Source organism: Salmo trutta, chromosome 6 (assembly GCF_901001165.1).
Source record: "Salmo trutta chromosome 6, fSalTru1.1, whole genome shotgun sequence".
Classification (NCBI taxonomy): Eukaryota; Metazoa; Chordata; class Actinopteri; order Salmoniformes; family Salmonidae; genus Salmo; species Salmo trutta.
Genome location: NC_042962.1, coordinates 38697787 through 38769875, shown reverse-complemented (window position 1 = coordinate 38769875; position 72089 = coordinate 38697787). Strand labels below are relative to the sequence as shown.

The 72089-nt window shown below is 41.6% G+C and overlaps 2 protein-coding genes across 4 annotated transcripts; both read left to right on the top strand.

Moving 5' to 3' along the window:
• Window positions 1-12870: 12870 nt before the first annotated feature.
• LOC115195899 (ATP synthase F(0) complex subunit C3, mitochondrial) lies at window positions 12871-15689 on the top strand. Of its 2 annotated transcripts, none has more exons than XM_029756244.1 (5): window positions 12871-12927; window positions 13141-13234; window positions 14409-14486; window positions 14801-14991; window positions 15179-15689. In XM_029756244.1, exons 2-5 carry the CDS (start codon window positions 13196-13198, stop codon window positions 15291-15293), a joined length of 423 nt encoding a protein of 140 aa, XP_029612104.1. In that variant the 5' UTR covers window positions 12871-12927; window positions 13141-13195; the 3' UTR covers window positions 15294-15689. The 2 variants fall into 2 exon arrangements, with proteins under 2 accessions (XP_029612104.1, XP_029612105.1); XM_029756245.1 differs by lacking the exon at window positions 12871-12927 and adding an exon at window positions 13006-13026.
• A 1639-nt stretch (window positions 15690-17328) lies between these two features.
• LOC115195898 (N-chimaerin) lies at window positions 17329-60477 on the top strand. Of its 2 annotated transcripts, XM_029756242.1 has the most exons (14): window positions 17329-17432; window positions 17750-17823; window positions 19555-19593; window positions 19678-19733; window positions 36106-36137; window positions 36231-36344; window positions 38564-38852; window positions 41933-42010; window positions 46644-46728; window positions 55190-55363; window positions 55556-55633; window positions 56007-56144; window positions 56249-56354; window positions 59640-60477. In XM_029756242.1, the coding sequence occupies exons 1-14, from the start codon at window positions 17335-17337 to the stop codon at window positions 59809-59811; spliced, it is 1533 nt and encodes a 510-aa protein (XP_029612102.1). In that variant the 5' UTR covers window positions 17329-17334; the 3' UTR covers window positions 59812-60477. The 2 variants fall into 2 exon arrangements, with proteins under 2 accessions (XP_029612102.1, XP_029612103.1); XM_029756243.1 differs by lacking the exon at window positions 17750-17823 and having other exon boundaries at window positions 17389-17432.
• The last annotated feature ends 11612 nt before the right edge of the window (window positions 60478-72089 follow it).

Sequence of the window (72089 nt, the reverse complement as noted above, 5' to 3'; positions counted from 1 at the left end):
TCACGACTGTCATGGTGTGCTTGTACCATGTTAGTTTGTTGGTGGACACCAAGGAACTTGAAGCTCTCAAACTTCACTGCAGCCCCGTCGATGAGAATGGGGGCGTGCTCGGTCCTCTTTTTCCTGTAGTCCACAATCATCTCCTTTATCTTGATCACATTGAGGGAGGTTGTTTATTGATTGCCTAACAAGTTGGAAGAGTTGTTGAAATACTCAAGTCTAAGTACATTTGCAACGCTGTCTTTCTCTCTGTTTCTCTCTCCCCATCTCTCTCTGTCTGTCTTCCGCTCTCATCCCACCTCTCTCTTTCATCCATTCTTTCTTACACACCCCCTAGGTTTCTTCCCCCCTAGCGAAGACACCTAGTTGAGAGCATTTTGGAATTACCGTTATTGCTTACACCTATCCATTTGATTGATCAGGTTTAACTTATATGACAGACATAACTATTAGAGTGAAGGCTGCTGAGGGGAGGACGGTTCATAATAATGGCTGGAATGGAGTCAATTGAATGGTATCAACCACGTGTTTGATACCATTGAATTTACCCCATATTATGAGCCATCCTCCCCTCAGCAGCCTCCACTGAGCTAAATGCATAGCTAGCAACTAGCTAACGTTAGATGGAAAATGGCTGTACATAGCTGAATCCGTCCAGTTATCTGCTTAACGTTACCCTGAATTGTGAATTTCTCTGATTGTTACGCCTCTTGTCGAGATCAGTGATGTCTTCATAGTAATATTCCTTTGCCTGGTTGGAAAGAAAAACGAAAATCTCCTCGAGGGATGCAATTGAAGTGCAAGCTAATATTACATACAAACAGAAAGCTCCATTAACAGTTAGTCGTTTGCTTGCTAGCTAGCTAACATTAGCTAAACACAACTGTCTGGCTAGCTAACTAGGCAGGCTGAGGTATATAAGTACAATAGCTAGCAACGTCAATCTAAAAACAGTTTAGATTATTTATTCCTATTTGTATTTATATAAAGACAAATACATGGTAAAGAAAGTGTTCTCTTTCCAGTCTATTCTGTCTTCTGAAGCAGCATGTAGTCACAGGCTGTCACCGTCAAAAATACCGTCCTTGGAAAGCAATAATTTTGCGCGGACTGAGCGAGCGTTTATGCGGTGAAATACAACTAGAACTGTCGGCGTCCTCCATCCTTCGCAACCGTTACGAGGTAAGCAAGCAAAGCAACCAGCATAGCAACGGATGTGTTGGTTCATTACCTGATCCGATCAGACTGTTGCAAGCTCTAGCAACAGCCCTAGCAACAGAAGTTAGAACTCATAGAATCCCATTGTGACGTGGAGTGGTCCAAGTGGTCCGTCTGCCAGGGTCAGCCCGAGTGGCCCGTCTGCCCGGCGCAGCTAGCGGCGCCACCGAAGTGGGCGACGCCGAAGGTGGAGCGAGGTCCACGTCCTGCACCTGAGCCACCTCCAGGATAGGTGGGTTGGGGAGGGAGGGTGTAGCACAGTGCCGTCGTTGACGGCAGCCACCCTCCCATCCCTCCCTTATTGTTTAGGGGTTATTGTTTAATGGGTTTTTGTTGGGGATTTTTTTTGTTGGTGTTTTCTGTTGGTAGGTGCATTCCGGGGTCTGCACCTTCGGGGGGGGGGGGGGGGGGGTACTGTCACGTCCTGACCAGCAGATGGAGCTATTGTATTAGTTTTGGGGTCAGGACGTGGCAGTTTTGTGTGTGTGAATGTTTGTGTTGGTGATTGGGACTTCCAATTGAAGGCAGGTGTGTTGAGTTGCCTTTGATTGGAGGTCCTATATAGGTGTGTGTGTGTTTTTCTTTGGGGTTGTGGGTAGTTGTTTTTGCACTGCGTTTGTATAGCCTGTGAAACTGTTGCTGTTGTCATCTTTATTGTTTTGTCAGTGAATACTTTACTCTTTTGAAATTAAAACCATGAATATCCACATACCCGCTGCGCCTTGGTCTTCTCTCCATGACAACTTCTGTTACAACGCAACATGCTACAATTGCAACGACTTTATTGAGTTACAGTTCATATAATGAAATTAGTCACGCATGTGTGTAGAAACGGACCAAGGCGCAGCGTGAGTATCGTTCCACATCTTTATTATATTGTGAAACTTAGCCAAACAAACAAACAAACAAACTATAAACAAACCACGACGACAGAGGTGCAACATGCACTAACTCAAAATAATCTCCCACAAACACAGGTGAGAAAAACAACTACTTAAATATGATCTCCAATTAGAGACAACGATGACCAGCTGCCAATTGGGAATCATACAAAAACCCCAACATAGAAAAAATAAACTAGAGCACAACATAGAAAAAATAAACTAGATAAACCCCCAGTCACGCCTGACCTACTCTACCATAGAAAATAAGAGCACTCTATGGTCAGGACATGACACACTTGAAATAAATAAATGAGGCCCTAATCTATGGATTTCACATGACTGGGGCAGGGGCGCAGCCATGGGTGGGCCTGGCTCCCCAGTAGGTGGGCCTATGCCCTCCCAGGCCCACCCATGGCTGCGCCCCTGCCACAGTCATGTGAAATTATCTAAAACTATGCTTATGGTAGAGAAATTAACATTAAATTATCTAGCAACAGCTATGGTGGACATTCCTGCAGTCAGCATGCCAATTGCATGCTCCCTCAAAATGATATCATAAGGTGAATTCACCAATTTGTAAGTCGCTCTGGATAAGAGCGTCTGCTAAATGACTTAAATGTAAATGTAAATGTTTTAGAAATCTGTGGCATTGTGTTGTGTAACAAAACTGCACATTTTAGGTTGGCCTTTTATTGTCCCCATCACAATTTGCACTTGTGTAATGATCATGCTGTTTAATCAGCTTCTTGGTATTCCACACCTGAAAGGTGGATGGATTCTCTTGGCAAAGGAGAAATGCTCACTAACAGGCATGTAAACAAATTTGTGCACAATATTTGAGAGAAATAAGGTTTTTGTGCGAATGGAACATTTCTGGGATATTTTATTTCTGCTCATAAAACATGGGACCAACACTTTACATGTTGCGTTTATATTTTTGCTCAGTATATATTTTACTGGAGGGCCATGCATTTTCATTTCAGAGAGGTCCGATTTTCTTATTATAAATAACATTCACTCCCCTAGGGGAGTGAATTTCGCCACAAATTTGCCACGTTTTTGCCGTCCTAGACGAATGTTCATGATCGGGGTGAAATCCTATGAACTTGGTCTACGATCAGTATGTCGGGACTCGGGTAGTTTGAGCGGGTCAAGGACTCGATGACCGATGATGGCTGTTCCGTTCTCCAGACCCCTGTCGGATGTCCCAGTAATTTTCTGACATGTCAGAATTTGTGGTCGTGCATCTTGTAGTTTGAGCATGAGCAGTGCTATGATGGGATTAGACAAGGACTACTACCAAAAGCCAATGAGAGATGAGTGAGACCAAAAACAATGTGAGACCAAAACAATGATGGCGAAGAGGAAAGCAACAACAACACGCACGTTGTCACTAGTTACCTCAGCCACAAAGTAAAGATTGGCTATATCACAAAAATGTATGGAAACAAAAATGAATTTTGTTGGTCTTAATTTAAGGTTAGGTATAAGGTTATTAGTGTAGCTAATTAATGCAGCTGCCTTTTTAACATTAAAAGTTTTCACCTCCAATTCCCTCTGTAGAATGTAAGTCATATTGTCCTTGTCTGCCCAACCATTTGCAGATCCATGTTCTGTGCCTATGTCTCTTTTTTTAATGTTTCTGCACATAATCAAATCAAATGTTATTTGTCACAAGCAGTGAATACAACAGGTGTAGTAAATGTTACTTACGACCCCTTAACCAACAATGCAAAGTCTTTAAAAAGTAATTAAGAAATATTTTCTAAATTAAAGGAAAAATAGTAACAAAATAAATGAACAATAACGAGGCTGTATGCAATGGATACCGGAACCGAGTCAATGTACAGGTTAGTCGAGGTAATTGAGGTAATATGTACATGTAGGTATGGGTAAGGTGATTATGCATAGATAATAAACAGACAGTAGCAGCAGCATATGTGAAGAGTGTGAAGGAATGTAAATGTATGTGTGTGTGTGTGTGTGTGTGTGTGTGTGTGTGTGTGTGTGTGTGTGTGTGTGTGTGTGTGGTTTGTGTGTTTTGGAGTGTCAGTGTAGTATGAGAGTGTGTGGTTAGAGTCCAGTGAGTGTATATCGAGCCTGTCCAAGAGTCAGTACAAAAATAATAATAAATCATATTAAAATAAGGGGTAAATGCAAATAGTCAGTGTAGGTTGAAACACTACAACATAAAAAAAATACATAAAATCATGTTTGTTGGTATATAGACATATCCTCGTTTTTCCTTCTGGAGCACCACAAGGCCAGTTATAAGACTGTTTACAGCACACTGATCTCAAATTGACTGGCTAATGTTCACTTTTCATTCCGTTGCCATGGGTTAATCAAATATTAACTGTTCAGCAGTTTATGGCTTGGGGGTAGAAGCTGATTAGGAACCTTTTGGTTCCAGACTTGATGCTCCGGTACTGCTTGCCGTGCAGTAGCAGAGAGACAAGTCTTTGACTTGGGTGGTTGGAGTCTTCAACAATTGTTAGGGATTTTCTCTGACACCGCCTGGTATAGAGGTCCTGGATGGCAGGAAGCTCGGCTCCAGTCATGTACTGGGCCGTACGCACTAGCCTTTGTAGCACTATTTGGTCGAATGCCGAGCAGTCAGGATTTCCTTGATGGTGAAGCTATCGAACTTTTTGAGGATCTGAGGTCCCATGCCCATTTTTTTCAGTCTCCTGAGGGGGAATAGGTTTTGTTGTGCCCTCTTCATGACTGTCTTGGTGTGTTTGGACCATGATAGGTCCTTAGTGATGTGGACACCAAGGAACTTGAAGCTCTCAACCTGCTCCAATACAGCCCCATCGATTTGAATGGGGTCGTGCTCGGCCCTCCTTTTCCTGTAGTCCACGATCAGTTCCTTTGTCTTGCTCAGGTTGAGGGAGAGGTTGTTGTCCTGGCACCACACTGCCAGGTCTCTGACCTCTTCCCTATTGCCTGTCTCATCGCTGTCGGCAATCAGGCCTTCCACCATCATGTTGTTGGCAAACTTAATGATGGTGTTGGAGTCGTACGTGGCCACATAGTCATGGTTGAACCGGGAGTACAGGAGGTGACTAAGCACGCACCCTGAAGGGACCCCGTGTTGAGGATCAGTGTTGCGTGTTTATTGTTGCTTCACTATTATTCTACAATGTAGAAAACTGTACAAATGAAGAAAAACCTTTCAATGAGTAGGCGTATCCAAACTTTTGACTGGTACTGTAAATATATGATACACACACACACACACACACACACACACACACACACACACACACACACACACTAGATTACAAAAACCCATTCATGGTAAGCAGAAATAAAACTTCCCAAATCACCCAGAAAAACAGTTACATTCATCCACCAATAAATCCCCAATCAATACTTTAAATTGCCCGAACGGCACCAGAACATCAAGATGAAATGTATTTTGAATTTTGTTCCAGCATTACGGTGCATTAAAACTAAAAGCAGATTTACCTAGCTCGGTGGAGACCCTAGGAACCTCAAGAGTTAACCAATTCAAGCAACTCAACAGCAAGGTTAGATACGATGGAAGTTTATGGTGTAGGACAAAAAGGGAGTAATGTAGAGATCTACCGGTCTTTAGCAAAGTCCAGCCACCTTTTGATACAGGATACAGTGATGAGTATCAAAACTGTCACCTGTAACAAAATAAAGGGCACTATGGTAGATGGCATCCAAAGGTGTCACGTCCTGACCAGTAAAGGGGTTATTTGTTATTGTAGTTTGGTCAGGACGTGGCAGGGGGTGTTTGTTTAGAATGTTTTGGGGTTTGTTGGGCTATGTTATTATGTAAGAGCGGTGTTTGTTTAGAGTGTTCCAGGTTTTTTTGTCTATGTTCTAGGTTAGTGTTTTTCTATGTTCAGTCTAGTTTTTCTTCTTTGTTAAGGGTTTGTTGATTGACCTTCAATTGGAGGCAGCTGTTCCTGGTTGCCTCTGATTGAAGGTCCTATGTATAGGGGTGTTTGTGCTATGGGGGGTTTGTGGGTAGTTGTTTCCTGTTTTGTGTCTTTGCACCTGACAGGACTGTTTAGTGTCATTCTTTGTTTTGTATACGTGATTTGTTTGTTTTTCCTTCTTTTGATTTAATAAAGAAGATGAGTGTACAAGTTCCCGCTGCACCTTGGTCTAATCCTTACGACGCCCGTTACAAAAGGTTTAATAGTAGTAGCAGCTGCACTTTGATAAATAACATCACCAACATCACCTGCTTCCTACTGCTTAGAGAATGACACAATCTGTTGTGTTTAAAGCCGACTTTAAATCTTTGCTTCTTTTAAATGTAAAATCCATATCAATCTAAATGCCTAAGTATTTATATGCGGGAACACATTAGATTGGAGAACCATCTAATGAGTGAACATGTAGTTAATCTGCAACATTCTTCCGAGAGTTTAAAAACATGTTTTTCGTTTTGCCCATAGTTTTACATCAGCAAGGGATTACATGTCGGCATTTTTTTCCTACGACAACTGAGAAACTCAGGTTAGAATAAATTTCACAACTGAAATATGCAAAACAAAGACACAGGGTTTTGGTGCCAAATATTCTAGCACACAAACTCTTTATGGACAAACACTCAAGTCTTATATCCAAATCTGAACAATTAATGTGATCTTTATCACACCATCTATCAATATTGTTCTCCTAGTGGCAGGCGAGGAGATCTGTGGCTAAGGAGTGAATGCAAAAATCCTTGTCTCAGTGTTAACACTGAGTTCTTTACCCTTAGCCTCCTCTCTTGTAAATGACAAGGTTTGATGTGAGACAAGCAACTTGTCAAAGGTGGTGGAGACATGTAGGCATTTTCTGCCATGTAGCAGTGACATACCACTGAATATTGGGCCCATTAGGGGCTTATTAGTGGATAAATGACCAGGGAGCTCAGCCATGCGCGGAGATGGACAGAACCGGAGACCACTAATCAAGCCTGTCTGTTAGCCTGCTGTCAGATTGCCAGCCAACCGGTAACCCATGGCAACAGAATGAAAAGTGAACATTAGCCAGTCAATTTGAGATCAGTGTGCTGTAAACAGCCTTATAACTGGCCTTGTGGTGCTCCAGAAGGAAAAACGAGGATATGTCTATATACCAACAAACATGATTTTATGTATTTTTTTAATGTTGCGTTTCAAATACAATTGTGGAAACTAGGACTGGTTTCCCTCCACACTTGAGTTTGTACTTTCAAATTACCTTTTTTAAGAGGACTCTAATAACCTGAAGAGCTCAATTGGCCCAGTTCGGCTGTACAAAATCATTGATAGTTACATCTAAAGCTACATTCTGGAATTCGAAAAACAACAAAACGGTAACGCTGACATTTTTTCATTTACTGAGGGATAGTTCTCGTTATCCCCTCTCAAATTCATAGACAGTGCTCTAGATGCAAGAACTGACAGTTCATGACATCTTATCCACACGCTGGTTTTTAAAAAGGAATACAACCTTTTACTAGGAAATCGATATACAAAAAAAATGAGGGTTCCTCAATGATTCTTTGGGAAGGGTGAAGGCTCTATGTGGAACCATAATGATTCAAAAAAACATTTGAGTTCTTCAATGGTTCTTTACAGTTCTTTGCTCTTTTAGTGGTAATTAAAATGTACGGGAGGAGGCTTGTTACAATATTATGGGGCGTGGTTTGCTCACAGCTGTTTTTGTGCAACCGTAAGTAAGATTCACGTTTATCTAATGTGTTGTGTTATGGGGGAATATATTATACACTGCTCAAAAAAATAAAGGGAACACTAAAATAACACATCCTAGATCTGAATGAATGAAATAATCTTATTAAATACTTTTTTCTTTACATAGTTGAATGTGCTGACAACAAAATCACACAAAAATAATCAATGGAAATCCAATTTATCAACCCATGGAGGTCTGGATTTGGAGTCACACTCAAAATTAAAGTGGAAAACCACACTACAGGCTGATCCAACTTTGATGTAATGTCCTTAAAACAAGTCAAAATGAGACTGATAAAATCAGTCAGTGGTTCTCAGTTCTCTCATCAGGGACCTCCAGCTGTTAGTTAACTCAATTGATTCAACCTGTCACTTAACATTATAAATATTGGAATTTTAGCAATATAATATGGCTGACCAGAATAACAAATCCTGTATGGTTCTTCAAAAGGATCTACAAAGAACCTTTCAAATTGAGAAAGGTTCTTTATAGAACCATTTTCTATAAAGAACCATAATAAAGGGTTCTACATATATACACCTGTTCTGAAAGGCCCCAGAGTCTGCAACACCACCAAGCAAGAGGCACCACCAGGCAAGCAGCACCATGAAGACCAAGGAGCTCTCCAAACAGGTCAGGGACAAAGTTGTGGAGAAGTACAGATCAGGGTTGGCTTATAAAAAAATATGCAAAACATCCCACGGAGTACCATTAAATCCATGATTAAAAAATGGAAAGAATATGGCACTACAACAAACCTGTCAAGAGAGGGGCGCCCACCAAAACTCATGGACCAGGCAAGGAGGGCATCAGAGAGGCAAAGATAACCCTGAAGGAGTTGCAAAGCTCCACAGCAGAGATTGGAGTATCTGTCAATAGGACCACTTTAAGCCATGCACTCCAAAGAGCTGGGCTTTATGGAAGAGTGGCCAGAAAAAATGCCATTGCTTAAAGAAAAGAATAAGTAAACACATTTGGTGTTAGTCAAAAGGCATGTGAGAGACTCCCCAAGCATATGGAAGAAGGTACTCTGGTCAGATAAAATTGAGCTTTTTGTCCATCAAGGACAACCCAATGTCTGGCGCAAATCCAACACCTCTCATCACCCCGAGAACACCATCCTCACAGTGAAGCATGGTGGTGGCAGCATCATGCTGTGGGGATGTTTTTAATCGGCAGTGACTGGGAAACTGGTCCGAATTGAAGGAATGATGGATGGTGCTAAATCTTGGGAAATTCTTGAGGGAAATCTGTTTCAGTCTTCCAAAGATTCGAGACTGGGATGGAGGTTCACCTTCCAGCAGGACAATGACCCTAAGCATACTGCTAAAGCAACGCTCGAGTGGTTGAAGACTAAACATTTAAATGTCTTGGAATGGCCTAGTCAAAGCCCAGACCTCAATCCAATTGAGAATATGTGGTTTGACTAAAACATTACTGTACACCAGCGGAACCCATCCGACTTGAAGGAGCTGGAGCAGTTTTGCCTTGAAGAATTGGCAAAAATCCCAGTGGCTAGATGTGCCACGCTTAGAGAGACATGCCCCGAGAGACTTGCAGCTGTAATTGCTGCAAAAGGTGGCTCAACAAAGTATTGACTTTGGGTGGGGTGAATAGTTATGCACGCTAAAGTTTTCTGTTTTTTTTGTCTTGTTTGTTTCACATTAAAAAATATTTTGCATCATCAAAGTGGTTGGCATGTTGTGTAAATCAAATGATACAACCCCCCCCCCAAAAAATCTATTTTAATTCCAGGTTGTAAGGCAACAAAATAGGAAAAATGCCAAGTGGGGATGAATACTTTCGCAAGCCACTGTATATTGTGCACATTTTTGATTTTCCAAGCATGTGTTTATATACACTGCTCAAAAAAATAAAGGGAACACTTAAACAACACATCCTAGATCTGAATGAAAGAAATAATCTTATTAAATACTTTTTTCTTTACATAGTTGAATGTGCTGACAACAAAATCACACAAAAATAATCAATGGAAATCCAATTTATCAACCCATGGAGGTCTGGATTTGGAGCCACACTCAAAATTAAAGTGGAAAACCACACTACAGGCTGATCCAACTTTGATGTAATGTCCTTAAAACAAGTCAAAATGAGGCTCAGTAGTGTGTGTGGCCTCCACGTGCCTGTATGACCTCCCTACAACGCCTGGGCATGCTCCTGATGAGGTGACGGATGGTCTCCTGAGGGATCTCCTCCCAGACCTGGACTAAAGCATCCACCAACTCCTGGACAGTCTGTGGTGCAACGTGTTGTTGGTGGGTGGAGCGAGACATGATGTCCCAGATGTGCTCAATTGGATTCAGGTCTGGGGAACGGGCGGGCCAGTCCATAGCATCAATGCCTTCCTCTTGCAGGAACTGCTGACACACTCCAGCCACATGAGGTCTAGCATTGTCTTGCATTAGGAGGAACCCAGGGCCAACCGCACCAGCATATGGTCTCACAAGGGGTCGGAGGATCTCATCTCGGTACCTAATGGCAGTCAGGCTACCTCTGGCGAGCACATGGAGGGCTGTGCGGCCCCCCAAAGAAATGCCACCCCACACCATGACTGACCCACCGCCAAACCGGTCATGCTGGAGGACGTTGCAGGCAGCAGAACGTTCTCCATGGCGTCTCCAGACTCTATCACGTCTGTCACGTGCTCAGTGTGAACCTGCTTTCATCTGTGAAGAGCACAGGGCGCCAGTGGCGAATTTGCCAATCTTGGTGTTCTCTGGCAAATGCCAAACGTCCTGCACGGTGTTGGGCTGTAAGCACAACCCCCACCTGTGGACGTCGGGCCCTCATACCACCCTCATGGAGTCTGTTTCTGACCGTTTGAGCAGACACATGCACATTTGTGGCCTGCTGGAGGTCATTTTGCAGGGCTCTGGCAGTGCTCCTCCTGCTCTTCCTTGCACAAAGGTGGAGGTAGCGGTCCTGCTGCTGGGTTGTTGCCCTCCTACGGCCTCCTTCACGTCTCCTGATGTACTGGCCTGTCTCCTGGTAGCGCCTCCATGCTCTGGACACTACGCTGACAGACACAGCAAACCTTCTTGCCACTGCTCGCATTGATGTGCCATCCTGGATGAGCTGCACTACCTGAGCCACTTGTGTGGGTTGTAGACTCCGTCTCATGCTACCACTAGAGTGAAAGCACCGCCAGCATTCAAAAGTGACCAAAACATCAGCCAGGAAGCATAGGAACTGAGAAGTGGTCTGTGGTCTCCACCTGCAGAACCGCTCCTTTATTGGGGGTGTCTTGCTTATTGCCTATAATTTCCACCTGTTGTCTATTCCATTTGCACAACAGCATGTGAAATTTATTGTCAATCAGTGTTGCTTCCTAAGTGGACAGTTTGATTTCATAGAAGTGTGATTGACTTGGAGTTACATTGTGTTGTTTAAGTGTTCCCTTTATTTTTTGAGCAGTATATATAAATGTCATATTGATGTGAGGAAAAGGTCAAGCACAATACATTAATGATACATATCTCCAAGCCTTTTAATCAGCTTCAGACTGCCGTTATTTAAGAACCATGGAGATGCAGTATAATATCTTGATTTAAATGTTTTACTCTATCCTTATTTTAGAGGTAGGTTCACTGAGAACACCTTCTGATTTACAGCAATGACCCGGGGAACAGTGACAGGGGAGAGGAGGGGGGATGAATGAGCCATTTGGAAGCTGGGGAGGATTAGGTGGCCATGATGGTATGAGGACCAGATTGGGAATTTAGCCAGGCTACATCTACATGTCCTTGAAGACAAAGGCAGAGACCCTGTCTATGAACCAATCATTGCATGTCCGTCCACCCCTGTCATTCCCTCACATACCCAAGTACAGGCATGGACCCAGACACACACACACGCACAGCTTTAGAGCTGCCAATCATGTTGAGGACAGATCTTTGAGGGAGGTAAGGGCACGAAAATAGTAGTTTATAATTATTTCGCTCTCATCGCTAAGTCCATTCATTTCAGGGACAAGCTGGTCATATGTTTGTGTGTGTGTGTGCATGTATGCACCTACTTAATACACAGTGGCCAAATCTCAATTTTAATCATAAGACCCTACGGCCTTCAAACTCATTCTGGACTTCGAACCCAGTTTGACTACATTTTTCCATTGTTCCCGTCTAACCAGGGACTGATGCAGACCTGGGACACTAAGTGTGTGCAAATAATTATCAGGTATAACAGAAAACTAGCAGGCTTCGGACCTAGTAGGGTAACAGTTGAATACCCCTGCCCTACACCCTGTGCAGTTTGGATATCTGAAAGGGCATGGCATAGGTATGGTAATAGCTCCACCTAGGCTTCAGATAGGCTAGTTAGGTTTAATGCCATATTGCTAACACCTGTCAAACCTTCTCAGATCTCTGAAGTGCACAGGGCGTTAGGGTTGAAGTTTCACATTGGGATTGGGTCAGTATAGCAGGAATTATACCTTGCCTAGCTGCTGCTACATAACATAGGCCTACACAACAGATCTCTCTGCTGGACATGGATCATGTTACAACTGATCTGCTCCAAATAGTGAAAACCAAACTCTATAAATAAATCTTATGGTTTTATCAATTTTTGTTAAATTCTAATAGACAAGAGAACATTTGAAAAGGATGGCACTGGCCATATATGAATACAACAAAAGGCTAAAGAGCAGGAAAACTAGAATTCAAAATGATTATTGGGTTAAAACAAATATGTGGGGTAAAACTGATACATACATTCCCAGAGAATTAGAAAATAGCATTTCAACATCATTGGTGAACAGTGTGGCACACACACAAGTAGAAAGAAACCCTTTTGAGTTTGTCCTACTACCACCTTGAGTTTGAGTTTATTATCACTAGTAGCATGAGTAAAACATGTCACATTTTCATTGAAACGAATACAATAGATATTTGATTGATATATAGAAACATAGATGGTTGATAGAAACAACATTGAAAACGCTGTGATTGTACTTTTGTACTTTTTTCTTTCCAATGTTCCAATAAAGCTGTTAGGGAATGACGTCTGATGTCGTAAATCCCAATATCCGGGAATCTGAGTAAACATGGCTTCTGGCATGCGCAGTTGTTCCTCGGCGCTTCGACCTCTGCAGCCGGTAAGTGAAGGGGAGACAATTGGAGGTCTGCGCGGAAACATTTTAACAATCGATCTTCTATCTAAAGTCGTTTTGGATCCACACCGACATATACTTTATGTGAAGACAGTTGTTTTGCACATATAATAATGAATGGATTCGCTGTTTCTTAGATTTTTTTGGTGAAATTCTCATTGACCTTAGCAACTGTTGTCTCTCTTTTTTTTTTTGTTGAGAAAACCAGGTGACTCGTCTTCAGTTGATGTATCAGTGAACACATTAAACCAATATGTACGCCTGTGCGAAGTTCGTCACTACACCTGCACTGGTGAGTTGTGAAAGTAATGATAACGTTACATATAAGTTGTCATAGCATAATGTTGATTAGGTACGTGGGCCTGCTGAACTTGTACTTATTTTTGACTTAGGAACTGCTGTAACGTTTCAGTGCATGCAACTGTGCACACTGAATGGCAAGTAACTTGGTTTAAGTCTATTATTTTTTTTAAACCAGCTCTTGAAAAATAACGTTACTTGTCACCTAAGCTAGGTAGCTAGTTTTAGCTATGCTAACGTTAGGTTGCTAATCAGCGCTCGTTAGGTAGCTAGTGAGTTTTGTTTGTAATTTCAAGGTCATGCAGAAATAAAGCACCAAAGACTGCTTCTGAAATACGAAGGGCTTCATTTGGCTATGTGAATTGGGGTGGGTATAATTTGTGGACCGTTCCAGCAGGATCTGTTCCAAAAACTTCATAAATAACAAGGTTGCCAAAAAACAACGCATACAAAGTTGTATAGCGGCCGAATTAGAGAGTGGGTGGGTATAATTTGTCGAACGTTCCAACAGGAATCTATTCCAAAAACTTCGTAAATAACAAGGTTTCCAAAAAACAACGCATACAAAGTTGTGTAGCGGCAGAATAAGATACCGGGTAGGGAGTGGTCTATTTCATTGCGTTTTTCACTCATGACGTCTATTCCGAAAAATGTCTCTCCTCACATGTCTGTTTGCCTATGGACAAACAATAAGAATAAGCTACGTGGTGAATTGATGCCTATTCGGCAGCTAGTTAGCTAGGTTTGTATGCGTTGCTACTTTGTATGCGTTGCTACTTTGTATGCGTTGCTACTTTGTATGCGTTGCTACTTTGTATGCGTTGCTGGTTGGCAACCTTTTACTTTACGTTTTTTGGAACAGATTCCTGTTGGAACGTTCCATAAATTATACCGACCCAGTGGGTAGGGAGGGAGTGGGCTATTTCATTATGGTTTTCACTTACCACGTTTATTCTTAAAAATGGGGGCAAGCTACTGGTTATGTACCATGTGGTACTGCCCACATCTGACTTTTTAAAGTTGGTCAGTTGTGATGTACATGATATTGTCCATGTGTCCCCCTGTGACTCAATTAACAAATGTTTTTTTTGGGAGGTGGTGTGTTTGTAATCAAGTTGATGTTATGGAAGTTGCATCGCTTAATGTTACTGTTTTTTAATGTACAGGTCCGTTCTGGATCCAGGGCCTTATACAGACCCCTCTCTGCGTCTGTCCTTTCCCGACCGGATGTCAGAACAGGAGAGGTGAGTGTCTACCTGCCCCTTTACCCTTTAGTTCCCTTACCTCCAGGAACAACAACTTCTATGGACAACTGATGCTACCTTTCTAGATTTTTTTCCTTAGGTAAAATGTTGCAGATAGAAATGTTATATAAGAAAACAACCCTCTGCTCTCTTCTAAATGATAATGATTTCCTCTGCAATGATCTGAATGTTGTCTTAATCTTACATGTTTAATATTTATCTTCAACCTGTTTTTATGGTCATTTTAGTCAATTTAATTTTTTTATTTTTTTTTAATATGATTTTAATTTAAAAAAATGTTTTATTGCTCCCAGGCTAGTACTACCCTTGTGCCACAGAGCACCTTTTTCCACGTAGCACTGAGGGGTTTCCAGACTAGCGCTGTGAGCAGAGACATTGACACAGCAGCCAAGTTCATTGGCGCTGGAGCTGCCACAGTTGGAGTGGCCGGTTCTGGTGCTGGAATCGGGACTGTGTTCGGCAGCCTTATCATCGGATATGCAAGGTAAATATTGCCATTAGTAGATATGGTGCCCTACTTTATACCCTCAACTATGTGAATTTTTGCAGATTTTTCTCAGATGCATTTTTGACAATGTTTAGGAAAATGGTTAACAATTGCTATGGCTGCAAGTCGTCTCTCCCACAGCTTTGATTCATGGATCTAACAACCTTTTTGTTTTTCTCCCCAGGAACCCCTCCCTAAAACAGCAGCTTTTCTCTTACGCTATCCTGGGATTTGCCCTGTCTGAAGCCATGGGTCTGTTCTGCTTGATGGTTGCTTTCCTGATCCTGTTTGCCATGTAAATATGTCTTCTGCAGATGGTGATCATGATTTTGAAACTACAGCTGTGATTACCTATTTTACTCGAGCAACCAAAATTGTTCCGTGTTGGTCATGAAATTGTACATTTTCCAAGTTTTTGTTGAAGGATAACAAAACCAAAAGGCATGTATTGTAAAGATGTTACCAATTACAGAATAAAAATGCATGTATTTCACTATTTAAAATGTGAGTTATTTTGTGTATTTCCAAAGGAACACCAGATTTCTCTATAGTGTGTACCCTTGAACTCAAAACAAAGCATATAGTTATGTTAACTGCAGGTTGGTTGCAATCAAGTGAGTTTAAGTAAATTACACTGTACTTTTGGTTATCATATGTGTTTCTTAATTGCAATAAATCAACTTTCACTGGTGTAATAGAATTTCCTCTTGCTGTTCCATGAAGATAAATTGTCAACATGATTCTGCTTTACATTTATTTTTAGGGCTTTTGGAACTTCCATTTGATGTATGTTAAAGTTGCCCATAGATGCTGTTGATCTGAGATCTTTACCTAGGGGAAAATGTATCCCAACGCCATACATTCCTCTCGATCTTGGAAAATATTTTAGATTTGGGATGAGATTTAGTTCAGCTGTTGGATTGTATTTCAATAGACACTTCCAATCTCTTTGTAGTGAGGTAGATCACAAACTTGCATTTTGAGATTATAAACTTCCTGAGCACTATATTAATAGCGGTAAGTAAATATCTCACAGCGGTTGGATCCTGTGCAGAGACATGAGCACTAGGCTTACTCCCTGTGACACAAGTGCCTGGGCTTTTGAATTGACCCCCCGCATTATAGCTCACATTGCTTTGTAGTACTGGGATAGCCTTTGTTGGAGCATACTTGTTGGCTTTGGCTTGGCACAAAGGAGGATGCAACTGGCTGTATGTGAGTGGACGGTGAGCCCCCCCCCCCCCCCCCCCCAGCTATGACTATTATTCTTCAACCGCTCAGCCCATTGACACTTCCAAAAACAAACTGCTTCTGCTCCCATCCTGATTTTGAACTGTTTTTGTGTAATTACTTATGTGCTATGTATGTAATTCAGCTCTTAGCTGCCAACTACAGCCTACATGTGTAATAAAACTGCTATTATGGTGCCTGGCACAAGGCCTGGCCTTTATCTGGCTATCCTGCTCATGACCCTACAAGATCGAGTTGGTAGCACACACCTTCCATAGGTATTTTGTATTTCTGTTACTCTTCCTGGGGTCCAGCAAAATGAAGGCAGTTATACAACTTTTTTTTAAACATTACATTGCATTCACAACATATTAAGTGTGTGCCCTCAGCCCCCTACTCTACCACATATTTACAACACAAAATCCATGTGTACGTGTGTAATGACCGGTGGCACAGGAAGTAGTGCTCTTGCCTCCGCACTGCAGGATCTATGAATCGATAGCTCAAACATTGCCTGTACTAGGCAACATTGCATGTAATATTCTTATGGATTCTCTCCTTTTTAAAAATGTTTTTATTTCACCTTCATTTAACCAGGTAGGCAAGTTGAGAACAAGTTCTCATTTACAACTGCGACCTGGTCAAGATAAAGCAAAGCAGTTCGACACATATAACAACACAGAGTTACACATGGAGTAAAACAAACATATAGTCAATAATACAGTAGAAAAATAAGTCCATATACAATGTGAGCAAATGAGGTGAGATAAGGGAGGTAAAGGCAATAAATAGGCCATGGTGGCGAAGTAAATACAATATAGCAATTAAAACACTGGAATGGTAGATTTGACAGATGAGTGTGCAAAGTAGAAATACTGGGGTGCAAAGGAGCAAAATAAATAAATACAGTCATTTACAGGTATGTTTGGCAGCATATTCTCACATGGTGGAATTAACTGTATTGCTGCTGATGGTCCATGCTTTCCAGAATCCTTGGGACTTCCCAACTCTGACGTTACTTCATTGAAGTTGAAATTTAAAATGGGTAGGGACATCCTAAGGAACCCGGATAGCACTAACCCTGCCAGATCCTATTCTGAGCAGCATCACATGGTAACCATGGTAACACTTCGTCCTAAAATTGAGGCTAATGGTCACGTGATATCACAAGATGGCGACTTCGTGAAAGATGGATACGGTGATGTGGTGTAAGTACAATGTGTTGGGCTCAACTATATTATCTATATGCATCGGATAGAATACATATGGACTTTATCCTCAATGCAGATAAATTAATGTTTGCATCTACGCCTGTTCGCGATCTTTGTATTTGTTTATTTATTTTTGCCATGAAGTCGGCGGCGTCTCACAGTGTGAGCAAACGCGTTAACGTTAAGTGGCTAGCGCTAGCTAGCCTGGATTGGCTCTGTTATTGAAGTAGAAACGTTTTATACAGCTTAACATTTTGTTGTTGCTATATGTTTTCTCGCAAATTAATATTTATTCACTGTATTCCCATTATCAGCTTTCTAACTGCGGTGGAAATTGTCATCTATTGCGCTTCAATTAACGCACCAAGAATGGCTCTAAATGTCTTTGGTAAGTTACCTAGCTAGCAAACTGTTCGCCTCTGTCAGTTTGATACCTCTCTAGTCCCAATACCAGCTCCAACGTCATCTTCCTAGTAATGCATGTGACAGATATGCTATAGAAATGTGGTCAGTGTTTGGCTATCCAGCTACCTTTTTTGGCCTTGTCGGAAGGCCTGTAGAGTTCTTTCGCGCGAGATGAAAACAACATAGATTTGTAGATACGATGTTGGCTGGCTAACTAACAGTTTAGTCTAGTCATTATCAACGTTAACGAATTAGCGTTACAGCCTTTTAGGTAATGTCAAAACCCCTTGATCACCAGAGGGCATCACAAGGTGTTGAATGACACACTTTGTCAGCTTGTCTGTGATGATTGACAAAGGACCCTTTTCAAGAGCTGGAATAGTAGACTACAGGCTATTGCCTTTTTGTTGTTGTTGTTGCATCAAACAAAAAACATTGGCAATTTAGCAACAATGGTAGGGGGATGCTATACTGGGGTAGGCATCGACATGTCTGTCACTTTTGGTCCAACTAGGAAAGGGAGAGAAAATGCATAAAGAACAGTTAGGGGACAGGAAATTTAGTGCATTTCAAGTTTAAGATAGAGCTGACATCCAGGCTGTGGGGGATGAGACGGGAAGCTCTGTGCTTCTGACAGATATCCAGTGTATTCTGTCAGAACACGCATGTCATAGTCCTTTCAGGATGTGGGATGTGGTTGAAAGCACAGTCTGCAGCAGTCTGTTGTGCTGTAGTTATTTGAAGGTCAGAACATCCTTGTAGTAGCCTAATTCAAATCTTTGGTAGTAGCTATCTTTTAAAGGTATCCTACGCAATGGTATTGACCCAAACTGCATGTGCTACAGTAGTGGTACGGTTTAGTATAGAACAGTGGTAATTTTTTGTAAGGATATGTTGCTATGAGTGGAGACAGCGCGACCGTATCAACAATGGCGGACGTGTTAGAAGAGTTTTGTGTTCTGCCTCTTTTTTATGTTTATGCTTCCTATACTGCTATGTGGCTGAGGCATTAAAGGAGAGCATAACTGTCTCTTGAACTCTGCTCTACGAGTTAAATGACAACAAAACGGTGCATTACTGCCAGTCCACCACCAACATGGATGGATGTGCAGAGCCTATGTCATAACTCCATGGCCAGATACCGTGTCTTTGGGCCAGCTGCACCTCCTTTTTAGCGAGGTGAACAGCGCTTAAAAAAGTGTAATATGAAACGTCAATTCCATGCCCCCATAAAACAGTTTGGCTTGGCACCATGATGTATAAATGTTTTAATGTATGCATGCTCTTACTTCTCAAGTACAATAAGTCTAAGCTAATACTAATGTTAGTTTTATTGTGAATGTGCATAAAATCCACTGCATTAGTTTGGTATTGTTGATTAGGCTAGTCTCAAAGTATCTTGCGTGTAGCCTAAAATGAGTAACCTATATTATTCTCGAAGGCAATTCACATGTGCTAAAGGCTCGCAAATGTAATACATTTTTTTTGTAAAACATAGCATGTCTGTGTTACTGAATCTGTTCACTTGCTGTAGATGTAGCAAATCAAATTTGTCAGGGTGGCTTAATCAGCACAGTTTAAGTGTAGTGTGATACAATGGCCACCCGGAGGCACTGTAAATCAGGAAACAAAGATTTTTGTTCGTCTGTCAATGTTTATTTAAACCATTTTTTTTTTTTTTGAAAGACTTGATATTATGTTATTCTTTCCTCAGACCATGATGAATACAGGCCACCAGTGTGGAAATCTTATCGTGAGTATAAATGTATTCTAATGATGAAAATATTGTAGGGAGCACTGTAATCATGTTTTACTGACTGTTCTGTTTTCGCACCAGTGTATCAGCTTCAACAGGAGGCACCACATCCACGGCGATTGACCTGCACCTGTGAGGTAAGCAAACAGATATAGAATACAGACAAATTGCAGGTATTCGTAATAGATTCTCAACCTTACTACAAGATTATTAAACAAAATGCTTCCAATATGACAATTTTATATGAACTGAAAACACTTTACTGCAACACTTGATGAACTGTGACAATATAGGTCTGCACAGGACTCATTTCTTCATCCTGCTCCCGCAGCTTTTTATACCGCACCCACCACTTCCTGCTGTTTTTTTGTCTAACTCCCGCCTGCTCCTGCAACAACTGGTCCCACCCAACAGCAGTTCCAAAATGTTATTTTAGGTTAAGCTAACTTGGGAGCCCTGGTCTCAGCAATTTTGCCACCCTAGGCAATATCAAAATGCACAAAAACAGCCAAATAAATAGGTTAAATAATCAGATATTCTCACATGGACAGTTTTTATTTTAGGCTACTGGTAGGCTATTATTGGGTTACATATCAGCCAATAGGCTAGGGGTAATTTGAAAGAGATCCAGATTTGGAGAGAAGTAGAATAGAGTGGTTACTTGACTTGAGGTACGTTTGGCATAATTTTTAGGAGCGGGACGATTTTCAGGCGGAGACGTGCTATTTCCAGTCAATGTAGTAAACTACACTCACCGGCCAGTTAGTAGGTACACCCACCTAGTACTGGGTCGGACCCCCACCCTTTGCCTCCAGAACAGCCTGAGTTCTTCGGGGGATTCTACTAGGTGTCGGAAACATTTCACAGGGATGTTGGTCCATGCTGACACAATGGCATCATGCAGATGATGCAGATTGGATGCCAGTACATTCATGCAGCGAACAACCCGTTCCATCTCATTCCAAAGATGCTCTATTGGGTTGAGGTCTGGGGAGTGCGCAAGCCACTCAAATAAACTGAACATGCTGTCATGTTCTAGGCAATTTTTTTTCACTCCTCAATTGTCCAGTGTTGGTGATTGTGTGCCCACTGGAGCTGCTGCTTCTTGTTTTTAGCTGATAGAAGTGGAACACTGTTCACACCCCTCTTGTTGGGGAAGGTAAAATATTGCAATTTGAACCTAATTTTGTGTAATTTAACACTTTTTGCATGGGGCAGAGATTTTTAGTTGTCGCTGTTTTTAAAGCTAATTTCCTGTAATTCTATGGGTTCTTCCATACCTTTTGTGTGTTTATATGATACCAGGGGTCAAAGCCCGGTTCGTATTGACCCCGTTATGGGTCCGGATCCGGTCCACAGTCCGCCAGTTGATTATGGAGGCCCGAGATAGACACTGTCATGCTTGAAAAACCCAGGAGGGTGGCAGTTTGGCCGGCAGCGACGAGCATACCACGCTTAAAGTTGCTTAGGTCAGTAGTTTTGCCCATTCTAATGTTCAATCAAACATTAACTGGGTGCTTGTCTGCCTACTTTATATAGCAAGCCACAGCCACGTGACTCACTGTAGGAGCGATTCATTTTCATGAACTGGGTGGTGTACCTAATAAACTGTCTGGTGAGTGTATTTACGTTTGTCATTTAGCAGACTCTTATCCAGAGTGACTTACAGTTATAGCTCATATTTAGGAAGTTTCAGAATCCCAGAACTAAAATCTTACGTAATTGTGTCAGATGCTCAAACGTTCTAGGAGGAGATTAGGGCTTGGTGTATTTTAAGTTATATGTATGGATTCATATACCAGTATAGATTTGTACAAAACTGTCTATAATGGTATTTTAAAGGTGCAATATGCAGAAATCGCTCCACCATTTCCTGGTTGCTAAAATTCGAATAGTTCGCCTATTTTCAATTTGTGTGACAAAACAAGCGGCCATTGTGTAGATAATCATTGTACATCTAAACCGCTGTGAAATACAATATTTTCCATAATCAAAAATATTGTGTTTTGAAGATGGTGTAAAAGACGCAAAAACTAAACTTAAGAACATGAAGCATAGAAATAGTGAACAGAAATGGCGCTGGAGAGGAAGGCAGGCGTTTTACATGTCCCCAGCCGATTGTGTTTTTTTGTTTGTTTATTTGCCTTGTTTGTAACTTATTTTTTTAACTTATTTTGTACATAATGTTGCCGCTACCGTCTCTTATGACCTAAACATCTTCTAGACATCAGGACTGCGAATGCTCACCACGGACTAGCAGAATCCTTTTTTCCCTTTCACGAGTCTGACGAGCTCGATGCGAAGGATATACTGCTTTCTCGGGAACAGGCCCTTATCCCCGTGATATGCGGAGAAAAAGGGGCCGAAGGGCGGGCTGCCTTCTGAGAATTCGTAGGCGATCGAATAAGCCACTTGCAAACGTGCAGTCTTTGTAGAATAAAATCGATGACCTACGCGGAAGATTAAACTACCAACGGGACATTTAAAAACTGTATCTTATGCTTCACGGAGTCGTGGCTGAACGACGACAATATTAACATACAGCTGGCTGGTTATACGTTGTATCAGCAGGATAGAACAGCGGCGTCAAGTAAGACAAGGGGCAGCGGACTATGTAAATAACAGCTGGTGCACGATATCTAAGGAAGTCTTGAGCTATTGCTCGCCTGAGGTTTTGTATCTCACACCACATCAGTCATTGGCTTCATCAATAAGTGCATCGATGACGTTGACCTCAGTGACAGTACGTACCCTAACCAGAAGCCATGGATTACAGGCAGCATCCGCACTGAGCTAAAGGGTAGAGCTGCCGCTTTCAAGGAGTGGGACTCCAACCTGGAAGCTTATAAGAAATCCCGCTATGCCCTCCGACGAACCATTAAACAGGTAAGGTGTCAATACAGGACTAAGATTGAGTCGTACTACAAATGCTCTGACACTCGTCGGATGTGGCAGGGCTTGCAAACCATTACAGACTACAAAGGGAAGCACAGCCGGGAGCTGCCCAGTGACACAAGCCTACCACATGAGCTAAACTACTTCTGTGCTCGTTTTGAGGCAAATAACATTGAAACATGCATGGGAGCACCAGCTGTTCCGGGAGACTGTGATCACGCTCTCCGCAGCCGATGTAAGACCTTTTAAACAGGTCAACATTCACAAGGCCGCAGGGCCAGACGGATTACCAGGACGTGTACTGTGAGCATGCGCTGACCAACTAGCAAGTGTCTTCACTGACATTGTCAATCTCTCCCTGTCCGAGTCTGTAATACCAACATGTTTTAAGCAGATCACCATAGTGCCTACGCCCAAGAACACTAAGGTAACCTTCCTAAATGACTACCGACCTGTAGCACTCACGTCTGTAGCCATGAAGTGCTTTGAAAGGCTGGTCATGGCTCACATCAACACCATTATCCCAGAAACCTTACCCCCGCTCCAATTTTCATACCACCCCAACAGATTCACAGATGACGCAATGTCTATTGCATTCCACACTGCCCTTTCCCACCTGGACAAAAGCAACACCTATGTGAGAATGCTATTCATTGACTACAGCTCAGCGTAGTAGCTAAGGACCCTGGGACTAAACGCCTCCCTCTGCAACTGGATCCTGGACTTCCCGACGGGCCGCCCCCAGGTGGTAAGGGTGGGTAACCACATCCGCCATGCTGATCCTCAACACAGGGACTAAACCCTCAGGGGTGTGTGCTCAGTCCCCTCCTGCACTCCCTGTTCACTCATGACTGCATGGCCAGGCACGACACCAACACCATTAAATTTGCGAATGACACAACAGTGGTGATGTGTCACCGACAACGATTAGACAGCCTATAGGTAGGTGGTCAGAGTCCTGGCTGTGTGGTGCCAGGACAACAACCTCTCCCTCAACGTGATCAAGACAAAGGAGATGATTGTGGACTACAGGAAAAAGAGGACCGAGCACGCCCCCCCATTCTCATCGACGGGGCTGCAGTGGAGCAGGTTGAGAGCTTCAAATTCCTTGGTTTTCTACATCACCAACAAACTTACATGGTCCAAGCACACCAAGGCAGTCGTGAAGAGGGCATGACAAAACCTATTCCCCCTCAGAAGACTGAAAAGATTTGGCATGGGTCCTCAGATCCTCAAAAGGTGCTACAGCTGCTCCATCGAGAGCATCCTGACTGGTTGCATCACTGCCTGGTATGGCAACTGCTCGGCCTCTGACCGCTAGGCACAACAGATTAGTGCGTATGGCCCAGTCCGTCACTGGGGCCAAGCTTCCTGCCATCCAGGACCTCTACCAGGCGATGTCAGAGGAAGACTCCAAAGTTATAGACTGTTCTCTCTGCTACCGCACGGCAAGCGGTAACGGAGCGCTAAGTCTAGGTCCAAGAGGCTTCTAAACAGCTTCTACCCCCAAGCCATAAGACTCCTGAACATCTAATCAAATGGCTACCTAGACTATTTGCATTGCCCCTTCTCCCCCTCTTTTACACCACTGCTACTCTCTGTTATCATCTATGCATAGTCACTTTAATAACTCTACCTACATGTGTATATACTACCTCAACTAACCGGTGCCCCCGCACATTGACTCTGTACCAGTACCCCCTGTATATAGTTTCGCTATTATTTTACTGCTGCTCTTAATTACTTGTTACTTTTATTTCTTATTCTTATCTGAACTTTTTGAAACTGCATTGTTGGTTAGGAGCTCATAAGTAAGCATTTCACTGTAACCCATTTTATTCGGTGCATGTGACTAATACAATTTGATTTGACTTTAAACAGGTCTACCGCTTCTTAGACTTGCTTTCAATGAAAATTACAGATCTATAACTTAACATTTTTTCCAGGTCGCCCAAATAGTTACATATTGCAGCTTTAAGTGCTAAATAAATGAAAAGTTCTACAAATGATCTTACTTCATTGTCAGGTTGGTTCAGTAAAAATGGAGAAAGCCCATTTAAAAACCACTTCACTCAAAACATATTTAAAACTTTTATTATGCAGTCCACAAGAGATTAGGAAGTTGGAGAATTGGCCCGTGCTTTTCCACCCATACCTATAGGCTACTTAATTGAGACCATACAAGTCGGCGCACTTCCATCTCACTCACCCAATGTGGATAGGAACTTGAAACAGGAAGGATGAGTGTGTGAATATTGCGACAGAAGTGCTTTTAATTCAATAGATTATTTCAAAAACAATCTGCAGCACTGAACCATATTTAATCCCGACATTGTCTTGGCCACCTGCTCCTGCCCGCAGCATTAAATATGCAGACTGCGACACAATGACCTCTATGGAGCTCTCTACTGTACAACAGATGTAGTACAAAGCCTGAATCATTACAGGTTAACTTCACATTGCATTTGGGACTTTTGTATTTCAACCACAACACAAGCTGTTCTGCAGCAGTGACACGCTGTTCCGTAGGTGGTTCCCTACCACCCTCTAGCCTAGAGAGCTCTGTAGGCTCCTTTAGACAGAGCAAATCAGCTCATTCTGTCTCATTGCAGCACACCCTGCCTGCCCCTTTATCATCTGACCCCCTCAACTCTACCTTTAGGGTTGACTGCTGAAAGTGTCTGTTTCCTCTACAACTGTGGTCACCAACCGGTCGATCATGATTGACTGGTCGATCTCCAAGGCATTTCTAGTCGATCACCAAACATTTCTGTAAAAAACCCAACGATCAAGCCTTGCGTTCCTGTATTTTTTCGCACTGTTGGTGGTAGGTGCACTTGATTCAGTAGCCATAGCGCCGGTATGGCAGTTTTCCCACTTTGAACCATTTCATGTGTCTGAAGGTAGAACTCTGCCTCCCTGACTCAATGAATACAGTGATGAGCTCATGTTTAAGTTATTCAGCACTATCAACACTGCACATTTTATGGCTTATAAAAAGGTGTTGAACATTCTCCCTACTTACAAACGCAACAACCAGTACTGAAGCTGCAATGAATGAGTATAGCCAAGTGTTCCGATAAGCTAGCTGCTTGTAAAAAAAAAAGTGAAAACATTTATATTGAGAAATATTTCATCTTCTCTGGTTATAGGAGTAACAACATGAATTGGTATATGAGGCAGAAATAATGCAGTGGGTCTTGAGTTTTGCCATCAGCTGGAAGACTGTCCCCTTTTCTCAGTGGAAAGATGGTGAGTCGGGTGATAGGCAGCCTCAACGCTGCTCTCTCCCTCCCCTCAGACTGACCATCAGCTGCAGGCCAGATCCAGTAAAAAAGTACAGAAGCAAATTATTATGCTCACTTAGCTGTGGCTCACAAGTAGTACAAATATGATCTATTACCGTGGTCTGAGAACAACATTGGCAGAGCAATTCAAGCATAGGCAATATACAGTGATAATGTATTGGGCCTACGGCACTAACCTCTTTGCTACAGAACTGTTGTAATTGTTTAATGTTAAAAAAGAAATAGCATTTTTTTACTCTGATCTTGACTCAAAGGTTGGTGACCACTGCTCTTCAAAGATGGGACAAAACCACAGAGAGGTGCTCTCATTGTGCTTGTGAAGTGCTGAACAGTAGCTGAGGTCTGTCTTTTGTGTCATAAGTGGTGATAAGCAGTATTGGTTTCCTCTACTAACCCACAGGGAGATAAAGTTTTGTTGAAAACCTGCTTACGCTAGCTGTTGTACAAAGAGATGTAATTGCTCTCTTGATGAGCCTACATCTCTGTTCTTGTCACTTGAGTATTGTCATAGTTTTGAAGGATTTCCATACTTAGTGTGTTTCTCAAGGTAAAAATGTGCCTCAATTCATTATTGAAATAAAAGTAAAATCATCCTAAAACAGTCTACATTTCAACACCGGTGTAAGGATGTTTTTAAGGTAATCTTCTCTACAAAGCATAGGCTATTTATGAATTTAGAATACATTTCTATATTCTTTATTTTGGGCTTAAAGGCGCTGTATGGGCAATCGAACATCTGCATTGGCCGGTGATACAGCCTCTGCAGAAGTCAGAGCATTCTTATTTATTGCCCTTTGCGGAGCAGCGCAGAGCTGTTGTGAAGGAAGTGAGTTTGTTTATACAGGGCCTCCTGCTCCCACCTACCGTCAACCAATCATGTCAATAGGGAGCTATATGGTGCCCTCTGCATTGTAACAAAATTTGAAAGGCGCACAGCGATGTGGTACAGAGATCAATTTGGCCTATATAAAACCAATTTAAGTTCCCTCTACACCGACACAAACAGTATCCCGCAGACACTAACACACACCCTTGTTCTCAGCCATATTTGTCTTGAATACTTTGGCATTTACTATTATTAGATAAAGAAGCACAGATGGGATGATTTATAAATAATTTAATTGCATGTGTATTATTTGGAATTGAAGGGGCTCAGTCACACAGGCCATTCTCTCAGTGACACAATTGTGCCATGACCCTCTATTGACATTCTGAGGAGATACCATCTCAGAAGCCAGTTTACTGGGTTTGGAGTGTGGGTTAATTATAAATAATTCAGTCTGAACAGTAGCTTTAGAATATAAAGTTGAGAGAGTGTTGATTTTAGGGGTTGCCATTTTATGTGTAGTCCACAAATCTTTAGGCTATTCCCTGGAGATGATGCCTTCCTCTGTCTGCTTTTTAACCTTCATAAAACTAAGTCACATGAGGTGCAACCAGGCAATTTAAAAAGTAGAGCTGGGACTATAAACCAAAAATGATCGTCATCAACCATACTGATCAGGCATTTTAATGTTCTAAACGTATTGTTCTATTTGTTATCACCTCAATTCAGGCAATTTATCGCAATATGGATTTTTGTCCATATTGCCAAGCTCTAATAAGTAGTCTGCTCTTTTGCGCATACTGTATATAGCACTTTCTCTTGTCTAACACAGTACTGTATTTTAGTTTGTAATATGCAAAATGTTTTAATCGCAAATTATCATAGCAGACTATACCTATTGTAGTTTTGTCTATGTTGCTTGCTGCCAGATAAGAAGTGATGGAAAGATTCAGATTTTGTCTGGTTGTTTTCTGCTCATTACTGTATGTCTGCCCAAAGGTAAATTGTTAGCTGACCTCTCGTGTGGACATGCGCTCTTTACTGGGAATGTAAACAGATGCTGGTGTAAGTGGAGGATTCAAGGTTGATTACCCTGCCTGTATCTAATAGCTTGTTCTACCTGCACTAATAGAAATCAGATGCCCTGGCAGCCAGCCATCAGCTTTGATCTCTGATGCAAATACAATGTCCGCCCGCCCGCCCAGTACCGGTCAAAGGTTTGGACACATACTCATTCCAGAGTTTTTCTTTTATTTTGACTATTTTCTACCTTGTGTAATAGTGAAGACATCAAAACTATAAAATAACACACATTGAATCATGTAACACAAAAAGTGTTAAACAAATTTAAATATATTTTAGATTCTTCAAAGTAGTCACCCTTTGCCTTGACAGCTTTGCACACTCTTGGCATTCTCTCAACCAGCTTCACCTGGAATGCTTTTCCAACACTCTTGAAGGAGGTCCCACATATGTCGAGCACTTGTTGGCTGCTTTTCCTTCACTTTGCAGTCCAACTCATCCCAAACCATCATCTCAATTGGGTTGAGGTCGAGTGATTGGAGGCCAGGTCATCTGATGCTGCAGTCCATCACTCTCCTTGGTCAAATAGCCCTTCCACAACCTGGAGGTGTGTTGGGTCATTTGTCCTGTTGAAAAACAAATGATATTCCCACTAAGCGCAAATCAGATGGGGTGGCATATCGCTGCAGAATCCTGTGGTAGCAATGCTGGTTAAGTGAAGCTTGAATTCTAAATAAATCAACAAAGTACCATCTCACCACCACCTCCATGCGTCATGGTGGGAACCACACATGCAGAGATCATCCGTTCACCTACTCTGCATCTCACAAAGACACGGCGGTTGGAACCAAAAATCTAATTTGGACTCATCAGACCAAAGGACAGATTTCCACCGGTCTAATGTCCATTGCTCGTGTTTCTTGGGCCAAGCAAGTCTCTTCTTCTTATTGGTGACCCTTAGCAGTGGTTTCTTTGCAGGGATTTCGACCATGAAGGCCTGATTTTTTTTTTTTTTTTTTTTTTTTTTTTTTTAAACTCAGTCTCCTCTGAACAGTTGATGTTGAGATGTCTGTTACTTGAGCTCTGTGAAGCATTTATTTGGGCTGCAATTTTGGAGGCTTTTGGAGGTACCTCAATTTTGGAGGTACCTCAAATGAACTTACCGTCTGCAGCAGCGGTTACTCTGGGTCTTCCTTTCCTGTGGCGGTCCACATGAGAGCCAGTTTCATCATAGCGCTTGATGGTTTTTGCGACTGCACTTGAAGAAACTTTCAAAGTTCTTAATTTTCCGCATTGACTGACCTTCATGTCTTAAAGTAATGATGGACTATTGTTTCTCTTTGCTTATTTGAGCTGTTCTTGCCATAATATGGACTTGGTCTTTTACCAAATAGGGCTATCTTCTGTATACCAACCCAACCTTCTCACAACACAACTGATTGGCTCATGAAGCTGGTTGAGAGAACGTGCAAAGATGTCAGCTAGGCAAAGGTTGGCTACCGTAAATTCCGGACTATACGCCGCAACTTTTTTCCCAGGCTTTGAACCTTGCGGCTTAAACAATGACGCGGCTAATATATGTATTTTTCCCGCTTTCAACATTTTTTTCTCCAAAAAAACACCTGTGACGTGCTCAGTTTTTTGGCGGCATGAAGCTTTCGTTAACCCGTTCGGCAATTTCATTGGTCTAAGGTCAAACAACTTTTTTGTTTACTGTTTAGATTAAATCGAGCGCTCTCAAACTTCCCATCATTCTGATTACGGTAGTCATTTTGTCACCCTCATCATGGCAAAGACACGGAGAAATGCATATGATGCAGCTTTCAAGTTGAAGGCGATTGATCTGGCTGTTGGAAAAGGAAATGGAGCTGCTGCACGGGAGCTTGGTCTTAATGAGTCGATGATAACGTTGGAAACAGCAGCGTGAGGAATTGACTCAGTGCAAAAAGACAACTAAAGCTTACTGCTTATTTTTTGTTACAAGCCGTGTTTCATTAAAGCCTGTGTAAAGTTCATTTGTTTCAATGTACCGGTAGGCACCTGCGGCTTATAGACATGTGCGGCTTATTTATGTTCAAAATAATATATTTTTAATTCAGTGGGTGCGGCTTATATTCAGGTGCGCTTTATAGTCCGGAAATTACGCTACTTAGCATATCTGAAAAATATTTACAATTGTGTAACAGTTTTTTGGTTACTACATGATTCCAAATGTGTTATTTAAATAATTTTGACGTCTTCACTATTATTCTACAATGTTGAAAATAGTAAAAATAAAAAAAAACTTCAATGAGTAGTTGTCAGCTTTTGACTGGTACTGTATATACATATACAGTGCATTCGGAAATTATTCAGACCCATTTACTTTTTCCACATTTTGTTACATAACAGCCTTATTCTAAAAATGGATACAATTTTTTTTTTTTTTACATTTTGCAAAATACTGTACGTAAGTATTCAGACCCTTTTTGCTATGAGACACAAAATTGAGCTCAGGTGCATCCTGTTTCCATTGATCATCCTTGAGATGTTTCTAAAACTTAATTTGAGTCTACCTGTGGTAAATTCAATTGATTGGACATAATTTGGAACTGCACACACCTGTCTAATATAAGGTCCCACAGTTGACAGTGCATGTCAGAGAAAAAAATCAAACCATGAGGTCGAGGGAATTGTCTCTAACGCTCCGAGACAGGATTGTGTCGACCACTTCTGGGGAAGGGTACCAACAAATTTCTGCAGTATTGAACATTCCCAAGAACACAGTGGCCTCCATAATTCTTAAATGGAAGAACTTTGGAACAACCAAGACTCTTCCTCGAGCTGGCCACCCGGCCAAACCGAGCAATCGGGGGAGAAGGGTCTTGGTCAGGTAGGTGAGGCAGTTTATACAATTTTTAAAACATTACAATACATTCACACATTTCACAACACTGTGCGCCCTCAGGCCCCTACGCCACCTCTACCATATATCTACAGTAAAAAATCCGTGTGCATAGTGCGTATGTTGTGTGTATGCATGCGTTTGTGTTGCTTCACAGTCCCCGCTGTTCCGTAAGGTGTATTCTTTTTAAATTTTTATCAAATTTGACTGCTTTCATAATTTAATTGATGTGCAGTAGAGTTACATGTAGTCATGGCTCTATGTAGTACTTTGCGCCTGCCATTGTCTTTTCTGGACTTGGGGACTGTGAAGAGACCTCTTGTGGGGTATGCATGAATGTCCGAGCTGTGCGCCAGTAGTTCAGACAGCTCTGTGCATTCAACATGTCAATACCTTTTCATAAATACAAGTAGAGATGCAGTTAATCTCTCCTCCACTTTGAGCCAAGAGAGATTGACATGCATATTAATAATATTAGCTCTCTGTGTACATCCAAGGGCCAGCCATGCTTCCCTGTTCTGAGCCAATTGCAATTTTCCCAAGACCCTTTTTGTGGCACCTGACCACACGACTGAACAGTAGTCCAGGTGCGACAAAACTAGGGCCTGTAGGACCTGCCTTGTTGATAGTGCTGTTAAGCAGGTAGAGCATCGCTTTATTATGGACAGACTTCTCCCCATCTAAGCTACTGTTGTATCAATATGTTTTGACCATGACCGTTTACAATTCAGGGTTACTCCAAGCAGTTTAGTAATCTCAACTTGCTCAATTTCCACATTATTTATTACAAGATTTAGTTGAGGTTTAGGGTTTAGTGAATGATTTGTCCCAATTACAATGCTTTTAGTTTCAGAAATATTTAGGACTAACTTATTCCTTGCCACTCACTCTGAAACTAACCATCTCTTTAAGTGTTGCAGTAATTTCAGTCGCTGTAGTAGTCATGTATAATGTTGAGTCATCCGCATACATAGACACACTGGCTTTACTCAGCCAGTGGCATGTCATTAGTAAAGATTGAAAAAGTCATGAGTCTAGACAGTTGCCCTGGGGAATTCCCTATTCTACCTGGATTATGTTGGAGAGGCTTCCATTTAAAAAAACACCCTCTGTGTTCTGTTAGACAGGTAACTCTTTATCTACAATATAGCAGGGGGTGTAAAGCCTTAAGACACAAGCTTTTCCAGCCGCGAACTATGATTGATAATGTCAAAAGCCACACTGAAGTCTAACAAGACAGCCCCCACAATCTTTTATCAGCAATTTCTCTCAGCCAATCATCAGTCATTTGTGTAAGTGCTGTGCTTGTTGAATGTCCTTCCCTATAAGCATGCAGAAAGTTGGTCAATTTGTTTACTGTAAAATAGCATTGTATCTGGTCAAACACCATTTTTTTCAAAAAGTTTACCAAGGGTTGGTAACAGGCAGATTGATCGGCTATTTGATCCAGTAAAGGGGGCTTTAATATTCTTAGGTAGCATAATGACTTTTGCTTGCCTCCAGGCCTGGGGGCAAACACTTTCTAGTAGGCTTAAATTGAAAATGTGTCGGTATCGTCCACTATTATCCTCAGTAATTTTCCATCCAAGTTGTGACAAGACAGAAGCCACTCCTCAGTAAAAGGCACACTGGGAGTGTGCCAAATGGCACCTAAAGACTCTCAGACCATGAGAAACAAGATTTTCTGGTCTGATGAAATCAATATTGAACTCTTTGGCCTGAATGCCAAGCATCACGTCTGGAGAAAATCTGGCACCATCCCTACGGTGTGTTATGGGGGTGGCAGCATCATGCTGTGGGTATGTTTTTCAGTGGCATGGACTGAGAGACTAGTCAGGATCGAGGGGAAAGATGAACGGAGCAAAGTACAGAGATCCTTGATAACCTGTTCCAGAGCACTCGGGACCACAGACTGGGGCCAAGGTTCACCTTCCAACAGAACAACGATCCTAAGCACATAGCCATGACAACGCAGGAGTGGACAAGTCTCTAAATGTCCTTGAGTGCCCCAGCCAGAGCCCGGACTTGAACCCGATCAAACATCTCTGGAGAGACCGGAAAATAGCTGTGCAGCAATCCAACCTGACAGTGCTTGAGAGGATCTGAAGAGAAGAATGGGAGAACTCTCCAAATACAGGTGTGCCAAGCTTATAGTGTCATACCCAAGAAGACTCGAGACTGTAATCGCTGCCAAATGTGCTTCAACAAAGTACTGAGTAAAGGGTCTGAATACTTATGTAAATGTGAAAATAAGGTAAAATATATAAATGAGCAAAATGTCTAAACCTGTTTTTACTTTGTCGTTATGGAGTATTGTGTAGATTGAAGGAAGAAAATAATAAAATAAATACATCTTAGAATAAGGCTGTAACCTAACAAAGTGGAAAAAGTCAAGGGGTCTGAATACTTTCTGAAAGCACTGTGCATTTTTTATATATATTTTTTTATGTCGCCCCTTGTGTGCACATTCGGTATGACTGTATATCCTGGTATGGTACAGAAACGTTCTGAAAATATGAATACTACCCAACTCTAATTGCAACACAATAGTAGTACATTTTCAACACATTTTGATATGTGAAATTTCCAGTAGGATAGGCCTAGACAACTGCACTGGATTCTCTGACGTTGACCAGAATGATAGTCATGTCAGACACTTCTCGCAAACACTATCATTAATGCGATGACGGCTATTCATCAAATAATTACATACCAAATTCAATTATTACGCGATTAAATTAATCATAACAATTAAGTACCGTAATTTCCGGACTATTGAGCGCACCTGAATATAAGCCGCACCCACTGAATTTAATTTTTTTTTTTATTTTGAACATAAATAAGCCGCACATGTCTATAAGCCGCAGGTGCCTACCGGTACATTGAAACAAATGAACTTTACACAGGCTTTAATGAAACACGGCTTGTAACAAAAAATAAAAAATTAGCAGTAAGCTTTAGTTGTCTTTTTGCACTGAGTCAATTCCTCACGCTGCTGTTTCCAACGTCTTATCATCGACTCATTAAGACCAAGCTCCCGTGCAGCAGCTCTATTTCCTTTTCCAACAGCCAGATCAATCGCCTTCAACTTGAAAGCTGCATCATATGCATTTCTCCGTGTCTTTGCCATGGTGAGGGTGACAAAATGACTACCGTAATCAGAATGATGGGAAGTTTGAGAGCGCTCGATTTTAATCTAAACAGTAAACAAAAAAGTTGTTTGACCTTAACCCGTTCGGCAATTTCATTGGTCTAATGAAAGCTTCATGCCGCCAAAAAACTGAGCACGTCACAGAAGGTTTTTTTTTTTTTTGAAAAAAAAAATTGAAAGCGGGAAAAATCCATATTAGCCGCGTCATTGTTTAAGCCGCGAGGTTCAAAGTGTGGGAAAAAAGTTGCGGCTTATAGTCCGGAAATTACGGTAGTAATCTGTGGCACCATAGGAAATGTATTTGAGTTTCCGTTTCTCGAATTAACTCAAGAATATCTCTATACTATCCGTCATCCATCAATCATTTGCTCCTATTTCCGTCTCATTCTGAACGTCGTAATATTCTATAAATCTACACAAACCCTGGTCTACATGACTCAGCGATGCACAAATTGGCTTAGTTAATTTATTTACTAAATAATCACACAGAATTACATGAACACACACACAGGATATATTATACATTGATTACTAACATAATGCAATGAGAAGTCCCTGGTGAACTTTCCCGAGATAAAGGCTAGTTACACAATGAAAGGGGTGGGGTAAGAAAGAGCGGGAGAAGGAGAGACAAAGGAATTCAACTATTGTGCATAATACGCTCATTGTGGATATTTAGCACCCTAACAATCGCTCATTCGGATTTAGAAATGCAATGTACACATTTACGCTTATGTCTTTGTCTCTCTTTGTTGAACTCGCCAGGCCTATTTTATGGGGAGTCAGTCGACAAAGTCTTTGGTTGTCCACCAGAGGTCACCATGTCGTTTGTAGTCGTAACTTCTTGGCTTTGGAGTGTCTGTTAGAACCGGTCCTCCAAAGGTGTACCACGCGGTGTTCAGAGATGCTTGTTAGAATAGATCCTTTAGAGGTATCTATGGTGGTGAAAGGATATTGTTCCTTGTCTCTCGTCTTCGGTCGAGTTTCCTAGACTATTTTACATATACAGCTGCTGACTGAATGTGTAGTCTAGTTTTCACCTCCACTTGTCGAGAGTTTGAGGGTCTTACCATTTTCTGGTCTAGTAGTTTTAAATCATTTTACATGCCAGTAGCAACCTGGCATGTTTTGGTCTAACCATTCCGTAGTTTTAAACCATTTTACACGCCAGTAGCAACCCGACATGTTTGAGTCTAACCATTCATGACGTTCGGCTCGACACCGTCCGCCTGCTTGGTCTTTAGAGATATAACCATTTGTAATGTATTCAGCTCGGGCTGTACGTATACTGGTCTAAATGGTTGATTATTCAGAGTACAGCTAGAACCACTACACACCGGTAACCCGTCACACCGGCAACCCGTCATTTTATGGTCTCTATTTAAATGGCAACCATTTCAACGTGTAGCCACCGCTCCACATTTTCTGGTCGCATGTAAATTTCATTAGAGTCCTTTTTATAAGCACTCTGGAAAAAGGGGCGTTCCATCCTTGTTCATGCTCGTGTGGTTACTGTCTGGCTAAAATCCCATTTCATCTTCTCACAAATAGTTTCATATTTAATCATAAGTTTTACAACATTTAGATGTAACTCTGACATACATTGTGATAGCTTGTAAAGTTACAATGTTTTCGTTATAACGTCTTTAATGATATCACAAATGATATGACATAATCATTGTTTGGATCCCCACCGACCATTTCCCACATCCCACTTTATGTTAGGAATATTGTTTCATTATCCATTTTTGGATGTTGAAGTTCTTTGGGCAAGAACCTCTGTATACCACTCACATTCCATTATTGGATACTGAGAGGCAGAGGGAGAAAGTTAGAAACCATTTGCGACTGGTCGTTAAGTCATTATACCGACCCCGGGGGGGGGGGGGGGCTGCTGCTGCTGCTATCTTTGATCCTCACCCAGGAGGGAAAGTCATGACAGTCTTGTCACATTTCCATAGAAGCGCTGAAACCCCTCACAGATATTTATTTTACTTCATAGCCAGTTGAATATATGCAAGCCTTTGCTTTTATGAGTGTGATAAGCGATGCAAAATGTGTTCTGTTCTAGCCATTACATTCCGGCTTGGCCAGTCCCTAGATGGACACCTGTGCCTGCTTGCGTTGTCTCTGACTATGGTGCTTGTCCAGTGACCTTCCTCTGAAACACTAGATGGTGGGCATTAGATCCTATTTAAGTTTGCTATACGTCTTCACAGTAGTCAAGTCGCGCAGCATACAGCATTCTTTACTTTAGCCTCCCTGACGTTGTATAGTGCCTTACGGGAATGCATCCTAGTGTTATAGCTGATGCAAGTAGAGTACTATTGGGATGACTTAGTTCTCGTCTGGTTGTCTAACTTTGACAATCTGAAAACTACTCTATTTTTTACTTAACAATGGAATATTTATTTGCTTTCAGGTGGATAACCGGCCCAAATACTATGGGAGAGAGTAAGTTGGCTTATTTCCATTTAGAATTTATATACAAAACTAGTTGTTTATCCAGTCAGTATCAGTATTTCCAATGTTCTGTCTTCTCCCCAGGTACCATGGGATGGTCTCCAGAGATGAGGCTGACCAGCTGCTGAGTGTGGCAGAGGGCAGTTACCTCATCAGGGAGAGCCAGAGGCAACCTGGGACCTACACACTGGCCCTACGGTTAGGCACACGCACACCCTTTCTACAGATAGACTTGTTTTTGATTAGTTTTTAAACTTTATATATTTTAGTTTGTTTGGAGTTTTACCTCTTTTTTTTTCTCCCCAATTTAAGGGAGGTTTTGGCCAAACCCTCCCTTAATCCGGAAGACGCAGGGCCAATTTTGCGACGCCTCATGGGTGTTACGGCCACCTGTGAGAGAGCCTCGAACCCGGGTCTGTAGTAACGCCTCAAGCACTGTGATGCAGTGCCTTAGACCTCTGCGCCACACAGGAGGCAGTTTTTTGCACATTTTTACAGCTTTGTTATTTAACCTCAAGTCTAACCCATTTGGTGTGGCGGGGGTTCTACTAAGCTAACATATGGAATTGCTTTAAGATAATCATACCATAGATCATTTAGCTATTTGATTTGGAATTTTAGGAACCCTTTACGTACGCTATATATACAAAAGTATGTGAACACCCCATCAAATGAGTGGATTCAGCTATTTCATCCACACCTGTTGCTGACAGGTGTATAAAATTGGACACTCAGATGCAATCTCCATAGACAAACATTGGCAGTAGAATGGCCTTACTGAAGAGCTCAGTCACTTTTAACGTGGCACCGTCATAGGATGCAACCTTTCCAATGAGTCAGTTAGTCAAGTTCCTGCCTTGCTAGAGCTGCCCCGGTAAACTCTAAGTGCTGTTATTGTGAATTGGAAACGTCTAGGAGCAACAACGGCTCAGCCGCGAAGTGGTAGTGATCGGCCGTGACCGGCCTGTGCTGAAGCGTGTAGCTCTTAAAAATCACCTGTCCTCGGTTGCAACACTCCCTACTGAGTTCCAAACTGCCTCTGGAAGCAACGTCCGCATAATAACTGTTCGTCGGGAGCTTCATGAAATGGTTTTCCTTGGCCGAGCAGCCGCACACAAGCCTTAGATCACCATGCGCAATGCCAAGCGTCGGCTGGAGTGCTGTGAAGTTCACCGCCATTGGACTCCGGTACAGTTGAAATGCGTTCTATGGCGTGATGAATCACGATTCACCATCTGGCAGTCCAACAGACAAACGCATAGTGCCAACTATAAAGTTTGGTGGAGGAGGAATAATGGTCTGGGGCTGTTTTTATTTTTTCAGTCTGAGGCTTCCCTAAAACCCTTTCTTTCTGTCCCATATCTCCTTTGGTCACGCTAAAGCAGATCAGCAGATGTAATGAGTGTTTTGGGTCTGATTTAGTGTTTTTATATACTAGGGCAGCGTTTGAAATTCTCGTGAAAATGCATTTTTCCAAACAAGCAATGAGGTTTTGAAATGCAAATAAACCGCATTGCTTCCTCCTGGATATCTGATAGAAGAACAAGAAGGCTTTCTTTTCTCTCTGCTTAAGTGTCTCACCCTTGCGGATTCTCTGCTATAATTGCTTTCCATTAATATAATCACCTCCTGTTTAAGGGTGGGTGGAAAATGGTGTCCCACTATGGGCTGCCTTGATTCTGAATTTGGAAAGGTTGTATTTTGGGTTAGGTAATAAACTTTGGGTCTGGTAAGGATTCTCAGCTAGTTAGTTTAGTCTTCTGAGTTCTTTGTGCCGGTTAGTGTTTTTTGTTTTTCACCCAGGAGGGTGAAGCATCTCCCTTTATTTCCCATTGGCAGATGAGATTGAAATATTCGTCTCTGGCATCTACCCAATGATTAAGAATACCTTGCATTGTTCTGGCTCATGTTGTGCACAGGGATGGGATTTACTGATTTGTTGGTTGGCTCTTTTGCGGCATGAGAGGCCTTTTTCCTGTCAGATGGGGATGTACTTTTTTTTTTTTTTGCATTCGCTAGACACTTGCTGTATTGTCCAGCTCTAATAAAGGTCTCCATTATTTATAACCACTAAATGCAGGGAAAAAATTATTTGATCTAGCAGTCATTAATGGATATAAAAACCTCCTAGAGCTATTGTGAAAATTATTTCATTTTGTTTTCCACTGATCTAGGGTATGAGGAAGCAGAGGCAGGCAAAGGGTATTTTATTCCTTTAGGGTCGGCTCTTCTCAGGTGTGTGTGTGTGTGTGTGTGATCATCCTAGGATTTTCCTTTTTCCACTCAGCTGTACGGCCTCCTTATTCTCCCTGGCTAAGACAGGGTGTAAAAACGCTCTCCTACCCATAGAAACTGATTGTCACTGATTATTTGTATTTTTTTTCTCTTCCTCTTCCCCCCTTCTATCCTGGACCCAGCTTTGGAAATCAAACCAAGAACTTCCGCCTCTACCATGATGGGAAACACTTTGTCGGGGAGAAGCGCTTTGAGTCCATCCACGACCTTGTGACAGATGGGCTGATCACACTCTACATCGAGACCAAGGCAGCAGAGTACATCGCTAAGATGACCATTAACCCAATCTATGAGCACATTGGCTACACAACACTCAACAAGGAGCCCACACTGAAGAAACACTTGCCCGTGTGCCAGGAGGTTCCCGATGGGCCTGCTCCACGGGGAGAGCGGGTTGACGAGGAGAAAGGGGTAAGGAACAATCTCACACTGTCCTGAAAATGTCAGTATTTTGGGTCTCATTTTTGGCCTTCCCTGTGGCTCAGTTGGTAGAGCATGGTGTTTGCAACGCCAGGGTTGTGGGTTCGATTCCCACGGGGGGCCAGTACGGAGAAGAAAAAAAAAAGAAAGAAAAAAAATGTATGAGATTAAATGAAATGTATGCATTCACTCCTGTAAGTCGCTCTGGATAAGAGCCTCTGCTAAATGACAAATGTAAATGTAATTATGCCTGGCGAAAAGCAACACTGCATTCCACAGTAAGAACCTTATACCAACGGTCAAGCATGGTGATGGTTTGTGGTTGCTTTGCTGCCTCAGGACTTGGACAACTTGCCTGAATAGAACAGAGCATAATTCATGATTTATATTGAGAATTCTACAGGAGAACGTCAGACCATCAGTCTGTGAACTGAAGTTGAAGCGCAGCAGGGTCATGCAGCAAGACAATGATCCAAAACACTATCAAGTCTACATGAAAATGGTTAAAAAGTAACACATTTTAAGTTTTGGAATGGCTTAGGTAAAGTCGATCTAATCCCAATTGAGATATTGTGGCAGGACTTGAAACAAGCGGTTCATGCTTGAAAACCCACAAATGTCGCTTAGTTAAAGCAGTTCTGGATGCAAGAGTGGGCCAAATTTCTTCCAAAGCGATGTGAGAGACTGATCATCAACTACAGGAAGGATTTGGTTGCAGTCAATGCAGCTATAGGTGGCACAGCCAGTTGAGTGAAAGGGGGAAATTATACTGAGCAAAAATATAAACGCAACAATTTCAGTTTTACAGTTCATATAAAGAAATCATTACATTGAAATAAATTAATCAGGCCCAAATCTATGGATTTCACAGATGCCTGGGGGGGGGGGGGGGGAAAGGTAGGGGCGTGGATCATAAAACCAGTCAGTATCTGGTGTGACCACCACTTGCCTCATTGCAGTGCCGCACATCTCCTTCAAATAGGAGTTGATCAGGCTGTTGATTGTGACCTGTGGAATGTTGTCCCACTCTTCTTCAATGGTGGGGGAAGTTGCTGGATATTGGCGGGATCTGGAACGTCGATCCAGAGCATCACAAATATTCTCAATGGGTGACATGCAGGCCATGGAAGAACTGGGACATTTTTAGCTTTCAGGAATTGTGTACAGATCCTTGTGACATGGGCCGTGCAATATTATGCTGAAACATGAGGTGATGGTGGCGGATGAATGGCACAACAATGGGTTTCAGGATCTCGTCAGAGTATTTCTGTGCATTCAAGTTACCATCGATAAAATGTAATTGCGTTCGTTGTCCGTAGCTTATGCCTGCCTATACCATAACTCCACCACCACCATGGGGCAACGTTGACATCAGTAAACCCTTCGCCCACACGACGCCCTCTGCCTGGTACAGTTGAAACCGGCATTCATCTGGCAAGAGCACACTTCTCCAGCGTGCCAGTAGCCATTGAAGGTGAGAATGTATCCCCTGAAGTCGGTTATGATGCCAAACTGCAGTTTGGTCACAGACCTTGGTGAGGACAACAAGCATGCAGAAAAACTTCCCTGAGGTGATTTCTGTCAGTTTGTGCAGAAATTATTTGGTTGTGCAAACGCACCGTTTTATCAGCTGAAACATGAGGTTAGCTTTTTTGGTGGGGGTATGATATTTATGCCTCCAACTTGCTCACTCTTCATTATTCACGATTTCTCAGGTAGGTGACCAATAACCCAATGGTCTCACTGACAAAGCTCCAGAGTTCTTTTGTGGAGATGGGATAACCTTCCAGAAGGACAACCATCTCTACAGCATTTCACCAATCAGGCCTTTTATGGTAGAGTGGCGAGACCAAAGCCACTCCTCAGTAAAAGGCACATGACAGCCCGCTTGGAGTTTGCCAAAAGGCAGCTAAAGGATTCTCAGACCATGAGAAACATGATTCTCTGGTCTGATGAAACCAAGATTGAACTTGAACTCTTTGGCCTGAATGCCAAGTGTCACGTCTGGAGGAAACCTGGCACCATCCCTACGGTGAAGCATGGTGGTGGCAGCATCATGCTGTGGGGATGTTCTTCAGCGGCAGACACTGGGAGACTAGTCAGGGTTGAGGGAAAGATGAACGGAGCAAAGTACAGAGATCCTTGATGAAAACCTGCTCCAGAGCGCTCAGGACCTCAGACTAGGGCGAAGGTTCACCTTCCAACAGGACAACGACGCTGAGCACCCAGCCATGACAACGCATGAGTGGCTTCGGGACAAGTCTCTGAATGTCCTTGAGTGCCCCAGCCAGAGCCCGGTCTTGAACCCGATCGAAGATCTCTGGAGAGACCTGAAAATACCTATGCAGCGATGCTCCTCATCCAACCTGACATTCTTAATGTGACATAAATGCAGCAGTGACACAATGCTCCACCCGCGCTCGCTCTCTCGCTTTCCCCCCCATGGCCTGTATTCACTCTGGGTTTTGTCTGTGCACCAGTGACAGTATCAGTGCGACATAGGGAGGAGCGGGTTACCTCTGCCGCACACCTCATCTGCATAGATGCACACAGTCAAGCTGGATTTTTTGAGGAATAATCTCGTTTCAGACATACCCTGATCAGCACAGGGTTAAGGACAAAATGTGGCACTGTAATTTAAAGGAATACTCCAACTACTTTCATTTTTTTCCTTTCAGATTTTTGCATTCTTAGTGGATTCTTCCTGCTGCTTTCGTTGGCTTGTTTTGGTTTACTTGCTGCATTGATTTTAATGATGCAAGCAGCGATGCTGAGTACAGGCTAGCTCAGAGCTGCTCCGAGTTGACTTCTGTGAGCTCGCGCTCCAGTTCTGTCAGTCCTCCACGTAGGCATCACTTCAGCTGTTCTCTGAGAAAATGGGGGGAATTTCTCTTTTATTACCCACCCACCATGTTGTACATAGTCAGGGAGGGGAAGAAGTCTCTGGTACACAAGGCTAAGAAGGGGGTGCAGAAGGACCTTCTGGCCACAGCCTGGGTGTGAGGATGGGGTCAGGGACCCAGAAGTCTGCCACCTTCTGGAAATCTCTCAAACTGTTTGCCTATTCACAGCTCACCTCACTGGTCCGTCGAGCCACCCTGAAGGACAAGGACCATGCGACCAAGTATGAGAAAGTCCACAATTTCAAGGTAAGACCTGAACCTGCCTTTTCAGCGCTTCTTACTTTTCCTCTTCCGCTCTTACTTTTTCACTGCCTTTATGGTGGTTATATTACATTTGAGGTTGTTTGATTGGCATATTCTACGTTTTTGGAATGACAGGTGGAGAATTGCCTGTAACTTAAACTTTTTTTATATATCTGATCGGCTTTCCGACCAGTGAGCAGGATTTTGAATAGTTGTGAAGGATGAGGGTTTGTAGTAGTCTTCAGCAACTGATAGTGTAGTCTGACTTGCTACCAGACCTGTCATGGGTAGCTCATATAAACGGGGAGAGGGCGAGGTAGCAAAGCTACCTGACAGAACACAACACAGCCTTTATTTCCATTCTGCCTAGCCAGATGCTTGGGAACCCTCACAGAATTCAGCCTCATCTTGCTAACCACGTCTCTTACCAGTCAAACGCAACAACCATCTTCTCCTAAAATAATCTCAGCCATCAGCCAGATATAATTTCACTAGAGCAGTGGTTCCCAAACTTTTTATAGTCCCGTACCCCTTCAAACATTCAACCTCCAGCACTCTCAAATGTTGTTTTTTGCCATCATTGTAAGCCTGCCACACACACTATACGATACATTTATTAAACATAATGAGTGAGTTTTTGTCACAAACTGGCTCGTGGGAAGTGACAGAGCTTTTAGAGGACCAAGGCGCACAATAATAATAATAATAATCAATCATTTTGCTCTTTATTTAGCTATCTTACATAACTTTTATTTGTTAATTGAAAATTGTGAATAACTCACCACAGGTGAGAAGGGTGTGCTTAAAAGGATGCATATAACTCTGCAATGTTGGGTTGTAATTGAAGAGAGTCTGTCTTACCACTCCACTATGTCTCCCAGTCATGGCTTTTGCGCCATCAGTACAGATACCAACATAAGCAGCAGCTACATTTGGCTACATACGGACCGTTAGTGGAATTCACGGTTAATGTGATTGGATGTTAATTATTTGACAAGGCTACCTGTATTTGACATTGTGTTATTTCGCTAGATGGTTTAATTTTGTTTGGCAGTGAAACAAGGCTACTCAGGCGAGGGGGGAAAAAAAATCACCCATTGGAAAATATAAATGGACTTTTTGAAAATGTGAAGAAAAAAAAAATATACAGTTGAAGTCGGAAGTTTACATACACCTTAGCCAAACACAAACTCAGTTTCACAATTCCTGTCTTAGGTCAGTTAGGATCACCACTTTGTATTTTAAGAATGTGAAATGTCAGAATAATAGAGTTATTTATTTCAGTTTTGATTACTTTCAACACATTCCCAGTGGGTCAGAAGTTTACATACACTCAATTAGTATTTGGTAGCATTGCCTTTAAATTGTTTAACTTGGGTTAAACATTTCAGGTAGCCTTCCACAAGCTTCCCACAATAAGTTGGGTGAATTTTGGCCGATTCCTCCTGACAGAGCTGGTGTAACTGAGTCAGGTTTGTAGGCCTCCTAGCTCACACGCTTTTTCAGTTCTGCTCACACATTTTCTATAGGATTGAGGGGACCAGTACGGAAATAATGTATGAAATGTATGCATTCACTACTGTAAGTCGCTCTGGATAAGAGCGTCTGCTAAATGACTAAAATGTAAAAAATGTAAAATGATTGAGGTCAGGGCTTTGTGATGGCCACTCCAATACCTTGACTTTGTCCTTAATCCATTTTGCCGGAAGTTTAAGTCGGAAGTTTACATACACTTAGGTTGGAGTCATTAAAACTAGTTTTTCAACCATTCCACAAATTTCTTGTTAACAAACTATAGTTTTGGCAAGTCGGTAAGGACATCTACTTTGTGCATGACACAAGTAATTTTTCCAACAATTGTTTACAGACAGATTATTTCACTTCTATCACAATTCCAATTCCACTGTATCACAATTCCAGTGGGTCAGAAGTGTACATACACTAAGTTGACTGTGCCTTTAAACAGCTTGGAAAATTCCAGAAAATGTCATGGCTTTAGAAGCTTCTGATAGGCTAATTGACATCATTTGAGTCAATTGGAGGTGTACCTGTGGATGTATTTCAAGGCCTACCTTAAAACTCAGTGCCTCTTTGCTTGACATCATGGGAAAATCAAAAGAAATCAGCCAAGACCTCCAAAAGAAATCAGCCAAAACATTGTAGACCTCCACAAGTCTGGTTCATCCTTGGGAGCAATTTCCAAATGCCTGAAGGTACCACGTTCATCTGTACAAACAATAGTACGCAAGTATAAACACCATGGGACCACGCAGCCGTCATAACACTCAGGAAGGAGGCACGTTCTGTCTCCTAGAGATGACCGTACTTTGGTGCGAAAAGTGCAAATCAATCCCAGAACAACAGCAAAGGACCTTGTGAAGATGCTGGAGGAAACAGGAACAAAAGTATCTATATCCACAGGAAAACGAGTCCTATATTGAGCCACTGCTCCAAAACCGCCATAAAAAAAGCCAGACTACGGTTTGCAACTGCACATAGGGACAAAGATTGTACTTTTTGGAGAAATGTCCTCTGGTCTGATGAAACAAAAATGGCCATAATGACCATCGTTATGTTGGGAGGAAAAAATGTTCTTCGGCTTGTAAGCCGAAGAACACCATCCCAACTGTGAAGCACGGGGGTGGCAGCGTCATGTTGTGGGGGTGCTTTGCTGCAGGAGGAACTGGTGCCCTTCACAAAATAAATGGCATCATGATGAAGGAAAATGATGTGGCTATATTGACGCAACATCTCAAGAGACCAGTCAGGAAATTAAAGCTTGGTCGCAAATGGGTCTTGCAAATGGACAATGACCCCAAGCATACTTCCAAAGTTGTGGCAAAATGGCTTAAGGAACAAAGTCAAGGTATTGGAGTGGCCATCACAAAGCCCTGACCACAGTCCTATAGAACATTTGTGGGCAGAACTGAAAAGGCGTGTGTGAGCAAGGAGGCCTACAAACCTGACTGTTACACCAGCTCTGTCAGGAGGAATGGGCTAAAATTCACCCAGCTTGGTGTGGGAAGCTTGTGGAAGGCTATCTGAAACGTTTGACCCAAGTTAAACAATTTAAAGGCAATGCTACAAATGATAGTGTATGTAATCTTCTGACCCACTGGGAATGTGATGAAAGAAATTAAAGCTGAAATAAATAATTCTCTCTACTATTGTTCTGACATTTCACATTCTTAAAATACAAAGTGGCGATCCTAACATTTTCTGTATTTTATTTCACCTTTATTTAACCAGGTTGGCTAGTTGAGAACAAGTTATCATTTGCAACTGCGACCTGGCCAAGAAAGCATAACAATTCGACACATACAACAACACAGAGTTACACATGGAATAAACAAAACATACAGTAGAACAAAAGAAAACAAAGTCTATATACAGTGAGTGCAAATGACGAACTGACCTAAGACAGGAAATTTCTAGTAGGATTACATTTCAGGAATTGTGAAACTGAGTTTAAATGTATTTGGCTAAGGCGTATGTAAACTTCGGACTTCAACTGTACTTCGTCAAACATTTTATCCAACCTTTTAGATTCAAGACTCGTAATTGAGGACCTTGTATAAACAGAGTTAGGGTAATGTGGCTGTGCTGTCTTTTCATGGCGTCACAACGGTCAACAAAATGGACGGATCGTAGCTGGCCCTCCCACCGACCGTTTCCACATTCTCTAAATTAGGAATAATGTTCAATTCTCAAATTCTGGGATGTAGTAGAATTGGGCACTTTGTCTTACTGTGAAACTCTCTCCATACTGCATGGTCAAGGAGAGGAGTCTGCACGGAATTTATGACGTGGGTGTTGGTTATAAAACTGCCCCCTCCTAACAGGAGGGGGGGGGGTCATGTCTCTGCTAGAGGGCTTGCGTCATGACAATACATACATTTAAAAAAAAAATGTGAATCACATTTTTGTTTGGTGTTTCCCCGACGGCATTGCGTTTGGGAATACCTGCACTAGAGCATGGGACATAAAGTGAAAATCTCAAATATTGCGTATCCGTTGTTTTATAAATTCAATGGATTCATATTTTATTCATGAAAAATATGTATAATTTAAAAGGTATAGTATTTTCACAATAATACATTTTATTTTGTGAGATTTAAAAAAAACAGGACTGCATTAACACCAGTCCATTAGGTTTTCTCATTTGTTTATCTTGTCATTTGCACAAGATGCCTATCCTCCACGTTCTCATTCCCAAAATAACAATCTAAAACAAGGGGTGTGATATTTTGTTTTTTTGGTAATCATGAGAGTAAAATCTTATGAGTCCACCGTGCTTTTCACTGGAGATAAATGTTGAGCATTTCTGATTTGGTCTAGCCATTACCTGGCAGAACTAGGCATTTGTTTGTGATGTGGTCCCTTTTAGATTTCAGTGATAATCCTGGCATTGTCAAACATGGTACTCACCAACACTCCCGCCACACTCCAACCACCATTAAGACTTGCCAGTCTGCTTTCTAGCGCTGCTTATCTCTCTCACAGGGATAATTCCCAATTGGCTCCTTCAGTGTGCGCAGACTGTGGAGAGCCAGGGGAAAGCCTAGTATGTCCATCTATCCTTCCATCCAGTAAAAAAGTGACCAAGTTTTCCATCCTTTCTTCCTCTCCCCTGCAGGTGCACACCTTCCGGGGACCCCACTGGTGTGAATATTGTGCCAACTTCATGTGGGGACTCATCGCTCAGGGAGTGAAATGTGCAGGTAAAGGGAGGGTGGGAAGCAAACTGATCTCTGCTTTGTGTTTTGTCTTTTTACACACAGCTAGTTTGAACCTGGTTTTGAGGAGATGTCACATACAGCACCATACAAGTGTCTACAGGGCATTTGTAAATTCACTCTGGTAATCTATTTCGAGTTCAGAGCACTCTGGTGTGAGAGTGTCAGAGCGCAGAATAATTGACTTTACGAATGACAAGTTGTGCCAGTAAATATTAGCTAAAAAAAACAAATTGAAATGTTGCCAGTAAGTGACTCACTAACCCTCTTGATAACATGAAAGTAGTCTAACCAGCTCAGGAAAGGTGAGTAAAATGGTCAGTGTGATCTGTTCTCTCATCTTTGTATTTAAAGTAGCTAGCAAGCTACTTTAAGCTACAATGTTAGCCAGTTAGCTTGGGTGCTTGACTGCCGTTGTTTTATTTTTATTTAACCTTTTATTTTAGGGAAAACAAATTCAAACCGACAGCGCATTCGGAAAGTATTCAGACCCCTTGACTTTTTCCACATTTCGTTATGTTACAGCCTTATTGTAAAATGGATTAAATTGTTTACCCCATAATGGCAAATCAAAAACAGGTGATTAGAGATGTTGACAAATATATTAAATAAAAAGCTGATATCATATTTACATGGGTAAGGGTAAGCATCAACACAACTGCCACACTGATCCTCAACACTGGGGCCCCTCGGGGGGTGTGCTTAGTCCCCTACTGTACACCCTGTTCACCCACGACTGCGTGGCCAAACACGACTCCAACACCACCATTAAGTTTGCTGACGACACAGGCCTGATTACCGACAACGATGAGACGGCCTATAGGGAGGAGGTCAGAGACCTGGCAGTGTGGTGCCAGGACAACAATCTCTCCCTTAATGTGAACAAGACAAAGGAGTTGATTGTGGACTACAGGAAAAGGCAGGCCGAACATGTTCCTTGGTGTCCACGTCACCACCGATCTATCATGATCCAAACACACCAAGACAGTTGTGAAGAGGGCACAACACCTTTTCCCCTTCAGGAGACTGAAATTATTTGCCATGGGTCCCCAGATCCTCAAAAAGTTATACATCTGCACCATCAAGAGCATCCTGACTGGTTTCTTCACCACCTGGTATGGCAACTGCTCGGCATCTGACCGTAAGGCACTACAGAGGGTTGTGCGTATGGCCCAGTACATCACTGGGGCCAAGCTTCCTGCCGTCCAGGACCTATATACTAGGCGGTGGAGGAAAGCACAAAAAATTGTCAGACTCTAGTCACCCAAGTCATAGACTGTTCTCTCTGCTACCGCACGGCAAGCGGAACCGGAGCGCCAAGTCTAGGACCAAAAGGCTTCTTAACAGCTTTTACCCCCAAGCCATAAGACTGCTGAACAATTAATCAAATGGACACCCAGACTATTTACATTGACCCCCTCCACCCCCATTTTGTTTTTACACTGCTGCTACTTGCTTTTTTATTATCTATTATCTATACCTATATGTACAAATTACTTCGACTAACCTGTACCCCGCACAATGACTCAGTACCAGTACCCGCCTTCGTTATTGTTATTTTATTTAATCAAGTGGTAAATTGTATTGTTATGAAGGACAAAGCTTTTTTATGATGCCTTTCACAACCAAAATTACTACAACTACTTCTATCTGCTTGGCTGGGTAATTAACCTACTTGTTTTTAAAAACGTTATTTGTTTTTTTTAATGCAACTTTTCACATAACACAACTGTTGATGAAACCGTCTGTCATCAGGGCAGTAACTCAAGTCAAGCTAATTCTAAGTCGTCACTAGGTACCACAGCCACAAAGTTGTAAAGCACGCCTATTTCTATAATTTGTCTTCTTAAAATGTGATTTTAACCCCAACCTTAACCGCACCGCTAACCTTATTCCTAACCATAAATTAAGGTGGTGTTCTTGTCTTAGTATAATGTTACTCTATGCTATTACAGTGCATTCTCGGGGACCTTCAATGCTGCTGACATTTTTTGGTACCCTACCCCAGTTCTGTGCCTCGACACAATCCTGTCTAGGAGCTCTACGGGCAGTTTCTTTGACCTCATGGCTTGGTTTTTGCTCTGACATGCATTATCAACTGTGCGACCTTATATAGACGTGTGTGCGTGCCTTCCCAAAACATCAAGGATGATCAATGAAAACAGCATGCACCTGAACTCAATTTTGAGTCTCATAGCAAAGGGTCTGAATACTTACAGTACCAGTCAAAAGTTTGAACACCTACTCATTTCAAGGGTTTTTCTTTATTTTTACTATTTTCTACATTGTAGAATAATAAAGACATCAAAACTATGAAATAACACATGGAATCATGTAGTAACCAAAAAAAGTATTGAACAAATCTAAATATATTTCATATTCTTCAAATAGCCACCCTTTGCCTTGATGACAGCTTTGCCCACTCTTGGCATTCTCTCCACCTGCTTCACCTGGAATGCTTTTCCAGTAGTCTTGAAGGAGTTCCCACATATGCTGAGCACTTCTTGGCTGCTTTTCTTTCACTCTGCGGTCCAACTCATGCCAAAGCATCTCTATTGGGTTGAAGTCGGGGGATTGTGGAGGCCAGGTCATCTGATGCAGCACTCCATCACTCTCCTTGGTCAAATAGCCCTTACGCAGCCTGGAGGTGTGTTGGGTAATTGTCATGTTGAAAAACAAATTATAGTCCCACTAAGCGCAAACCAGATGGGATGGTGTATCGCTGCAGAATTCTGTGGTAGCCATGCTGGTTAAGTGTGCCTTGAATTCTAAATAAATCAGTGTCACCAGGAAAGCACACCCCACACCTTCACACCTCCTCCACCATGTTTCACGGTAGAAACCACACATGCGGAGATAATCCTTTCACAAACTCTACGTCTCACAAAGACACGGCGTTTGAAACCAAAATGTATTTGGACTCCGCAGACGAAAGGACAGATTTCCACCGGTCTAATGTCCATCGCTCGTGTTTCTTGGCTCAAGCAAGTCTCTTCTTATTATTGGTGTCCTTTACTAGTGGTTTCTTTGCAGCAAAATTAAGGCCTGATTCACGCAGTCTCCTCTGAACGGTTGTTGAGCTGTCTGTTACTTGAACTCTGAAGCATTTATTTGGGCTGCAATTGAGGCTGGTAACTCCAATGAACTTATCCTCTGCAGCAGAGGTAACTCTGGGTCTTCCTTTCCTGTGGCGGTCCTCATGAGAGCCAGGTTCATCATAGCGCTAGATGGTTTTTGCGACTGCACTTGAAGAAACTTTCAAAGTTCTTGAAATCCCTCACTGAGGGGGATTGTGTCTCTCTGAAGCCCTGCAATAAGTACCATAATACCAGTAGATAGCATTTTGTTGTAGACTTGTGAATGCTTTATTCAGATTATTTGTTTTATTTAGCCAGGCAAGTCAGTTAAGAACAAATTCTTATTTACAATGATGGCCTACACCGGCCAAACCCGGACGACGCTGGCCAATTGTGCGCCGCCCTATGGGACTCCCAATCACGGCCGGTTGTGATACAGCCTGGATTTGAACCAGGGTGTCAGTAGTGACGCCTCAAGCACTGAGATGCAGTGCTTTAGACCGCTGTGGCACTTGGGAGTGCAGCGTGCAATACAGTTTAGATGAGAAACTCTGCTCACATAGAATAACTAGCCTACTTTTGTTTGTCTATATATACTGAACAAAAATATCAAGGCAACAATTTCAAAGATTTTACTGAGTTAGTTCATATAAGGAAATCAGTCAACTGAAAATCATTAGGTCCTAATCTATGGATTTCACATTACTGGGAATAAAGATTGCTGGATATTGGCGGGAACTGGAACACGCTGTTGTACTCATCGATCCAGAGCATCCCAAACATGCTCAATGGGTGACATGTCTGAGTATGCAGGCCATGGAATTGTGTACAGCTCCTTGCGACGTGGCTGTGCATTATCACGCCATCACATGAGGTGATGGCGGCGGATGAATCGCATGACAATGGGTCTCAGGATCTCGTCACCGTATCTCTGTGAATTCAAATTTCCATCGATAAAATGCAATTGTGTTGATTGTCTGTAGCTTATGCCTGCCCATACCATACATGAAGGGAACATTTTGGCATTTGCTCTATGATTGATGAGAAACTCCATATTGCAAATGTATATTCCCTTACTAGACGTCCACGAATGTTTGTAAAATTTGCGGTTGGCGGTGGGCCGTGCACCGGGGCCAGATCTTCTGGGAAGTCATCAAACGAAGTCTCTCGGACATTCGGTTTCCGTTTTTATAAAATGTTGGTCATTTTTCCACTGTCCCGGAAAATACCACCAGAGGGTGAATGGAATCAAATGTACAAAACATCACCAATCACGACGTGGCCTTTTCTCCTAAACGGAAAAGACTTCGAAGACGAAACTTGGTGAGCATAGGTTTGGCATAATGGGCAGTTGGCCCCGAACAAGATGGAGTCGAGGCCTCAACGCTTTTTGAGTTAAGGCCATTTTTCTGGGATTAAAGGTCAAAAATGAAAATAGAGCGCTTCACGTCAAAGTACATGAACCTACGGTGTCAGGAAAAAAAGAACCAGACCTTTATCGTAATTTAAGAGATCATACAATGTACAATTGGTGATGTTCAAAAAAATGAGTTCAAAAAAAAAGTTACAGATCCAATTTGCAGCGTGTTCAGATGAATCCCTTAAGGCGGGTTTTGGAGCTCTGCGAGATTTCTGTGATTTTCTGAAATAACACACACTCATTCAACCCTCTGTAAATAAGTCAGTTCTTAACGTAAAGATTTAAAACTCAATATTCTATAAGAGCCTAACCCAAGGAGGATATGTGTTCACTTTCAGCTTCCTGTGCCAATCAGAAGTGCCTTAAAATGGTGTCATAGGGGCTGTTTCGAAGGGTTAAAAAGGTCAATCTTTCCACAACTTCATATGTGTGATTCGGCAACCCTCATGAACTGTAAATCAGTCATTTCTCCAAACAGATGTCAAAGAAAAAAACTCTCATACACACATAAAGAATGGAGTGACACAGTGCGGGGCTTAGACACACAGAGCCTGCAATGGCATTACCATAATCTCTTGGCTGTGCCGAGTTCAACGAGATGCCCCGCTTGACAGGAGCTTGCTCGGTCTGAGCGCAGCGACCATGAAAAAAGTAGGCCCATAATGAAGCCTGGCCCTAAATTGCAGGTGCTTTTGGGTGACAGCGGGAGAACCGTTAAGGTTAGAAGCACAATTCGACCTCAGGGACATTCCCGAGGTCCTCCCGATCTGTGCAAGCATCACCTTGACCATTTGGCATTAACCCTTAAAACCTGTTGAGGACCCCTCGCCAATAGCCAATGGAATAGCAGGGCGCGAAATACAAAACAACAATCTCATAATTTAAAATTTCTCAAACAATCAACTATTTTACACCATTTTAACATAGGGCTATATATCATTTGGGCAGTATAAATGCCATTTGGACATGGTTCACTGACTTTTGGTTTTGGAAACCGACTTCCTATGATCGTACATGGCAAATGGACAAACATCCTGATTTGGCACATTCAATACTTTCATATTGCATTTGGACATTTCTTATGGCATTTGGCGAAAAAAAAAAAAAAAGTGACTTGACTTTGACTTTTGACTTCCTATGAAATCATATTGCAAATGGACAAAACATATGCCTTATGGACTAGCAAAAAAAAAATACGTCAATAAAATATGACAAGTATGTTCATACAGTTCTTATACATGTGTAATTGACAAAAATCTAAAGAATTTCAAAAAACGTTCTAGAAAGCACTTTTATAAAGGGGTGATAAGTTTTTGAAAAACTTCATATTTTAAACATTTTACTCTTGGGTCTTGACTTGTGTTACATTTGCAATAAGAAAATTCACGGTGGAGCGCGCTCACCATCTATTGGATTTTTGCTGTGTGACACTTGGGATTTGCCATATGACATTTGCAATATGTTTTGAATGAAATGGCGTCCAAATGAGTGGTATTGTACATTGTGTATATGTTTCGTACAGTGCCAATATGTTCCCATTCATTTTTGTCCATTTCCTGGGGGTCTTCCCTTACATATCGTCACCGCCACCATGGGGCACTCTGTTCACAACATTGACATCAGCAAACCGCTCGCCCACACGACGCCATACACTCTGTCAACCATCTGCCCCTAGTACAGTTGAAACCGGAATTCATATGTAAAGAGCACACTTCTCCAGTGTGCCAGTGACCATCGAAGGTGAGCATTTGCCGACTGAAGACGGTTACAACGCCGAACTGCAGTCAGACCCTAGTGACCCTAGTGAGGAAGACGAGCACGCAGATGAGCTTCCCTGAGATGGTTTCTGACAGTTTGTGCAGAAATTATTTGGTTGTGCAAACCCACTAGTTTCATCAGCTGTCCGGGTGGCTGGTCTCTGACAAGTGAATGTTAGTGATGGTGAAGCGTGATTCGTCACTCCATCTGGCAGTCTGACGGACGAATCTGGGTTTGGCAGATGCCAGGAGAATGCTATCTGCCACAAGGCATAGTGCCAACTGTAAAGCATGGTGTAGGAGGAATAATGGTCTGGGGCTGTTTATCAAGGTTCGGGCTAGGCCCCTTAGTTCCAGTGAGTGGAAATATTAACGCTACAGCATACAATGACATTCTGGACTGTTCTGTGCTTCCAACTTTGTGGTAACAGTTCGTGGAAGGCCGTTTCCTCTTTTAGCATAACAATGCACCTGTGCACAAAGCAAGGTCCATACAGAAATGGTTTGTCGAATGGTGTGGAAGAACTTGACTGGCCTGCACAGAACCCATTGAGCATCTTTGGGATGAATTGAAACACCGACTGCGAGCCAGGCCTAATCGCCTAACATCAACACTAATTGTGTGATGGCGGGGATGCAGGGCTTTGTTCCAAACAAAAAACGACAAGTGTGCTTGCTTTATTTCTTCAATGACAATGCTAGGAGAGGGGGAAAAAAGTTGAAGGTTCTTTCCTTTAGTAATAAAAGTGCTTTGGAATTAGAGTGGAGAGGTGTGTGTATGGCCACTTTGAGACACCAGTTAGACGTTTTAATCATTTTTTATCTAGCTCCTCTGACCTAACTGATGCCGGAACTTCTACAGATGTGTAAGCTGAAGCATTGTGGGAAGCAACCCGTCTGTCTAGAGAGACTAATATCAAGGAGTAATATAACTGTTTATTACGGCTTTTCCTGGCACGGAGGCTTGCTACACTCACATGCAAATGTCACGCCGTTGACGGGAGTCTCCCCATGTGATTTCGGCTTAAGGATATGAGTGATTTGATCTGGAAACTCTTTTTGGGCTGGTGCTCGGTGGGCTAGCCTCTACCAGCATGTACCAGTTTTCTGTGCCCTACTCCTTCAAGACTACACACCTTTAGCCCCTACTGCATAGCAGCACCATGCCTGTGAGGAACAACACCAAAACTTGTGTGTCAAATTAAATGATAGAAGCTTGTCATATAAACGTGTGTGTGTCTCAGATCACATGGTGGTCATTAGTTCATTGCCTACTAGCCTTTTCATCCTTGACCTTAAGATGCCAAATCATATCAGAGCATCTCACCACTGACCTTGCACTGAGAAAGAAGCTGAAGTCACAGGATTTAGACTGCTGTCTGTGGGTGCATGTGTGCTGTATTCTAGGTTCTTTATCGGCCAACACAAATACTACTCCGATAGTAATTTTTATCAAAGTTGGCAGGATGTCAAGTGCATTCACTAATGCAAGTACATTGGCACTGGCATAACTGGCTGTAACAACCTAAGCATTATGGAACTTTAATTCTTTCAAATAGGCCTAACGTAGCAAGTTAGCAATAAATGTATGTTCGACACTTTCCCATTTGCCCTCAATACAACAACAAAAAAACTACCATTGCTTAATGCTTTATTTTAGCTAGGAAATAATTAAGGGTGGAGTTAGATCTTGCTTTTTCTATTCTTCTCTTGAGTGCTCAAGGTGACACCTGCAGCCTTGGCAACCCACCCGGAACTGACATCATGCTCTAGTTTTCAATGCCACTTTAAGGGCAAATTGATCAGAGACCTTAAGAAATTATGTGCATGATAGGATGGGCTCATACTCTTGTACTTTTTCTTGATTTGAAGTATTTGTCTCTATCTAATGTGTAATTGCTTGATGCTCTTGTAATACAGGGCTCCCTTGCAAAGGAGACTGGTCTCAATGGGACCGCTTGCATAAATAAAGGTTCAATTAAAAAAAATACACAATTCATCTCCAATTGGAAATAACATTGAGGACAGTCTTTATGCATTGTAACAGAATAATGCTTTAGTGCTGCTCCACTACAACCTTCCATTTTTAATTGTGATAATGAGACTTCATTTAGGCAGGACTCCCCTGCCTAAATAAAGGTTAAATTAAACGATACAGCATTTTTGCTAATCCCATCTCTTTTTCTCCCCAGATTGTGGTTTGAATGTCCACAAGCAGTGTTCCAAAATGGTGCCAAATGACTGCAAGCCTGACCTCAAGCATGTCAAGAAAGTATACAGTTGTGACCTTACGACACTGGTAAAAGCCCACAATTCCAAGCGACCCATGGTGGTGGACATGTGCATACAAGAGATTGAGTCTAGAGGTGAGCAGTAGAAAATGACCCACTTGGGATGTTTTTTTTGCTATAGGGTTATGGTTTGACATCCTCCAGTAACAATGTTCATGTTACTTTGTTCAAATTTCCGGATGAGTAATGGAGAGATGTTAATTTGATGAAAATGTAAAGCTGTTTAATTCGTCATTGTCTTTCTCGCCCCTCCTCCTCTAACTGGAGGTATTCAGTCTGAGGGCCTGTACAGAATCTCAGGCTTCAGTGATCTGATTGAAGATGTGAAGCTGGCTTTCGACAGAGGCAAGGTCCTTTTTCCTTTGCCACTGTATCTCATTCAGTTACCTGCTTTCTGGGTGGGGCAGTCAGTGGGTATCAATTGGACTTAGGCCTGGACAGCATTTTCAAGGACTATTGTTGATATTGTTGCAAGGTTCGGGAGAACTAGGTTCGACAAAAACTGATTTCATTGTTCATTAATTACAGTTATTTAATTGTTGATTGGCCTTACCTGATAACTGCCATTGAGTGCCAACTGAGTTTATAATCTCTAGACTGGCTGTACAGCCACAGAACTATGTCATTCTAAGTTATCCTTTTGAATGCTTGCAACCTTTGTGGCATCTTTTAATTAACTGTATAGCCAAGTTAAAATCCTCCCTCTGTCTCCCAATAGATGGTGAAAAGGCGGACATTTCTGTGAATGTATATGAAGACATCAACATAATCACTGGCGCACTGAAACTGTATTTCAGGGATTTACCTATTCCTCTTATCACGTACGACGCTTACCCACGGTTCATGGAGGCAGCAAGTTAGTCCTAAACTTAGCACGTTTTATGAATTTTTGTTATTGGGTGTAATGTATTACGGTTCCTGTACTGCAGACGCTGATTGTGTGCATTTGTCGGGTTCTAGAGATAACGGATCCAGACAAGCGGTTGGAGGCCCATCATGAAGGTCTGAAGCTGCTGCCACCTGCACACTGTGAAACACTGTGTTATCTCATGGCCCACTTAAAGAGGTGAGACCAGATATTGTTGTATATTATGGTAAAACCGGCATACAGTGCCTAGTCTATGTGAAGAGACAATGATTAGATGTACAGTCTATTAAAAACAATAAAAATAAAAACGTCTGGATTGCATAAATATTTGCGCCCCTGAAGCAATACTTGGAAGCACATTTGACAGCCATTAGCCTACTGCCTTGTGCGTATTGCTGCGCTAATAAGGTTAAGAAATAGTTGATCAACGTTTTAAGCTAAACGTTCTGATCTGTTGCATCAGATTCATTGCTTCAAAAAAATGTTATGGCACCTAGGCCTACTGGTTTTATGAATTTGAGATATATCGTCCCACAACTCTTCCAGAGTCTGTTTGGGCTATTTCTTTCTCGACCAGCTGACCAATAGAGTGGGTAAACTTTTCTACTATGGGGGATAGTAGATTTCCCTAAGTAATTTGAATTAAATTATTAAAATGATATTGCCTAATTAGCCTACTCCTGTCTATAATAATTCAAAATGGACTACTAAAGCATGATTTGGCCACAGAGGATCATTAACTTCAGTCGGAAGGAAAGGCAGCGAGAGCTGCAAATACAAAATAGATGATTGTTGAGTTGCAACTGTCACTGAAAAGCAGGGGCCCAGCCAGGCATATTACAGTATTTCTAAATTCAATTGTAGGAAAACATAGTTTGGAAAGCAAATGGCTATTGCTGTAAAGAGAAGCAATGAAAATACATTATTTTACTTATCAAAATGTTCAATTTAATTCACCAAACAACAGTAGGCCTATAGTCTATCTTATTGGCACCAGCGGAGAGCATCGGCCATATGAATTTACACACTGCGCATATTCACACTCATTGTTGGGTCAGTACCACTTAAGTTTGTTTTTGGACAATAATTTCCTCCTCCAGTTTAGATGGACGTCATATTCTATTTGTGTCTCCCCTTATCATTGGCCTATTATATGGACAAAGTCATTTTTATTGCTTGTCAGTTTTAGTAGAGTAGGCTACCCTGTAATTTGCCTAATTAAAAAAGATTCTGCTAACGTCTCCAGTCATATAAAGTGTACTAGAATTGCATGAAATGTGTTTTTCACATGCAAAGAAAGAAGAAATGTATCTGATATAGCCCAGGCCCTTACACTATATTTGCTCAGCCATGCATTGGTCTTTTTTTGCAAACAGTGATTGAGTTATGATTGAGTCATCACATTACAAATAGTAGGCTATCTTACATAAGTCTGCAAATGTGATGATGCATGGTATTTTATATTATAAAGGTGCATTTTTATGGTGAACATTTGCTTCCCCAAACTTTAAACTCACGCGCCGCCTATGCATAGATTTTGCTGTTCATTACTGGTCTTGTTGGCTGAGAAAGTAAATGTGGACAGTTATTCTAACATCTTCAAAGTGTGCTGTAAGGACACACGTCATCCTCAACTTGCATGTTCTGTTGAGATGAAATGCCATAATCTAAATGTGATTTATGTTGATCTGAACACTGTGTGTGGACGCTGTAATCAGGTTACACACCCAATGCATATGGGTCTGGTACATTTCTCAAATGTCCGGTAAATTAAAATGCTGCCAGCCAAATTTCCAGCGCCACATTTTCTTAATGAAGTTCCTGGCATGCACATATGTTGAATGGTTGATTCCTGCCATGTCAATTGATTTCTGCTGTTATAGTATTTTATAATAATACAATACAATGCAATATAATACAATAAAATAGAACATATTTAAAATATAACGTTTTTCCATATGACTAACTTGTGAGATGTTCCAAATTCTAATGCATCTCCAATACAGTCTGCGCATCTATTCACTTTGTTTTTCTTGCCATTGTGAACTACTCGTTGTACATTGTAAATTCAGTCACCCCCTTCATCGTCATGATCTGTATTCAGATATTTCAAATTCAATCATGACGTGAGGAAAGACACATCAACGTGTTGGTACCAATGCTGTTTGTCTTGGCAATTAGGTGTTACAACAAACAAACATCCTAAAAATACAAATACTTAGGAAAAGTCAGGGAAGGAGGATGATATTGCAGATTTATTTTAATGGAGTGGCTGCAGTCCTGTCTTCTCTGTACCCATCTTCACGAAAGCTAAAGGTCCGAAACGTCTGCGCATGTGCTGGATTCTCTACTTTGCACAGTCTCTGCTCTATTCGTTCAGCTGCCCAGAGAACAGGCTACTCTGGCGAATGATGCTTGTTTAATAAAGTTAGATCAAAGCTGAATAAATGTCTACAAGATCACATAATGATAGTATTGTATATTACAGAATCTAATATTATAATTTTTTTATTTTACCTTTATTTAACTAGGCAAGTCAGTTAAGAACACATTCTTATGTTCGATGACGGCCTAGGAACAGTGGGTTAACTGCCTTGTTCAGGGGCAGAGCGACAGATATTTACCTTGTCAGCTCGGGGATTCGATCTTGCAACCTTCCGGTTACTAGTCCAACGCTCTAACCACTAGGCTACCTGCCGCCCCAATAATAGCATAGTATAACGTACTGTACTAATTTCTTATGAGATTTTAGGATGATTGTGCGAATGGTCACTTTTTTCTCATGCGGCCAAAACTCAGCAGCATGTGCCAATAGACAAAATATGTGCATTTATTGAAACAAAACACAGGTATGCTACAGTTAACACCATCTGCTCTAAAATTGGCTCACTGTACATAATTCAAAGCAACACTGTAGGCCTACATAATTGAAGATCTAAATATATATTCCCATGAAACTGATGGAGATCGACATGCAGATGCTGCATGGATGTTTCAATGGTAAAACTTGAAGAATTATCATTCACGATTGACAGTAAGAAATGTGGAGGGTGACTACAAAAATGTGTGCGTAAAGTAGACGTAAAGAATCACATGCACAACGTGATTCGGATCTTCAGTTCTGGGGGAAAGGGATCCATGGGGTGCGGGATGGGACGGTTACCTCCGGATCTGCAACCTCCTGCCTTATTTTAATTACAAAATCAAATGCCAGTGACCATCTGCCAATGGCGGTTCTAGTGTTAAAATGAGTAAATGTTTGTGTAGCAACTTATTGTGTGACTTAAGGAAATTCTTAGCACAAATACTTATGCAATCAAGACAAAGGCCTTTTTTATTGTTAAATGTTCATATTTTTTACTAGGCATGATATGTTAACAGCAGTAGGCAATAATTGTTTTATGGTAGAAAACTCATTGGTCTTGAATGAGCATGTCAATGATATTTTTTTTTGCTGTTACCCTTTCCTGCTCCTCTTCAAAGGGTAACCCAAAATGATAAAGACAACCTGATGAATGCAGAAAACCTTGGCATTGTTTTTGGGCCCACCCTCATGCGTGCCCCAGACCTGGATGCGATGACGGCACTCAATGACATCCGCTACCAGAGACAGGTGGTGGAGACGCTCATAAAGAACGAAGACATTCTGTTCTGAAAGGGGATGACAAACAATGAAGGAATATTAAATCTTGAATAAGTGATTTACTCATCATTTAGAAAGAAGGAAGTGACCATGTGTTTTGAATATTTTCCCTTTGTTAAACCAAGACTTTAATAATAATGGAGTATTTGAGCCATTGTACATTCTCTCCCACTCCCAGTGAACCCTGTCTGAAGAGATGTCTGTTGGGTTTGGATCACGTACCTTAGACTTGTCTTTTGCATGTTCACCTCCCCCCCCCCCCCCATTTCTGTCGGGGGTAATTGATGGAACACACATTCCTTCTGCATAGCCAGTATGTGTTTTGTTTTCAGATATTGGGTCACACCAAAGAGAGAGGACTCATCTTTATTGCTGACATTATAGCGTCTGTGACAGCATGGGCAGTGCCATTGAAGCTACAACCCATAGGAATCCCCACCCCGTTGGCTACTTTTACTACTTTAAAATGGCAAAAGCATGGTGTAAGCCCTCAATGTCCATGCCAAAACGGGTTATATCCATGACGAGTCCTATCTTCATGGGTCACACTCACTCATTAACTGCTCTCTGATCTTGTACTGTAGATGTGGCTCATTGTTTCATGATGGGTTTATTCTTCCTGTGAATCACTAATGTACCTGGATTTAACATTGGTTAAAAAAACTTTTTTTATTTTGTTTAATGTTGTTTGTATGTTCTCTTACATTCAAACACCTTTTTGAGGTGACTTTTTTTAAAGCGATGCAGTGGGATATTTATATAATTTCAGCCAGTAGTCCTAGCACTCACAAGCCATAATGGGCGCCTTAAATGTACTATGTCATATTAGCGCTGTGTCCCGTGTACATCTCCACAGCATTTACATTATAATGACATGCCACACAATTGGCACTCACTGCCCCTACTGTCAAAGAGCAGCCAATGTGATCAAGCCTCCCACTTTTACCTTGCAGCATTGTTGTATGTGATGGTGCCTTTCAACCTTCCTATCAACATTGTCTATCTGTTTTGGTTGTTTGAAGTTTATTTTTATTTTTCATTTTACCTTTATTTAACTAGGCAAGACAGTTAAGAACAAATTCTTATTTTCAATGATGGCCTAGGAACAGTGGGTTAACTGCCTTGTTCAGGGGCAGAAAGACAGATTTTTACCTTGTCAGCTCGTCAGACTAGTAACCTTTCGGTTACTTCATGTAATACTTCATGTAACCTTTTGGTTACTAGTCCGACGCTCTAACCATTAGGCTACCTGCCGCCCCAGTGTCTGTGTCCCTTTATTCCCTGGTCGGACTATGGCAAAATAACTTAAACTGTACATTTCCTGAAGAAAATGTGTGCTTTCTTTAGCTGTCTAAAAGTAGTAGTAGCAACCGTAGTAGTGGTAGTTTTGATTGTATTAATATCAATAGCATTAGTGACTAGTAAAAGTAGTGTTTTCATTTTAACATTCTGAAAGTTTCAACAGTGGGAAGTTAATGTTGAGGTAAATCTGCCTATCAAAGTTTGGTCATACGCGCATCCTTAAAAACATAGGCGTTGGGCTAATGAAAAATACTAGTATAGAACAAGAAGGCCTGCACACTGTTAAAGCTCCCAATTCACCTCTTTATTGACAACGTTTCGAACTGAAACGGATCTTCGTCAGGTCAAACACACTGAGTGTTCACATCCCAAAATATACAGTCGTGGCCAAAAGTTCAGAATGACGCAAATATTAATTTCCACAAAGTTTGCTGCTTCAGTGTCTAGATATTTTTGTCAGATGTTACTATGTAATACTGAAGTATAATTACAAGCATTTCATAAGTGTCAAAGGTTTTTATTGGCAATTACATGAAGTTGATGCAAAGAATCAATATTTGCAGTGTTGACCCTTCTTTTTCAAGACCTCTGCTATCCACCCTGGCATGCTGTCAATTAACTTCTGGGCCACATCCTGACTGATGGCAGCCCATTCTTGCATAATCATTGCTTGTTTGTCAGAATTTGTGGGTTTTTGTTTGTCCACCCGCCTCTTGAGGATTGACCACAAGTTCTCAATGGGATTAAGGTCTGGGGAGTTTCCTGGCCATGGACCCAAAATATCGATGTTTTGTTCCCCGGGATACTTAGTTATCACTTTTGCCTTATGGCAAGGTACTCCATCATGCTGGAAAAGGCATTGTTCGTCACCAAACTGTTCCTGGATGGTTGGGAGAAGTTGCTCTCGGAGGATGTGTTGGTACCATTCTTTATTCTTGGCTGAGAAGCCATCCCACACCTGAATGGTCTCAGGATGCTTTACTGTTGGAATGACACAGGACTGATGGTAGCGCTCACCTTGTCTTCTCCGGACAAGCTTTTTTCCGGATGCCCCAAAAAATCAGAAAGGTGATTCATCAGAGAAAATGACTTTACCCCAGTCCTCCGCAGTCCAATCCCTGTACCTTTTGCAGAATATCAGTCTGTCGCTGATGTTTTTCTTGGAGAGAAGTGGCTTCTTTGCTGCCCTTCTTGACACCAGGCCATCCTCCAAAAGTCTTTGCCTCATTGTGCGTGCAGATGCACTCACACCTGCCTGCTGCCATTCCTGAGCAAGCTCTGTACTGGTGGTGCCCTTATCCTGCAGCTGAATCAACTTTAGGAGACGGTCCTGGCTCTTGCTGGACTTTCTTGGGCGCCCTGAAGCCTTCTTTACAACAATTGAACCGCTCTCCTTGAAGTTCTTGATGATCCGATAAATGGTTGATTTAGGTGCAATCTTACTGGCAGCAATATCCTTGCCTGTGAAGCCTTTTTGTTCAAAGCAATGATGACGGCACGTGTTTCCTTGCAGTTAACCATGATTGACAGAGGAAGAACAATGATTCCAAGCACCACCCTCCTTTTGAAGCTTCCAGTCTGTTATTTGAACTCAATCAGCATGACAGAGTACACAAACAGTGAATCAATACAATTCCCTTCTCAATAATAGTTATCAGTATCTCCGCCCCTCCTAAGAGTCTTAACACGTTCGATGTCAATGTATCTCAAAGAGTTAATGTTGTGACGAGCCTCCATGAAATGCGCAGCAACAGGGTTTCTCTGGTCAAGGGTTCTGATATTACTCCTGTGTTCTGCCATCCTTGTTTTCAGAGCTCATTTTGTTTTTCCTACATAGCATAGACCACAAATACACTTGATCAGGTATATCACATTTTTTGTGGAACATAATGATGCCCTTAATCTTAATGGCCTTGCCCGTAGAAGGGTGATTGAACATTGTGCATTTGTGGTTTAGTAAGGTACTCTACGTCACCACTTCATTGCTCCAGACCAGCGCAAGGGGGAGTTAGAGCACTGATTGTGCTTTTGGGTCCTACTGTGTCTCTAACTGACAATGAATGGGTGAGATAAACCTAAATAGAAACTGATAATTGTGCATGACTTCAGTATTACTTACTAAAACTTGTTACACTAAGGTTTTTTTATTCTTGTATTTTGTTCTTACTGTAGGCCACTCCCGACCGATTACATTGTACAGCGCAACGGTTTAAGACACTGCATAGCTGTGTTGCTACAGATGCTGGTTCAATACCTGTGCTGGCCACAACTGGGAGACCCATGAGATGACTGTAGGTTTTTGGTTTCTCACCCTCTAAAAACATAAATAAATCATTCTAAATAACAAACTGGCTTTATTTACAAATTATTAACTATCTCACCCCATGTTCAAGAATGGCATTTTTCTCGCCCATTTTGTTATTTGAAGACAATCATATCCAAAATGTTATTTTCAAAACAAAGTGATTATTAATATTATTAATAATTTTGAATGATATAAAAGCCCATTTGGATATTCTCACATATCTTATTAACCCTGTTATTAGCAGGACAATATATATTGGTCATATTGGTCATGGCTCCCGAGTGGCGCACAATGGGCTGCCTTGCAGTTCTCCAGCTATATCCACTGAAAGCGCGCAGGGTTCAAGTTACGAGGGCACGGGGTGGGCCACAGAGCCGCACACAGAAGACTGACCTAGCCCGTGGGGAAGGGGGGGAGGGGGTGGACACCCACTGCGCCACACTGGCACCACTTCAGGGGGCATTGCACTAATAATGGCGCTGACTAAGGACATGTTCCCGGTGTTCTGTTCTTAGTGCCAGTCTGCACATTCAAACTAAAACAATGTAACTAATAATGACATCTTTATGCTTTTCATTAATTAAATAATGATAAAAATACTCTTTCAAACAACCAATGTTTATTTAGTTATGAACCCATAATGAATTACTAGGGGAATAAATATGACTGAATTACAGAAATATCCTCCAATCCTCTATGTAATTATTGGCGGAGAGTCACATATTTTTCAATATACTGTAGGCCTACTGTAGGCGACATGAGTCTCACTAGTGTTGAGTAAAGTGCAGCTAAAAGTGGTGTAGGTCTTTATTTATTTAAAGAGCATATTGAAGTTAGAAGCAATAGGATTTGAAGCAATTGCCTACAACTATTTTAGCACCGTTGTGGGCTGCTCTGAGACAAGCATGGGGACTGGTCTTGATAAATCAATGAGGATTTTTATTTTCACTGAATCTCCGTTTGGGTATTGGTTAGACTAGAATTTGAAAATGAGGGTGTATAAATGTTACTCTCTTAGTGTAACCTTTATTTAACTTGGCAAGTCAGTTAAGAACAAATTATTTTTTACAAGGATTTCAATTCCCCGTCAGGGAATTGAAATCCAGTCTCCCACGTGCCCGCAGGAGACTGGATTTCTTTAGCTAAATAGCCAGGCACTATACCCCCGACCGTCACGTTGTACATATTTTCCATTCCATCCTAATGGAGAAACAGAGGGTTTTTCTTGGAATAGAAACACCACAATATTAATCAAATTAATTAAGCAAGTACCAGTCAAAAGTTTAGACACATCTACTCATTCCAAGGTTTATTTTTACTATTTTCTACATTGTAGAATAATAGTGAAGACATCACAACTATGAAGTAACACATATGGAATCAGTTAAGAACAAATTCTTATTTACAAGGACAGCCTACTTCTTCCTCCGCTCTCGGGGAATTGAACCAAGATCTCCCACGTGCCTGCATTCTGTAGTACAGCCATTATTGATGGCTATTAAATGCTTGTCAATGATGCCCTCTGGTGGTCAAACTAGCACTAACTACCATTTAATGGTACCAGTGGTTCACACTTAAATAACATGCCATAGAATTCTGCGGCACCATGCAGCTGCGCCGCAGTACGCTGCAACTTTTAAAGGAGGAACGACTGTATGCTAAGCCTGTAACAAGGTCTGTGAGAGGGTTTTATGCAAACAGGATCAGTCAGGTATGCTTTTTTTTGGCATAACAGTGTAGGTTAACAGGAAGAATAAACCAATATCATGACATGCCTTGCTCATATCGCTATCAAAATATTAGATTCCTATCAATATTGGTGCCCACCACCAATAATCTGCCAAAATGTAGGGCCTTATAAAATCAACATTTGTTTGTCTTCAGTTTTTCCCTGTATTATTTTTGTAATTTTTTTTTAGATTTTTGCTCTCAACATGTCTAGCACTCATGATTGCAGGGTTTGCTAAACAAATGGCCACTGGATTGATGCAAATAATCATATAATTCTGGCAGGTAGGCTACTTTGTAGTAACATTTAATTGAGAAGGTTTTTAGGAAAGCCTTCCCATCTCTACCAGAAGACGGTTATCATTAGCATCATCGATAACGGCTACACAAAGAGTGGACATACCCTCGCACCACACACACATGGAAGGAAATCGCAGGAAAATACTTATCACTGATGCATTTTGTTCAGGTCTTATGATTAATTTAGTATAACAATTATTAATTTGCCCAAGTCCAATACATTTTTGAACACTTGAATTCTGTTTTAATGTTTGTATTCCGTTTCCTTCCACAATCTCCGGAACACAGATTTGATAGAGCCCTAAAGATTATACAAAACCACGGCAAAACTGCCTTCCTCGAGCGAAGAAGTGGGACTTGTGGCGGGATAGTGTAATTAAAATGTTTAAGTACAAACACTAACGGATCAGTTATACTAGGCACTACCTCAAACAATCAAACTACTGGAAACCAGTAATTTTCTATGGGGGGAGGAGACACGAGGATACATTCAGCTACTTAACTTCATTGGGGTAGGGGGCAGTATTTTGACGTCCGGATGAAAAGCGTGCCCGTAGTAAACTGCCTGCTACTCAGGCCCAGAAGGTAGGATATGCATATTATCAGTAGATTTGGATAGAAAACACTGAAGTTTCTAAAACTGTTTGAATGATGTCTGTGAGTATAACAGAACTCATATGGTAGGCAAAAACCTGAGAAAAAATCCAACCAGGAAGTGTGGAAATCTGAGGTTTGTAGTTTTTCAAGTGATTCCCTATCTAATACACAGTGTCTGTGGGGTCATTTTGCACTTCCTAAGGCTTCCACTAGATGTCAACAGTCTAGAACGCTGTTTCATGCTTCTTCTGTGAATGGGGAGAGAATAAGAGCCATTGGAATCAGATGACTGAGAAAATGACATGAGCTCAATCGTGCTCACTCACGTGAGAGTTAGCTGTGTTCCTTTTCATTTCTGAAGACAGGAATCGTCCGGTTGGAATATTATGGAAGATTTATGATAAAAAATGCTAAAGATTGATTCTATACATCGTTTGACGTTTCTACGAACTGTAATATAACTTTTTTGACTTTTCGTCTGAACTCACAGCGAGAGCACAGTGGATTTGGATTACTCGACTGAATGCGTGAACAAAATGGAGGTATTTGGACATAAAGATGAACTTTATCGAACAAAACGAACATTTATTCTGGAACAGGGATTCCTGGGAGTGCATTCCGATGAAGATCATCAAAGGTAAGTGAATATTTATAATGTCATTTTTGTCATTTCTGTTGACTACAAAATGGCGGGTATCTGTATGGCTTGTTTTGATATCTGAGCGCTGTACTCAGATTATTGCAAAGTTTGCTTTCGCCGAAAAGCTTTTTTGAAATATGACACAGCGGTTGCATTAAGGTGAAGTGTGTATATATAATTCTTTGAATAACAGTTGAATATTTTATCAACTTTTATGTTGAGTATTTCTGTAAATTGATGTGCTCATTCATCGGAAGTTTTGGGAGGCAAAACATTTCTGAACATTACACGCCAATGTAAATGGGGTTTTTGGATATAAATATGAACTTTATCGAGCAAAACATACATGTATTGTGTAACATGAAGTCCTATGAGTGCCATCTGATGAAGATCATCAAAGGTTAGTGATTCATTTTAGCTGTATTTCTGGTTTTTGTGACGCCTCTCCTTGATTGGAAAATGCCTGTGTGGTTTTTCTTGTCTAGGCGCTGTCCTAACATAATCTAATGTTATGCTTTCGCCGTAAAGCCTTTTTGAAATCAGACAATGTGGTTGGATTAACGAGAAGTGTATCTTTAAAATGGGATATAATAGTTGTATGTTTGAGAAATTTGAATTATGAGATTTTTGTTGTTTTGAATTTGGCGCCCTGCTATTTCACTGGCTGTTGAATAGTGTGTCCCGCTAGCGTCCCACATACCCGAGAGAGGTTTTAAGTCGAAAGCTATGAGCTCAAAGGAGGGATGGTGTTGCTAGCTAGCTAGCTAGCTTTAACACTGTGCTGGACAGGCTAATCACAAATGTGACGTTGTGCAAAGGAAGATCTTGGTGATTCCTAGTCTTGAAGGGACAATCTGCAGTTGCTACATCCATTTATAGACTTTTAAATGAATGACATACTCATTGATTCTTCAAGAATATAACGTGTAGATGCCTCGTGAACCTAGTTCAACTGTTGAGCTTGTTTTACTAGTTTGTAAGCAATGTAAATGTATACAAACTGTGTAGCCTCAACATGATCAAATCAATCAAATCAAATTTTATTTGTCACATGCAGTGTTGCCAACTCCTCAGTAAGGAAAGTAGCAATTGGCTGTCCTAAAAGTCGCTAATTGACGTCATCGCCTAATTTGCATAATTGACCATGTGCATGTAATTGTGATGGACGCTGTAGGAGAGAGGAATAACGTCGTGGGAGAGACAAAGTGAGTAAAAAACACCCTAAATATGTTTAGAACTCCAAATGAACTTTCTTTTGTCTATTCTTGTTTTTGTTAATAACACAATTCCAACCCTTCTCCTTTATCTGGGCTTGGACCGGCAAAAGTCACCCAAAAGAGACACTGGCGGAGTTACTTAGTTTTAGATTTTAGATTTATTTTATTTTATTTTTTTCCTTAATTTGGTTTGGTTTTTAACCTTATGGTCCACTTAGGAGCCTACAACAAGTCACAGTAAAACATGAACATTTTTAATCATAACTTTTTTTTTGTATACAATCTACATTAACAATCTAAATGGACCAAAAAGAGACAATAGAGAGAACTGTCAATGGCAATGTGAGAAAATTATGGTAACTAGTCTGGCCCTAATTCAGGTTAATTGTTTGCTTTTTCCAGACGCCCCTCCACACACACAGGCTGTGCTGGCTCACAGAAAGAATGGGTCATAGTCATTTTGGCCAAGGCTCTCTATGGCAGGTTCAGCAACTGAGGGAGCTGACTTAATTGAGTAAGCAGCTGATGTGCCAAAAAGCTGCAAAACATTATCAGGCAGCTGGTGCTCAAGCCTTACCAGACAGCTTCAGTTCATATCGAATGTACTGTATACATCAATGATGTCGCTATCGCTGCTGGTAATTTTTTGATCCACCTCTACGCAGACGACACCATTCTGTATACCTCTGGCCCTTCGTTGGACACTGTGTTAACTAACCTCCAGATGAGCTTAAATGCCATACAACTCTCCTTCCGTGGCCTCCAACTGCTCTTAAATGCAAGTAAAACTAAATGCATGCTCTTCAACCGATCGCTGCCTGCACCTGCCCGCCCGTCCAGCATCACTCCTCTGGACGGTTCTGACTTAGAATATGTAGACAGCTACAAATACCTAGGTGTCTGGTTAGACTGTAAACTCTCCTTCCAGACTCACATTAAACATCTCCAATCCAAAATTAAATCTAGAATCTGCTTCCTATTTCGCAACAAAGCATCCTTCACTCATGCTGCCAAACATACCCACGTAAAACTGATCCTCGACATCGGCGATGTCATTTACAAAATAGCCTCCAACACTCTACTCAACAAAATGGATGCAGTCTGTCACAGTGCCATCCGTTTTGTCACCATAGCCCCATATACTACCCACCACTGCGACCTGTATGATCTCGTTGGCTGGCCCTCGCTTCACACTCGTCGCCAAACCCACTGGCTCCAGGTCATCTACAAGCCTCTGTAAATCATGTCAGAAGTTAGCAGATTCATTCATTTCAAAACAACTATTATTTTGACCACTAAACCAAAGAGTTTGCCAAAAATATTTTGGATTAAACCCTTCCTCTACTTCTCTGCTTGTCAAATGTGGAGACGTTTTTTTCATTATGGAACTTGCGTGTTTTTCAAACTTTCCCAAAGACCTGAGATTTTGACCCCTTTAGCAACATTTTAGAGAAAAAAATGTCTGCTATATAAAATATTCCCCCCCTCTTCTGCTTATCAGATATAAAGTCAGATTTCAAATCGGGGCTACCAATCTGTAACTAGAGCCATTTTCATAACCCTTAACCTATCTTTCAAGCCTCTGTAAAACATGTCAGAAGTTAGCAGATTCATTCATTTCCAAACAATTATTATTTTGACCACTAAACAAAGAGTTTGACAAAAATATTTTGGATTAAACCCTTCCTCTACTTCTCTGCTTGTCAAATGCGGAGACGGTTTATTCAGTATGCAACTTGCGTTACAGCAGTTTTAATAACTGCATTACCACATGTTTTTCAAACTTTCCCAAACAACTGCCATTTTTACCCTTTTCGCAAAATGTTTGAGAAAAAAATGTCTCCCATATAAAATCTTCCCCTCCTTCTCTGCTTTTCAAATATGAAGTCAGATTTCAAATCGGGCTACCACAATCTGTAACTAGAGCCATTTTCATAACCTATCGCCTGCCTTTCAAGCCTCTGTAAATCAGTCTCAGTCACAAAGTCACAAGTACAGTGAGGGAAAAAAGTATTTGATCCCCTGCTGATTGGGTCAAATACAATTATTTGCATTTTAATGAGGGAAATAAGTATAACATTTTTGACATGTGTTTTTCTGGATTTTTTTGTTGTTATTCTGTCTCTCACTGTTCAAATAAACCTACCATTAAAATTATAGACTGATCATTTCTTTGTCAGTGGGCAAATGTACAAAATCAGCAGGGGATCAAATACTTTTTTCCATCACTGTATGTTTGCAAGAGAATAACATTTCTATGTTCTCAATGACATTCAATTCATTATTGAAAAAAGTTTGTTTGTTCCACATGAGCAAGTCTGACTACAAGTTAGAGACTACTATGATGACACCAAATGCATTTGATGGATATTTGTTGTCTTCTTCTAATGTCTCTTAAGGGGAAAGTAATCTAAAAGTAATCAGATTACGTAACTCAGTTTGGGTAATCTTAACGTTACCTTCCGATTATAATTTTGGAAAGATAACTAGTAAATTAAAAAGAATACATATTGTGAAACTAACCTACCCTACACACACACACACACACACCAAACACACACACATACACGTACTCACAGACAAACACTCAACGATGACATAGGCCAGCTGCCATGGTGAGGAGGTCAGGAACATTAGCCTCTATTTGGAGAGGATAGAGTAGGCATGTCCAAGGAGACCCACCTGCCACTTTATTTATGAAATTACTCATGCAGCGTTTGGTTTCCATCATGGGTTGACAGTATGACCCCCCCACCTTGGCCCCCTCCTGGACCCCACCCGGTCCCCCTTTACAGTGGGCTGTCCATCATCCTCAACCCCCCTCTACGTCCCTATACAAACAACATTAACACCCTCACCTTTACCCCCACCTCTACAGTACCTCTACCCAAACAATAAGAACAGAACACGTCAGTCACCCTCTGAGCTAATGAAATTTCGACATAGTTTCTATGAAGATTTTCATAGAATTTATATTAATTTCCTGAATTGACTGAATTTAAACCTGTTGACCCAAACCATGGTTTGTGCACTAACCAAACTGAAAAATCCAGATTGTGGTTTGAGGCGAACTCTGCATTTGCAATACTGATCCTGTTCAATGCAGGTTAATTTAACAGAATCACCAAACTCCCACACCCTCCATCTACTCCACCCTCTCTCCTGGCTGCCTGGGCCACTTTACCATCCATATATTTACAGTTGAAGTCGGAAGTTTACATACACTTAGGTTGGCGTCATTAAAACTAGTTTTTTTCAACCACTTAACAAATTTCTTGTTAACAAACTATAGTTTTGGCAAGTCGTTTAAGACTTGTGCAGGACACAAGTAATTTTTCCAACAATTGTTTACAGACAGATTATTTAAATTATAATTCACTGTATCACAATTCCAGTGGGTCAGAAGTTTACATTCACTAAGTTGACTCTGCCTTTAAACAGCTTGGAAAATTCCAGAAAATTATGTCAAGGCTTTAGAAGCTTCTGATAGGCTAATTGACATCGTTTTAGTCAATTGGATTTATTTCAAGGCCTACATTCAAACTCAGTGCCTCTTTACTTGACATCATGGGAAAATCAAAAGAAATCAGCCAAGACCTCAGAAAAAACATTGTAGACCACAAGTCTGGTTCATCATTGGGAGCAATTTCCAAACACCTGAAGGTACCACGTTCATCTGTGCAAACAACAGTACGCAAGTATAAACACCATGGGACCACGAAGTCGTCATACCACCCAGGAAGGAAATGCGTTCTGTCTCCTACAGATGAACGTACTTTGGTGGGAAAAATGCAAATCAATCCCAGAACAACAGCAAAGCAGCTTGTGAAGATGCTGAAGGAAACGGGTACATAAGTATCTATATCTACAGTAAAACGAGTCCTATATCGACATAACCTGAAAGGCCGCTCAGCAAGGAAGAAGCTACTGCTCCAAAACTGCCATAAAACAGCCAGACTACGGTTTGCAACTGCACATGGGGACAAAGATCATACTTTTTGGAGAAATGTCCTCTGATCTAATGAAACAAAAATAGAGGAGGAAAAAGGTGGAGGCTTGCAAGCCGAATAACACCATCCCAACTGTGAAGCACGGGGGTGGCAGCATCATGTTGTGGTGGTGCTCTGCTGCAGGAGGGTCTGGTGCACTTCACAAAATAGATGGCATCATGAGGCAGGAAAATTCTCTGGATATATTGATG

Bases quoted from the DNA above. Each gene is read 5' to 3' on its own strand.
- LOC115195899 (XM_029756244.1), top strand. From the start codon at position 13,196: ATGTACGCCTGTGCGAAGTTCGTCACTACACCTGCACTG. The intron at 13,235-14,408 runs GTGAGTTGTGAA...TTTAATGTACAG, and splicing joins TCGTCACTACACCTGCACTG to GTCCGTTCTGGATCCAGGGC. The intron at 14,992-15,178 runs GTAAATATTGCC...TTTTCTCCCCAG, and splicing joins CTTATCATCGGATATGCAAG to GAACCCCTCCCTAAAACAGC.
- LOC115195898 (XM_029756242.1), top strand. From the start codon at position 17,335: ATGGTAACCATGGTAACACTTCGTCCTAAAATTGAGGCTAATGGTCAC. The intron at 36,138-36,230 runs GTAAGTTGGCTT...TCTTCTCCCCAG, and splicing joins CCCAAATACTATGGGAGAGA to GTACCATGGGATGGTCTCCA. The intron at 46,729-55,189 runs GTAAAGGGAGGG...TTTTCTCCCCAG, and splicing joins TCAGGGAGTGAAATGTGCAG to ATTGTGGTTTGAATGTCCAC.